Source organism: Monodelphis domestica, chromosome 7 (assembly GCF_027887165.1).
Source record: "Monodelphis domestica isolate mMonDom1 chromosome 7, mMonDom1.pri, whole genome shotgun sequence".
Classification (NCBI taxonomy): Eukaryota; Metazoa; Chordata; class Mammalia; order Didelphimorphia; family Didelphidae; genus Monodelphis; species Monodelphis domestica.
The window spans coordinates 124,973,267-125,045,355 of NC_077233.1; the positions used below are offsets into that span (position 1 = coordinate 124,973,267).

Here is a 72,089-nt window from a genome sequence, read left to right on the forward strand (position 1 = left end):
GATAAGTAGCAAAGTGGATAGGATGCTGGACATATGGTTGGACCTGAGTTCAAATCCTGCCTCCAACATTTACTTAACTGTATAATCTTGGATATGTCACTTAATCTCTCTCTACCTTAGTTTTCACTTATCTCATATACTTATTGTCAAGTTCAAATGATATTTTGCAAGCTTTAAAGTTCTGTATAATACCAACTATTTTACATCATTTTTTTTTCTAATCTGAGTATGAAGACTTGCTGAATATCCATCCAAGGATATCCCCTTTGTGACAGAGGCTGGCACTAAAGAAAAAGTGCCAGACTGAAGAGTATGGGAAATTGATCACCTCCATGGGGGGGGGGGGGGCAGGAGTGGATTCGGGAGGAGGAGGAGACTGATTGGATGAGAGAACAGTGAGGCTCTCAGTTGGGAGAGGTGGATAAAGACTTTCTCCTGAGGGTTACCCATTTTTCCTGCTGGTGACTAGAAATCTTTCCCCCCACCACTTCCCAATTGAAGGGACTTTCTGAAGAGACACCTAAGCAAACTTTACCTCAGCTCCTGTTGCCCAGGGGTGGGTCAACCTGACTTTCTCTCAGGGGGCAGCCTGAGTTCCCCCCAAACTCAAGAAGAGAGGGGAAAGGGTTTAGATAGAGACAGGGACCCCCTTTCCCCACTTTCCTTTTCCCATTCTTCCCTGCCTGTTATTCCTTTTCTATTATCTGATTGAATTAACATTAAAAGTTATCTGTTCCCCAACCTGAGTGTGAGTGAACAGATCAAGGGGAGACAGTTTTGGTCTCAAATAGTGGAGGGGGGTACAAGAGGGACAAGAGCAAATTGGGGAAAGCAGCTTTAGCTAAGGAGGGAAGGCAGAAGGCAGAAAAACTTCAAATCCCCTCTCCTCTCTCTGAGCCAACTACTTATATCTGCTGTCTCCCCTGAACCCCACTTTAAGAAGGGGGTTCTCTTCCCTTTCCCCTCTCCATACCAAAAGTCCAACCTTCCCCCTGGGGCACAAAACTTCCCTTATCTTTTTTTTTAAGATACCTCTCCCAAGTTCATGAATCCCAGTTTAAGAGCCCCCTACTCAACAAATACCCAAGAGGAAGTGACTCAACCTATATCTAGAGATCTTAGTACAGGGATACCCACTACCTCTCAGGACAGTCCATTCAATTTTAAAATGTTCTAGTTACTACATTTTCCCTTATATCAAGGCTAAATCTGTTCCTTTAAATACTAACCATTTCTTCCAGTTCTGGGGCCAAGCCAAAAAAAAAAAAGGGAATCTCTAGTCCATATTACACAATAAATGAAAATAGATACCAGGTACCTCATTCACTCCTCCCCTTTCTGATCCCCCATCCTCAAATTTCCTCTCTTCCATACTAGATGTATTTGGTTAATTCAACTCATCTTCATATGCTATGATCCTAAGGTCATCCCTTCATTATTCTGGTCACCTTCTTCTGAACATCCTCTAGTCAGTTAATGATATACTAAACTATGATGCCTAGAACTAAATACCACTCTTTAGATGTGGTTAGAGCAAGAACTCTCAAACCTCCCTTGGCTCTTCCTCTTTCCCTCTCTTAGAAGAGATCCTTGTTTCATATTTTACATTTTTAAAAATGGAAAATATTTGCTGTAAGTTACCTCTTCTCCCCTTCCACATCTCACTCAAGTACCTTCTGCCACTCTTCTCCTTTACTTCTGTCTCACATAACAATGTCTTACTCCTTTCCAAGGCTAACCCCTCTCCTTGTCCAAGTGATCCCATCCCATCCTGTCTTCTCCAACAAAGTATCATCCCTAAACTTTCCCTTATTTTCAGTCTCTTCCTATCTTACAGGCTCTTGTCCTCTTGTCATTAAATATGCCCATATGCTCCCTATTCTTAAAACAAACAAACAAAAAACCTTCAATTAATCCTTTCATCCAAGCTATCATCCTATATCTCTTTTGCCCTTTACTGTGGAGGGTAGCATCCTCTTAGTCCTCCAGGTTCTCAACCTAGAAATCATCCTAGACCTTTCACTATCTCTCATCCCCCAAATCCAATGGCACTGACCTCCTGGCTATTCCACAAATAAGTCATTCCAACTCTTGGCTCTGGCCATTTTCTCTGGTTGCTCCCTATGCCTGGAATAATCTCTTTTCAACTCCACCTACCTTATTTCTCTGACTTCCTTCAAGTCCTTCACATCCCAAATAAAACCCCATCTTTTATAAGAAATATTTCCCACTGCCTTTTAATTCTAGTGCCTGTTGATTATTTCCTGCTTATCTTGTATATAGCTAGCTTTGAATATATCCGTTTGTTCCTCACTGTTTGCCCTCCCCATGTTACCTTCCCATTTAGATTGTAAACTCTTGAGGGCAGGACTATATTTTGCCTCTTTTTGTATCTCTAGAACTCAGCACACTGCTTGGCACATAGTAGGTGCTTAACAAATATTTACTGAATGATTGAAGTAAAAAACTATCACTTCGATAGGCCTGAAATTATACTTCTCTTAGTGCAACCTTGGATCAAATTACCTTTTTTAGTTACCATATTACACTGATGACTCAACAGCTTGCAATCCAATAAAACAAGATATTTTTCAGACAAGCTTCTGTCTAGCCAAGCCTTCTCCATCTTGTAGTTATAAAATTTATTTTTAACACAATTGTAATATTCTGTAAAAATTCCTATTAAATTCTATATGACTAGAGTTGTTCTGAAGCTCTTTTTTGATTCTGCCTCTGTCATTCAATATGTTTGCCATCCTGTCTAGCTCTGTGTCCTCTGTGAATTTAATTAGCATTTCCTCTATAGCTTTATCCAAATCATTGATAAAAGTCTTAAATAGCACAAATCCTTGGGGTACTCTCCTTCCAAGATAGAAACTAGCTTTAAATGAGCATATTGGGGATCTGGCCATTCAACCAGATCTAAATTCACCTATTTATACTACTGTTTAGGCCCTTCCTATCATATATAGATAAATAAATCATCAATGAATAACTAAATAAATGAAATCACATAAAATATATAATACATATATGATAAATATTATACATATATACCTCTGGATCAGCATATATAAGAATAGAGTATAAGAATTGAGTATCAAAAGCTTTGTCAGGATTAGTATAGATAAAATATAAAAATATTAGTATAGATAAAATATAGACCATTCCATGGTCTAACATTTTAGAAGCTGCCAAAAAAGTAAATGAGGTTACTTAAGCATGACTTTTTTTTTTACCCCAAAAGTCTGAGAGCTGTTTTAAGCTTTATTTGTTTAAAATGGCACTCAGAATTTCAAGACAACTTGGAGGTACAAAAGTGAAATCCAAGGAGAATGCCTTTTGGGGATTAGGGTTATTTAAGGGTTATATCTGAACTAGACCTTTTAAGGCATCAGTTTACCTCCAACAAATGACAGTATAGGTAATGTTTATCTTGAACAGGTAATAAGTAACAATTCAGGTTTGATTTGGAAAAAGTCAGAGATGCAGGAACATGTCTGAGAATGAACAGAAGAATGTAATTATAGACAATTCTTTAAATAAATTCAATTTATGCAAAGTTGACTTTATAGAAAGAATTCTGAAAGAAATCCACATTTCAAAATATGTAAATAAATAAACCCACCTCTGTTACATTTACTATATAGTACATCTCTCTCTGCTTTTGTCCTTGTCTTAACACCCCTAGACCTCCCAACCCCACAAAAAAAAAAAAAAACAACCCTCTGAGTGAAGGCAGGACAGAAGCAAGAGAGACCATTACTGATGTGGCCAGATGAGGATTTGGCTTGAGACTACTAGCACCAAGAGGAGATCTTTCCCCCACTCTTTGTGTTCACCCCCTACCCAATCTGTCTCCCCAGATCAGGTCAAGCTGTGTCTGTCCCTATCCTATCCTGTGTCTTCTGGCCCCCATATGTCTGCTACCCCCTTTCCCCCCAGTGTGTTCTCTCGGTTGTGGCCAGACCTGGACAGGGGCTGAGTCCAGCCTCTCATGTTCCTCCTCCTGCTCTGACCTGTTTTCCTGGCTCCCCCTTATTCTGGAACCAAGGTTAATTCTTTTTCTACTTAATAGTTCTTCATTCTGCTTCTCCCTCCCTACCTTCCTCTCTTTGTCCCTCTCTCCCTTCCTTCTCTACTTGGCAAATTGGCCTTATGTTAAAATCAGTTTATGCATGGGTCTGAAAAATAGCCCATTTAAAAATAAGAACTGTCTGTAGGTCAATTTGGCAGAAGTATAGGATATATCTGCAAAAAGAGTAGTATAAAATAAGGCAGAAAGGGTAAGATGATATCAGACCCTTAAATGTCAAGCTAAGGAATTTGAATTTTACTCAGTAGGCATTAAAAAAACCATTAAAAATTCATTGATAAACTATTGCTTGCTTCACCTTAGAATTAATAAACATTTACAGAGGTGTCCTAGGAACTTTGCTAGGTTTGGAGAATAAGAAGAAGGCCCAAACCATGGTCCCCTGTCCTAAAAGGGTTCACATTCTAAGGAAGAGGTCAATAAGCCAACATCTATGTCTATATACAAGACGTGTACAGCATAAATGGAAGGTAATATCAGAAGGAAGTAGAAGGCATAGTTCCTGCCCTAGGGGAAATTTATAATCTAATGCACGTGAAACAGTTTAGAAAATCTTTTATATATAATTAAGGCCTCATTTGTGTATTATCCAATCAAAACCTGAGAAATCCAAATAGGAAGCTGTTGTCTTAATCTAAGTATGAAACAATTAGATTTGAAATGTGATGATAGCAATGGGGATTTTAAAAACTCTAGAGAAGCACAGAACTGTACAATCACACGGGTGGAACAAACATAAAGCTAGCCATTTCAAGCTCCTCTCCAATATCACCAATAATTCAACTTCTAACTTCTACTTAAAGACCAATAGAGATGGGAAACTTGCCCTTTTCTGAAGCTTCCCACTCCATTGTTTGGAGAGCTTGAATTGCTAAGTTTTATGTCTGCATCTCTACCTCTTCTGTCTTGGGTGACATAAAACAAGGTTAATTCTTTTTCTACTTAATAGTTCTTCAAATACTTGAAGATGGCTACCATCTTCTCTACAAGAGGATGAAGACAGCTTCTTCAAAAGCTGAAGACGTGTGGGTTTTAATTTCAAGAAACAGGGTTCCAGTGAAGTGAAAATCTGCATCATCTTCCATTGACTGGGCAATAAAGAACCCAAGATTAGATAAGGGGTGGTCCAGACTGAAAACAATGGATATAAGAGAATCAGCCAGCCTTGGCAGTTTATCAGTGAAGCAAAGTGAAGGAATAGGAATGTAACATGCCCCTTGTGCTATGTGTGCCTAGTATCCATTTCTCAAAAGGTGGCTAAATGGTAGATAGAGATAAAAAAGCTAGAATATTCATGAATGTGGCTCCCATCATTGTTTACTGAACTAGTTCTGGTCTGCATCTCTACCACTTCTATTTACAAGTTTTAGGCTGTATAAAACAAGGTAAATTCTTTTTCTACTTAATTATTCTTCAAATTCTTCACGATGGCTATCATCTTCTCTCCAAGAGAATAAGGATAGTTTCTTCAAAATTGAAGGGATACGGGCTTTTATTTTAAAAGAACAGGACTGGAATATCTATGTAAACTCTTGTTTAGCATTCCCAATAATCTTGGAAAATCCAGTCACCTCAGAATCCCCTACCTACCATAATGACAAAACAAGGGCAAGAAACCATGAACTCCAACATCACAAGCAACACATCTGCACACTACCTCCTAGTCTCAATTTGTCCTTCCTCAGTGCATGTTCTGCATATTCTGAACAAAAATTCTCTTAACACAAACGAAAGAGTTTGATTCAAGAGAAATATCTTTATCTGTAATATTATAGTAATCATGTAAAATTATTTTATATAAAATTTATATATTAATTTACATATAAATAAATTATAATGAAATAATAATTATTATCCTAAATAGATAGTACTTTAAGGTCTGCAAAGAACTTAACAATGTCTCATTTGATCCTGACAACTACTTTTGGAGAAAATGGAGAAAAATACTATTATTATCCCCATTTTACAGTTGACTTTAAAACTGAGGCAAACTGAGGTTAAATAACTTGCAGAGGATCACACTGCTAATAAATGTCTAAGGCCAAATGTAAACACAGATCTTTCTAACTCCAGGTCTAGAACTCTATCATCTGTGCCATTTCATTGTCTCTAGCTTTATTGTATCCCTTCTATTATTTTCCTTGCCAGAAATACTCCAAGGACTATTACAAATGCATCTCTTGGTCATAGGGAAAGCCACCTCCTGGTTTCCTTTACATATCCATGTTGTATCATACCTAAGAAGCTGCCAAAATTTGCCAAGGATTAATGGACTTCCCCAGCAAAACTAAAACAATGAAGGTAAAGAAGGTAGGAAATGAGTTGGGGAGGAAAGGAGTAGAACAATAACCTAGACTCAGTTCAAAAGGTATCTGTGAAACAAAGATTCAGGAACATAAATGAACAGGAAAGCAGTTGTTAGACAAAAATTAGAAATCATATATAATTGGGAAGTCAAAACAGAGAAATACCAAGAAATTGACCATTTGCGTTACTCTATTTGATTCCCACAGATACCATGTATTTGCACAGAGTTTACTTGTGTTTCTTCTCCTCTAGGGTGGAAGTGCCAGTCTATTCATTTGCAGAGGGTCTTCCACTTTCATTTTGACTCAGCCATCCTCATTAGATTATAAGTATATTTTGTCTCCTCTAGATAGTAATCCTTCCTACTATATGCTTGCATCTCAATGGGAAAATGCAAAAGATGGATAATTTTAATAATCATTTCTAGTTGTTTAAGATTGTTTTCTTTCTGGTCCCCTAAAGCTCTACACAAGAAACTTGCTCCAGGCTAGGGACCACATTGGAGCCAGGGAAGCCAAGTGTAAGCTGTGACCTCTCTCGAAACCTCACTAATATCTCCCCCCATTATGAAAAAACATTGCTTTAAGGAATTGAAGAGAAGAGTTTAATTTTGCATTTGACTTGCATTGCCTCAATGCTCTTCTTTGGCTGGTTCAGGGAAAGTATAAGATACATCAACTGACTCAGTTCATAAACAAAAACAATGCTATAAAACAGAACTGTTTCAAAGAAACATCTGTTGTATTAAGAAGGAGGGAACTGACTAAATAATAATTTATTGCTGATTGCACTTGGGAATATCTAGGGCTACAATTCAATAGGTGTACTAGGATAGATCTGGTTTCTATTTTGTTATTCACAATTACCTAGAATGGGAAAAAAATGGTAGTTAAATGGTAGTTAAAAAAAAACTTGAAAATATTAAGTATTTGTGTTTGGTAGCAAAATAAATATACAATAATACAGATTCTGGAAAGCTCACATTGACATTTTGCCATGGTATTTGACTTCTTTACCTCAAATATTTAGCTTGTTTAGTCTCTTTTAACAGCCATAAAATGTAATTATACAGTTGTTACCAACGTCATTTTGAGTTTATTTCAAATCAGCCAGATTTACTTTATACCACATACATCCTAAATCACAAAAGGGCTCTTATAATAATCAATATTTAATTAACTTATAATTACTCACAGTAACTGCCTTTTAAGTGTAAATTAAATGCTTGTGTATGACATTTTAAGAGATTCTCATTCCTCCTATTAGATCACTGTATATTGTGTTTATTACCATGATTTATCCTTATTGCTGTTGAGAGTATTTGGCGTCTCAGAAGACATATAAATTTGCTGAACATTAAGGAACACAAAGATGTTACAACACTTCCTGCGCTGCCTCCTTTTCTCAATCTATTATTTCAAAACAAAATGCAAATTTTAAAAAAGTGATGCTTTAAATAATGTTCTTCTTAGCCTGCTCACATAAAGCCTACTAATTGCTATAAAGGTTGGTCAATATTGCTCTCAAGCTTGGTCAAAACTTTCCATTACTAAGAGGCCATTCCACATTCAGTGAATCTGTAGAAATAGGTCACAGTGATCCAGGTTAAAAGATATTCCTTGCTTCTAAGTTGGGAAAGTCAGGAATCCTTTCCAGGTCCCTGGAAACACCTTTTGGCAGGTGTTGCTTCACTACACCCAATCTTACCCAACTACCAAAAAGAATCCATGAAGCTTTCAAAATGTCAGAATTTGTTAAGTTCTTTGATGGCTGAGACCCTTATGCTTTTTCATATACTTAGTGCTGTAGAGGCTATAAGTGCTCAATAAACATAATCTTATTTATTATACCTTTGAGGAATCTATGCCATTGTTTTTTATCCTTTTTCTTCTGTCTTAGAATTGATATAGAATATTGTTCCCAAGGCAGAAGAGGTAGGCAACTGGGGTGAAGTGGCTTGCCAAGAAGTTTCTGGGGCCAGATATGAACCCAGGATCTCTATTCACTGAGACATCTACTTGACCCTAGATCATTTCTTTTTCAGAGTATCCTTTATGAAGGTCTAGGTTAATGCATTATCATCCATAGAAGCATAGGTTTTAGAGTTAAAATAGACTGCAGGGATCATCTACTCCAACCACCTTGCTTTATAAGATGAAAAAATAGAGTCCCCAAAAAGTTATATCATTAACCCAAGCCCCACAAGCAGTAATGGAACCAGAAGGTAATCCAGATTCCTATTTTAAATCAAGCACTCTTTCCTCTATATTGGGGCTCTGTAACCTTTTGGGTGCCATGGCCCTCTTGGGCCATCTAGTAGAACCTATGAATCATGTTATAAATTGTATAAAATATCTAGGATTACCAAGATAATCATATTGAAAAAAAGATGTATTTTTCTTCTTGTCCAACTTAACAGACTCTCTTAAATCTATCCATAGACTCTTTGGGGGTCTGTAAACCCCAAGTTAAGAACCCCTGCTCTATATCACCTGGCTTTTATCAACAGGATAGTTAATAGGCATTTATTAAATGTTTACTATGTGCCAAATACTGTGCTAAATTCTGGGGATACTAGGAAAGGGGGAAAAAGTCATTATCATCTAGTAACTTACATTTTAATGGGAGCGACAGCATAAGAATAACTTAAGTCCATACAAGATACATAAAGAGTAGATGGGATGTAATTTTAAAGGGAATTGACCATGAGTATACTGGGACCAGGTCAGCATCACTATTAAATTTTCAGGGTGATTATTTACACTTCAGAAAAATCAAATCTTGATTAATTATTTTATTTATTGTGTAGACCAAAGTTGTCAAACTCCTGGCCTGTAGCTCCATGCTATGTGTGCCAAAAACCAATTTAAAATATAATTGGGAAATAATTAACAAAATAAATAAAAATATAATGGGATTTATAAAGTATTACATTATATATGTGTTAGTGGCTCAGTTTCTATTTGAGTTTGACCCTGACAGTCTACACTTAAGAAAGTGCTGGAGAAAATTTTACTAATGCATATTAAATTTAAGTAAGTCATGTTCATTTTTTTTTGGAGTCAGTTGTTAATCATTTGCCAGCCAACAATGGATTGAACAAATTTTATTTCTAGTTTTATTAAGTATGAAAATAACTAAAAATTACATTGGTGAGGAATATTCTTTCTATGAAGAGAACAGAAGAATGAAATGTTGATCAGCACAAATTATTGAATGAAAAAGATTTCCAACATGCTTTGGCTTGGTTTGGCATGACCTTAGAGAATGCCTTTGTAGGTGAGGATAGAAGGTAAGTAGGACTGGAGGTCACAAATCAGCAGCACTAGTAGCTGAGAGGGAAAAGAAAGGTCTCCTCCAGAAGATAGGATTTGAACTAAGACTTGAGATAAGCCATGGAAACCAAGGCAAAAGTGAAGAGGAAATGCATTTTGGGGATGGAGGATAGCCTGTGCAAAGTTTCAGAAAGGGTAGAATGAGTGTTCTGTACAAGAATAGCAAGAAAGACTATCCAACTAATTTGTAGGGAGGAGTAAGGTGTAAAAAAGACTGGCCAGTCTACAAAGAACTTTAAATGCCAGAACTTTATATTTGATTCTACAGATAATAAGGAGCCACTGGAGCCCTGAGCAAGAAGTGACATAGTTAGACCTAAGCTTTAGAAAAATTACCATGGTGAGGAGAAACTCCAGGGATGGGTACCAGTTAGACTCTTCTTCTAACAGTCCCGGTATGAGGGAATGAGTGTCTTCACTACTACTATGGCTGAGTAACTGAAGGGACAGGAAACATCATGAAAGCAGTGATGATGAGATTTCACAATGTAATGCATGTGAGATGAATGAGGGAACTCTAGGATGAAAGCAACGTCTCATGCCTTGGTGACTGAGAAGACAGTGGTATCCTTGACAGCGAGGGAAGCTTGCAAGAGAGGTCAGTTTGAGGGCAAAGAGAATGAGTACTTTTCTGCATATGCTGAGTTTGAAATACTTATAGGATACTTATTCTGAGATATCCAAAAAGCAATTGGTGCTGTGTGTGTGAGGGGGAAGTGAATATATAGATCTTATGTAGACATGCTCACTAAATCCATAGGAGTTCATGTAGAATAACAGCAAGCAAGAAGAGTATGGAGCAAAGAGAGAAAACAGATCAGGACAGACCAAAAGCTAGTGGGCATGACAAGGATGAAGAATCGGCAATGGTGGCTGAGAAGGGACAATAAAGATAGATGAGAGAACTAGGAAAGAGCAGTATTATGAAACCCTGAAGAAAGTAACCATGATAATGCTGCTAGTCAAATGCGATGGGAATTTGCCGCACTGGAAAAGCACTGGGTTTACATATGCCTGTATTTGAGTTCAGGTTCTGTCATCCAGCACTATTATGATATTGGACAAATCACTTTACCTCTATGGACCTCAGTTTCCTCATCCATAAAATGAAGGTATTAAACCAGATAACCTCCTAAATCTCTTCCACCTCTAAATCTATAATTTCGTGAAAGACTTGGATTCCAAGATAGCTATAAAGTTGGAAAATGCTGTTAAATTAAACATGTATTAGAAGCCTAATACATGCAATAAAAATAATAGCCCATTCTATAGTACTTACTTTAACATTTACAAAGTGCTTGTGTTATAACAAACCCTATCAGACAGGCAGCATAAATATTATGATCACATTTTTATAGATAAGAAACCCATTTCAGAGAAGTTACGTGACCTGTTAATGGTCCCACAGATTATAAATGTCTGAGCTGAGAACATAATCCAGGTCTTTTGACTCCCAAACCAAAAGCAGGTGCTGAGGAGGCAAGGTTGAATAACACAAAGCTCTTGTCCATAAGGAATTTATAATCTAGGAGGTGACAAGATAAGGATACAGTTGTTAGAGTGCTTGACTGTGCCCCCCCCAAAAAAATAGATAGGACTTTACTAATCTTTCTAGCTTTGTGCCATCTGCAGTTTTAATTAGCAGATTGTATTCTATATCTTTATTCAAGTCATTAACAAAAAGTATTAAATAGCTAAGGGTCAAGAATTAGAGATCATCCAATCCAACCCCTTCATTTAATTGTTGAGGAAACTGAGACCACAGAGGTTAAATAAAGCCCCAGAGGTAATAAAGAGCAGAGAAGGAATAGCAGCTCAGATCCTCTCAATCACATTTGAGGGTGGTTTCTTCTGTCTCCATATTTTCAGCATCCTAGGTCTTAATTTGCCTAGGTTTGTCGACTTAGATTCATCAAGAACAGTTTAAATGCTCCATAATATCTCCCTACTTATGTCGGGTTTCAACCTCCTATTGGCTATTTTTGTTATCTCCTTTCTAGTCTTAAAGTCACACCCCTTTTACAGAGAAAAGAAGGGAAAAATTAGAATTTTATTCTTCCTTCTCTCTGTCATCATCCACAGCAGTTGTATTCCTCTGAAGCACTGTTCCTGTTCTTTGATTTTCCTCATATCTCCAACAATGAAAAAGCAAAACAAAATTTTAAAAAATCTTTGATGACCTCAGCTCATTCTGAGCTTGTAGCATGTCCACTGTTTTTTACAAGCCTGTTTCTTGTTTTTCATATTTATCCTCAGTTATCTGCCTTTTCTTCCATCTCTGGTGAATTTTTCCTTCCTTCCTTTCTTCTTCTTGTCAAGGGTCTGTGATTTCATCAATATGAACTTCTATTAAGTTCCTCTACCAGCATTCACTGTAGCTCTGTTAAGTTACTTGTCCAAGGTCATATAGTTAGTATGTGACAAGGACTAGGCCATGGGGGTAAAGTGACTTGCCCAGGGTCACACAGCTAGGAAATGTCTGAGGCCAGAATTCAACCTAGGACCTCCCATCTCTAGGCCTGGCTCTCAATCCACTGAGCCACCCAGCTGTCCCCTATGAATATACATTCTTAACATGTAATGTCCCTCATCCTTCTATTATACTTCCTTTTAACTATTCTATTTCTTGTGAATTAGATCCCATAGTCTCATTCAGGATCCTGAGATGGCCAGTGTGCTGCATTGTGCCCCCGGGGTTTTGTTGATATGAGCAATTATTTTATTTTTCTCACGTTCAGTTAAAAAAGCCCATAACAAGTTCTCAACATCTTTGTAAGATGGATTATATTGAAAAAATATATGTCATCTTTTTTTTAACAGAAAGGGATCTTGTTCATATGTGGGAATATTTCATGTAAATTCATTTATTTCTTGGGGAATAAATGGTATATTGTGCCTTAAAGTCACCACATCCCCATTCCATCCTATTTCAGGTACTTCTCTTAGAGGGAATAGGACTCTAATTGAATTTGGTACCTGTTGGTCAGTTTGACTAAGATGAGTTTCTACAGAAGGACAAGATTTCCTTTGGGCTGGAATTGGGTTTTGTGTAGAAGGAGGAACATGACAAACTGGGATATCAGGAGAAGGGTCTTGGGGATTAAGTTCAGCCAAGATTTGCAGACCATTAGAGAACCAGTCTGTTAGCTGAGCTATAGGGAAGGTGTTTTCCATATCCATTTCGGGGAGGGGAACTTCCTCATTTAGAGGTTCAGAAACAGGTCTGTCAGGTTCAGTTTTTGGTGGGGTGGATGTCTGCCAATTGATCCTATAAGAAGCATTTTAAATTGTCTAATTGGGCTTGCATGTTCTCTTGCATGTTTTTTATGTTATCCTGTGTTTTATCTTCAGATTTTTGCTTTTCAGCTTCAAATAATTTTTTTATGTTAGTATCTCTTAACAGTACTGAGGAGTACAAAAATGACATTATCTAATAACATAAAAATTGGAGGTATCTTGAGTTCCTCAATGTCCCTAATTCTTCAACCACCATATAAATGTCAAAGAATGTAGTATTCACTATATATATATATATATATATATATATATATATATATATATATAATATTTATGTTTTGTACTCACCAGCTCTCACAGCTGTGTTTCAAACTGTTTAAAAGGCTGACTTGAGTAAGTGATAAAGAAAGGAAAGAGATTTCACAGAAATTTGAGGGTCCTGTTCACAACCTTCATGGATTAGCCAGACAGTCAGATAATTTTAGGGTTGTGACTTTAAATCTAGATTTAAATGGTCATCAAATAAAATTCCCAAATCAGCCTGGAAATTTATGGTAATTTAATTAATATAGAGGGAAGGAATTTAAGTAGAAGGAGGAAAGAGGATTTGGATTTCTCCTACCTGGCTTATGCCAGGGAAAGTTTAAAACTCCCTGCCTCTAGTCTTCTGAAGGAGGCTTCTGAGAGGAAAAATTTGAAAGTAAATGAGGAAAATTAATCCAGAAACTCACCATACTGGAAAATAGCTTGTATCCACACTAAGATGCTGAAAGGCTCAGCACACAGCTCTCAGCTAACTCTCCACTGCCAATCAGGGAAAGAGAGAGACCTTGAGGGAAGAAAAATCTCAAATATATAGACCTTTCATCCTTGTGTCTCCTCTTCTAAATTTTCACATCTACCAATTACATTAAAGGCTTTTTCTCCAGGACTGCCCATACTTTTAGTTCTCACCTTTTTTATTTGATTATAGCTTTAGAGTTACTTAACACTTCTTTGTTAAGTTCACCTTTTGTGAGTTACTTGACCTTTTTGTGATTAATTTAACCTTTATAGTTACTTAACATTTTTTTGTATTAGATCTAAAAATAGACTTAGCTTAAAATTCTAACTTCACTATAAGATGAGAACTAAGTACCTTCATTGTTCAATCAGGAGATTACAACTTTATCTTCCCCTAAAGTATAGTATAAGTAGGGTGAAGTAGTTTTTAAAGTTCACAGTGACATGGATGGGTCTTGATCCTAGAATTTTCGGACAACAAGACTTGTATTTTATTTATCATGCCAGAGTACCTCTATTTAATCACAAGAGTATAGGAGGTGTCCAGAACAGACTAGTACCTCTAGTTTGGGGGCTTGCAAACCCCTATTCAGTACTGTGTATTGGTTCCAAGGCAGAAGAGTAATAAGGACTAGGCCATGGGGGTAAAGTGACTTGTCCAGGGTCACACAGCTAGGAAATGTCTGAGGCCAGAATTGAACCTAGGACCTCCCATCTCTAGGCCTGGCTCTCAATCCACTGAACTACCCAGCTGTCCCCTATGAATATACATTCTTAACATGTAATATCTCTCATTCTTCTATCACACTTCCTTTTAACTATTCTATTTCTTGTGAACTAGATCTTTCCAGTACCATACTCCTATTAAATTTCTATATCATTGTACCAAGTATTAGTGACCCATATACGTCCAATTGGTTTCTTTGCATTAATATGTCTATTTTACCTTGCTTGTTACTCATAGTTTTAACATTAGTGTATGAGTTTTATTGCTGGTTACTTCCCTAGATTTTGTCCTGGGTATCATGATGATTCCTACTCTATGATATCTAGTTTGCTGAATATAGATAGAAGTTTTTCTTCTTCCCAAATCCTTTTTATTTTAATGTCCTTTTGATTGGGTATTAAGATTCCAGACACAGGGCAGCTAGATGGCTCAGTAGATTGAGAATCAGGCCTGGAGAAGGGATATCCTAGATTCAAATCTGCCCTCAGACACTTCCTAGCTGTGTGACTCTGGGCAAGTCATTTAATTCCCATTGCCTTCACCTTACCATTCTTCTGCCTTGGAACCAATACACAATATTGATTCTAAGACAAAAGGTAAGGGTTTTAAAAATAAATTTTTTTAAAGATTCCAGACAAAACCTTTTTTTAAAGACCTTTTAATTTCACTACATTGTGATAACTATGTTAAGGCTTGGTCTAGAAATCCAAAAAACATTGCTCAGGCACAATAATCCTTAACCAGACATTTATACCCAATGTTTATAGTCCAAGGGCTTAAAACATCAGTCAATAGGAAAAGACTGAAGATATTTGACAGAAGGTGGTTGATGGATGAAGGTCAAGGGAGAAAGAAGGGTATCAGATCAAGGGTACAGTGGGAGAGTTTAGTTTTTGTAAAGAGAAAGGAGATTGCATGTTCTGAGATTCAAAGGAAAGCAGGGAGAAAAAATGAGGAAAGAAAGACTATGAAGAATGAAGGAGAAGAGGTGAAGGAGCTTATGTTAGATCATCTCACTCTTCTCAATACAGCAGAAGCTAAACGTATCTGCTGAGAATGAGAGGAAAGAGAGAAGAATTGGGGGATTTGAGAAGAGAGATTAGAAAGTTCGGAATAGCTACTGTAGCAGATGTGATATAGTCACGGAGATAACAAAAAGGATTACATGTAGCCATGACGGGCCAATTTAAGTTTAGTGAGCTTGCAAGAAGTGATCCTAAAAAGCACCACATGGGAAAGTTAGTGGTTAATGACCAATAATTGTAGCAAACCCAATGATGAGTAAAATCGGTTCCCTCAAGATTGTGGGTAGCTATAGGGGAAGCACTGATAAAGCCCCAAAAGGGAGAGAATACAACAATGTTCAGGACCACCAAGAAGCAATCAAAATCTGTAGTAGTAAAGACTGCGAAGCCCAGGGGGGGAAGTGAGAAGAGAGATGTCAAAAATGTCAGAAACTAGGTTAGAGCAAGTGAGTGGATAGTCAAGACAGAGGCTAAGAGGTCACAAAGACACAGAGATGAGCCCAGATTGATAGCCTTGAAATAGTCTGTCTGTCTAAAGCTAGAGAGAATCTTGAAGTGACAGTTTGCTTCCCATATGGCATTCTCCAGAGTGATTTCCTTTTGACATCCAGAACAAACATACTAACCAAACTTTCTCCGATTCTTTAAAGGATAAATTAGCCTATCAGCAACTGGGATCTAGATACCAAAGTCTGTTACTTCACAAAAAAAAAAAAAAGGAAAACTAGGAATTAAACTTGGAGAAAAGAAAAGGACTTAACCACATAAGACTGAATTACTACACATATGCCATATCAACCAAGTAATCAGCAATCAGCATTTGTTAAAACAAATTGTGTACATAAGACAAGATAAAATTTAGGAAAGATAAAATGAAGTTAAGACAAGGCATGCTTCCTGACGGGCTAAACATCTAATAGAAAAAAGGGGGGGGAGCTAGGTAGCACAGTGGATATAGTGCCAGACTTGGAGTTGGGAGAACCTAGGTTCAAATATGGCTTCAGACATTTCCTAGCTGTGTGACCCTTGACAAGTCCCTTAAGTCCAAAAGTCTAGTCCTTATCTCTCTTCTACTTTAGAATCAATATCTATTCTAAGGCAGAAGATAAGGGTTTAAGAGGGGGAAAACTATTAGGAAGAAAAGACACAAACACAGACAAAGGATAATAAACATTTTTTTTTTGCAAGGTGACTAGATCTGCAATTTCTTTGGTTTAGGAAATTCCAGTGAAAATCCCTTTAACCAATGCAGATCAGCCCCCGATCTTCAACTTAGAGTCTTGGAGAATTCCTGGAAGCTAACTATAGAGTTTAAGTGATTTGCCCAGGATCCCATAGCTAATATGTCAGTAATGCACAAAATAATGACAGATGTATTGTAGAGGTACGAAACAAAGTACTGTGTGAGCTTGAGGCAGAAAGTCCCTAGGCAGGTGAGAATCAGAGAATGTTTCACGGAGGAGGTGATTTTTAAGTTAGACTTTGAAGGATGGGTAGGAATGAAAAGGGAGGGATATATGACAAGCATAGGTGATATCATCAGTAAATAGCACCCTAAAGTTGGGTTATCACATGCTATGTGAAGAAACGTAAGGACCAAAAGACATCAGATGAATTGTTTCTATAAAAAAGTTGGATGCAGGTGCAGAAACGTTTCAAAGTGGGTGAAAATGGGACAGCTTTTGAGAAGAAGTTTTAAAAATAGGCATGACTGTGAGATAGAATTAAAGACCTACAGGGTAAGTAGGCCAACAGGAATTTGGGAGTGACAAAGAGTACCTGTCAGAATTCATGAGTATACACATGTGCAGGAAGCTACCGCAAGGTCATGACTGAAGAAAGGGGGAAAGCTGGAAAGGGAGTAGATATGACATTTTCATCTCCCAGAAACACCATAAATCCTGTCTTGAGCATTTGCCCAGGGTCACACAGCAAGTAAATGTCAGGGGCTAATTTGAACTTGGGTTTTCCTATCGATCACGTAGGCAACTAGCATTTACTAAGTTCTTACAAACGTACCAGTCACTGTGCTAAGTAATAAAGGTAAGAAAAGTAAAAAAATAATCTCAAGGAGCTCACAGTGCAATGGGAGAAACATGTAAATAATTATGAATTCACAAGATATATACAGTATAGACAGAAAGCAATCTGACAGAGATCGGTGTTACTACCAGCTGAGGGTACGATGCAAGACTTCTGAAATAAAGTAGATCGTCTTGATGGTAGTTTGGTAGAGGTGAAATATCAAGGTTTGATGGCTCTTGATAACTCATAGGGAAGATAGGCCTTATAGGCCTCCCCCATAGGCCCAGCACACTTAGACCAGTTAAAAAAAAAAAAAAGACAGGATTTTATTTGAATCTCAGTAAACTGAATGGGAGGATTAGGGAATAGGATGTCCTAAATCTAAATTTTCTAGCTAACCCTGAGACCCCTGCAAAGGGGTATCTTCTGGTCTTCTGGCTGCCTAATTCACTACTCTATGGCAGATTTTCCCCAGCTATGTTACTCCCTGACTAAAAATCCTCCCAGATAAGTTTCTAAGGTATATAGTTCTTCGGATCAGGTAGGCTGACCCTTTATCTCAGGGACCAACCCTCGCTGGTTAGGCCCAAGATGGCTGAAGGCCTTCTGGTCTTCCTTCTCTGGCTAGCCAGACACAGAGCTCAGAGCAGCTGGAAACACTCTCTCAGGATGCTGGAATCTCAAGTAGATGAAATAGTAGACAGGCTTGTTCAAACTGGGCACCAGGATCAGTAGCTTCAGCTCCATGGGAATAAGAAACCAAACCAGACTTTGCTCACACACACAGATGCAAACAGCAGGAAGTTGTAGCTTCAAGCTCCCCCAGAAACAGGAAACCAAAAAGCCCAGAATTCTCTGTGTCCACTTTTATAATGTCCCAGATTCCAGAACTGTGCCTATATTGTTGCAAACTCTCCTCTCTGCTCCCTGTTTGCAAACTGTTTTTTTCCTTTCCTCAGTACACTTCTTACTGAAGGTGGGATTTGAGCTGAGTGTGGAAAGCTTAGGTCTCCTCTCTACTAACATTGACTACCCCCCCACACACCTTATATCCTCTGCCCTCTCCCTTTTTTTTTGTATCTCTGGTTTCCTTCAACACACAGAGAAGGAACTTGAATCCAGGTCTTCCTGGTTTTGAGGGCAACTCTCTTTTCCCCATACCACACTCCCTCTCAGGTAATTGTAAACAAGAAGGTAACAGGTGGGATGTAGGATAGAAGACTGAACTTGGAGTCAAAAGACCTGTACCAAATCCTGCCCCAGACATTTACTGTGAACATGGGCAAGAAATCTCTCCAAGTCTCAGTTTCCTCATCTGTAGAAAGGATGATAAGAGACTTACCTCACAGGGTTGTTGTGAGGATTAAATGACATCATTTAGGGAAAATAAACCTTAAAGCACTCTACATGTGCTAGTAATCATTAATATTTCTTAATTTCTTTTCACTTTTACTGGACCAAGAATTGGAGAAGACATTTTTTCTTGTTGACTTATAATAACGATTGTTCCTATTATCTCTTCCAGAATGTTGAATGGTCAGAATTTTTGTTGGGAGATCACATTTTTTTAAATGGGATGTTTACAATGGCTCATGTGACTACCGATGATCCTGTGGCCTCTGGCTGAGAGAAAAAGGAAAGAATGATGGAGAATGACCTATGTGAACAGTGCTGTCTGCAGAATAATTACTGCAAACAGAAGAATGCATTATTTCCTAGCCCTGAGAATTCATTCAATTTCATATATGACAATTTACCTGAAAGCCAAATAAAAGTAAAAAAAAAAATAGGGGTAAAAATACATCCCCCTTAGAAATGAAGAATGCCAGAGTGGCATATGCTCCCTGCTAATCTATGCTGGTTTTATACTCAGTGTAATATTGACAAAATCAGCACGGCTTGGCAGTTATGCATTAATGGAAGCACCTGAGTGACATTCTCAATAAATGATTAGCTGAAAAGCTTGCTCCCTACTGGGCCAATAGAGTTTGTTTTGCTTTATTAGCCTGCAATATTTAAAACATGTGACTGCTGAAAGAGACCCAAGACACCTTCATAATTAGAACAAAGAATAAAGGGGGATGGGAGGCTTGCTGAGTATTATTTGTTTTGTTTTTAATTTTTAACTGATTTTCACAAAACCACCAAGAAAAAGGAAGGGGAGCCATGTTAATATGATGGCGGGGAATGAAGGATGCTCTCTGTTTTGATAGTCAGGGGCTTTTATCTTTGATTTCAAGTGGCTCATGAAGTTACTTCAGGAAAACAAAAGATTGGATGGTATTCACCTAGATCAGGGGAGACAGTGGGGGAAAAAAGAGAGAGGGAGAAAGAAGGAGAAAGAGGAAAGACAGAGAGACAGAGAGAGAGAAAGAGAGAAGCCTTGATGTTGGGTTACACATGGTCTATTTGATTTGAAGTTTAAAAATCAATTAACTGTAGCTCCCATGAGAATGCCCATGTTAATTATATACAAAGCACATATTCCCCTGAACGTGGCTATAAAAATTGTTACAGTTTCGTGCCTACTTATCACGGAGACCACAATCTGGAACACAAAGGCATTGAGGAAATACAATCTCCTTTTAGATATTTCTTCCCCCTCAGCTCATGCTGCAGTGCGAAATTTTAATATCTCATCAAGTATATGGCAGTCATAAACTACTGTCCCTTTTCATCTAGTTTCTAATGCAAGAAGGAGCACATTCTTAATAATGGCCTAAACCTATCTCATGAAATAATGCTCCACGATGATGAACTCTAAATTATAAGTGATTATTTCTAAATTCATTGCAACTTTGTCTAGGATTTTTTACTACCTGCTTAATTTTTTCCAGCCAAGTCACTGGCATTGTTACCCAGATTATAAGCAATATAGTACCAAAGGAAAGGGATTTTCAAGTTTCTTTTCAACTTTGTTTCATCTGAGGGAAGAAGAAATCAAGTCAGACTCTGGTTGGCATTATCGTCACTGCCAAACAACCTGGACCTCTCAAAATTGAAATGTAGAAATGAGTTCTGCTCTCCAAGCAAGTTATAATTAACATGGGGAATTGATGAAGGTCAGATGCAAATTTTTAAGAATGAGCAGTAGGACTTCAGTTTCCAGAATTAGAACAAGGGTCATAATATTCAGAATCATTTTTGTCCCAAAAGAGGAAAAGAAGTATACATCAAAAACAAAGGGATGGAGAAACTAGCTACTTTGCATGAAGTAAAATGTGAAATGGTGATCTATGCAGTTTTATTCCTTCATAGTCTGTCAACATGTTAGCCATGACTATTCTACACTGATTTATGTTCCAACAACTGTTGAAAGTTTAAAACAACAACAACAACAACTTAAGTGCCAACAGGTTTTGTCATGGTCAAGCATTTGTGGAGAGCACCTACAAAGTAGAAGGCACTGAGCACACAAGGCAGATCCTGTGCTATAGTTCACAATCTAATGGAAGAAGAGATTTATGGCTTGTGATCTAGGATTCTAAGTCAAAGCTTTGTTTACACAAGTGGGGTTCAATCTTGGAGGGTCTTCACAAAAATCTCCTTGAATTGTGTCCCTACTTGGGAATACCCTTTGCAATATCAGAATTTGGCTAGCATTTAGAAAGGGAAAAGACTCTTAGTTCCCACACACGTACTCAATCTACTCCATCACATCATAATATATTGCCTTTATTTAACCAATAGAAAATGCAGAAAATAAAAGCTCACATTAAAGTCAAAGCTACTCAGTTTTTTAGAGGCAGCTAGGGGTTCTATCAATAGAGAATTGGAATAAGGAAATCATAAATTCAAATCTAGTCTCAGAAATTTATAAGCTTCATCACCCTGAGTAAGTTACTTGACTTTTAGTCTGAATCCCTTCATCTGTAAAATGAGTATTATAATAATAACACTTACTTCATAGGGTTGTTGTGAGGATAAAATGAGATAATATTTGTAAGATGCCTTGCAAATCTTCAATTGCTATATAAATGCTCAGTATCTTTCTCTCTGGGGGTCTCCATCCTTCTTAGAGATCTATATAGTCCTCCAGACTTATAATACTAGGGTAGAAGTTTTCATGAGAAAAAAAAATAATGTCATAAAAACTCAACTATTCTCTTTCAGTCAGCCCCACTTTTCCAGTGACCTATACAATTATCTCCAAATTTATAAGATGACCCTGGTTGGGCTCCTCGTGGATAATAGAAATAAACCCTGTCTTGGACCTGAACAATGAACATAAGTCATCATATTGGTGAAAGTACCAGTTTATATCTCTACATCTGAATTCTGTTCCTCAGTGATTTCTGGACTCTACTTCATATTTGGTATAAAAACTTGATCCAGTTCATGAGTTCCTTTGCTATTCTGTCCACAGGTCCTATCAACTGCCATCTCAAGGGTGCTGCATAGCTTCCTGATTCCTAGTCCTTTGCAAGGGCTACAATGCCTTGGGACCATATAGGTTTCCTTCTAAGGAACCAGAGCCCATGAATGTCTAAGAACTTTCTCTCGGTTAATCTCAATTTTTGTTGTCCTTTTCACTGTCTCTAGTCACCCAGACCTCCTGTTTTTTACCCAGTTCATCCTTTAAATTTTTTTTAATATATGACAATAATGTCATCTGATGTTATAAATATGTAATATTGGAATAAATATGCTTATCCAAGAGAAATAAATTCTCTATCCAAAAAGCTATGTATGTCTCATTCCTTTTTTTCCCCTCCCTACTACCCTAACCCAAGAAGGCAGATAGTGCATTATCAGTTATACATAAATTGCATATAATATACATTTCCCTATTCATTATGTTATAAAACAAGACATATTACTTACACTAGAGAAAAATTCATGAAGGAAATAAAGTGAGGAATGGTATGTTTCAATCACCATTCAGACCCTGTCTTTTCCTTCTATGTTGGTAGATATCCTTTTTTTTTTTTGGTCACAAGTCCCTTGGAGTTGTCCTGGATCCTTGCCTTATTAATAATAGTTAAGTCATTCACAGATGATCATTGCATACTACTGTTGTTACTGTGTACAAGGTTCTTCTGGTTCTGTTCACTTCATCCTGTATCACCTCATATAAATCTTCCCAGGTTTTTTCGTGATCATCTTGTTTGTCATTTCTTATGGCACATTAGTATTCTATTATGATCATATACCAAATCCAGAGGCAAAGGCCAAGTCTTAGAACTGGTCATGAGTCAATCTATTGCCCTCAGATGTGGTATTAAGGGGCAAATGAGTGCTTTAATCAATTTTAGTTCACATCTTTTCAAGTCTAGTAAATGACATCTAGTCAATGACAAGAATCTCATCTATGTTCATCTTGATGCCAAGAAAGTAACTTTAACCTAACCTAATTAACACCAAAAGAGTCTCCTAAATTCATTTTGTAATCACTCAAAAGAATTTAGCATAATTCTATACAGAAAAGGTGAATCAGAGAATGGATGCAGGTGAAACAAGTTAGTCATGGGATCTCAGTTAAATTCTGACTCTGTATATGTGTATATGACTTTGGAGAAAGTGACTTAAATTTATGGATCTCAATTTCCCCCATATGAAAGTCTATTATGCTTGGCTATGACATGCATTAATACCTACATCTTGCATAAGCTCTTTGGATTGATGTTGAACTGGGTTCAAAATGGAAGAAAGCAATGTGTTGGATGACCTTTGGGAAACTGTACAATTGTGTTAACGAATTAAGTTTCTTTCACAAAGAATGATCATCTTTTATAGCATTAATTTTTTCAGTGATATTATATGACTGTGAATCATAGAATATCAGACACCAAAGAATTAAATGGGAGAATAATACCTGGGATTCCTGCCTAACAGAATCGTTGTTAGGATCAAATGAGATAAATTATCTAAGTCATTATTATGAGGACAAGCATATTTAGTTACTATATTTAGTAAAAAAAGGCAGCACCAAGGTCTTACATTTTCCTGATAGTCCCCCCTTTCTCTAGGATATAGAAAACAGAAAGTTAAGTCCAAATAGTACAATTCAGAAAGACTGTTCATCTAGATGTATCTATAGCTTTCATCACCTGTGTCCACAGTGTGTTGACTTGTGAGCAGCAAATACAACAAAGACAATTAAGAAAAGGAGACCCAGGGCAAACACTTTGGAGACTTCCCATCACACAAACTGTGTATTCACTGCTCACTGAACTTAAATTTAGAATGAGCTTACTATAATTTAATAAAGATAATTTCAATTTTTCAAAGTATATTAGGAATTTACTTCACACTGTAGCAAATACACACACACGGCCAACTTCAACCAGCATTTCTATTGAACAGAACCACTAACTCTGAGCTCTCTTCTTGACAGCATGCTCTCTCACCACTCAGAGTTGGTTTCCACATATTCTCAAGATATACTAGTCTCCTTCCTACTTCCTGGAATCCTTAAATAGACCAGGAGAAATAGCAGTGCAAATAGCTGGTCATCATTTGAGCTATTCTCTGCCATTGGAGTAGGGCATCCTAGGGAAATTTTCCATGTTGTGCCTCAAATCAGCTAATCAGTTTTATGACTACTACTAGTAGCAATTGTGGAAGCCATCCAGTTGACCCTCCTTCTTTGAACAGATGAGTAAACTGAGGCCCAAAGAGGTTATGACTTGCCCAAGGTCACACAACTGATAGGTAGCAGAATCAGGATTCAAACCCAGTTACTCTTGTTTTTGAAATCTCAACTTTTTACTCTGTATGTCATGTTTGTCCATACGTCCCCTTCTGACCGTCAAGCCTTACAGCTCCAGAACATCCCTGCTAAACTAGGACGTTACAACTATTCATTTTCTTCTGTTTGGGATTACCGCTATCCTAGTTTAAAACAAAACAACTGTATGTGTTAGAGGATTATAAATTACCAGCAGAGGTATATTTACATTCTTAGCATTTCAATAGCATTTTTGTTACACATATTTTAAAAGATTGTTACAATCTGTTAAATAGTTCAAATGAGGAGCAGTGAGACAGATTTAAGCAGAATCATCAGAAGCAGTTTTTGCACCTGGAGCAACACAAATCCAATACAACTAGCATTAAGTGTACTTTTTAAAACAAGGACATTAGATCTCATGAGGAAGGGACTTATACTTAGGAAGCTGGTTATTTGGTAACTTCTTTTTAATTAACTCTTCTTGTCATGTGACCCTGGACAAGTCACTTAAACTTCTTTGCTTCAGTTCCCTCATCTGTAAAATGGGCTAGAGAAGGAAATGGCAAACCATTATCTTTGCCAAAAAAATCTCAATGCTGTCATGAAGAGTTGGATATGACTAAAATGACTAAACAACAATGACACCTAGTGAGTTTTTTTTTTATTATTTATTCATGTCTTCCATGCACCAAATGGATTACCAGGGCTTTCAAGGTCCTCTAAAGTCAGTGCCCTACCCAGGTTTCCTGGTCCTAGTTATAGCTGTATAGGTTAAGATAACCAACTGTATATAATAGCACAGAATCAATAAAAAATAAGGTCCAGGGTTGTTTTACAGTCCTAGAAACTTCCATGAGTCTAAATAATCTGGGGGATTAGGCAAGAAGATAAGAAGGGTGAAGTTCTACCTTGCCACCCAGACATCAGGATTTTAGATTTGATCACTACATCTTGCCTACTGCAAATGTGTGTGTTTAGCTGTGTGCTTGTGTATATGTGTGTGTGTGTGTGTGTGTGTGTGTGTGTGTGTGTAAGAGAGAGAAAGAGAGAGAGAGAGAGAGAGAGAGAGAGAGAGAGAGAGAGAGAGAGAGAGAGAGAGAGAGAGAGAGAAATGTTATTGCAATTAAATAGTTTGGCCAGTATAGACCAATACACCAGTACAACTATAGGAAATGGAGTCAAGGCAAAGCTAGCTAGGAAAACAAAGTTGAAAACTATAGCTAAGCTGCATGACATCTGAAAGATTAGGGAGTTGTTTTTATTGTCATTTTGTTTCACAAGTGCAATTTGATTTCTACAGCATTTTTTATTTGCCATATTTCAAAGGCCTGCCACCATGAACCATGTCAGACAGATACGTGCTGGGCTGTTTGAAAAGGCAGGAGGGGCTAGAGGAGGAATCTGGGGATGCATGCCACTTGGGATGTCTAGCAGACACAACATTTCTGTATTCCCAAAGGGTCAGAGCACCCACAGTTGGCTACACTTCCAAGATAAGTTGTGGAACAGCTGCCTGGGGAAGAAAGACCTTGAAAAGTGTAGAAGGGAAGGAAGGGGAAGAACTGGGTAATCCTCCAAACATCTGCTTGATTAGAAATAAAAAGGAAGAGATGAGGAGATGAAGGCAAAGGGCAAGAAAATTGTAGAGAAGGAAGGAAAATTCAGGAAAAAGCAATGTGTAAAAGGACTCTCAAGACAACTATTAATGAACTGAGATGAAGAACCATTTATTTCTGCGGGTAAAATTGATTTTAGCCATCCCTTCCCCTCAGCCCCCATTCCTGAAGATGAGAGTACATTCAGAATATAAGAACAAGTAAACAAAAAAAGTTAGCTGGTCTCTTTCTTACCTGAGAATGACATCTGCTAGGCAACCAGCATTCCGGACCAGTAGAAGTGATTAGCTTGGGCTCACCATACCATCATATCACCTGCTCATGGCTGACAAAATCATGTATCAGCGCAAAAGCAGCAGGAGCAGCCTCATCATTTCATTGAGGAGGGAGGCTGCTTTTGGCAGATAAGTGACAGAAAGCTTGACACCTGGCCATTTTTTATTTGAAAACCAAAAATAAACAAAAGAGAAAACTGCAGGGATGTAGTTTGAAGACAATTTGGATGAAAGAAAAGCCCCCTCTCATCAACAACATATATATATGTGAACTCCCATAGTAGATAGATTGATGCTATAGTCCCCTGTTCCAACCTGGTGTCCTCCAAATGGCCTCACTGTTTTGTTTCAAACCCAATATTCACTCCAAGGATGTTTTCTTTTCTACTTTTTGGTTCTAGGATCAGACATCAGACCAAGTTTTGCTTTATTTTGTTTTACCTCTAAAGAAGTAGGAGGAAAATATAAGCACTTTGCTTTATATCTTTGGTTCCCATACTCAAACTGTAACTCAAATTAATCATCCAGGATTTACAGAGTTCTTCAAGAATCTAAGAAGAACAAAGAAGCAGCTGAATGCACCTGGTCATGAAAAAGAAAATTCAGTGATAGAACCAGAGGAGAGAAAGAGAGAAGTGTAGTCAATTGCATTGGGAGAGTACATTGGCAGTCCTGCCCAAAAAACAAATTATAACAGAGTATTTAGTCAGAGAGAGGAAGAATGAAGGTTATATAAGGTTGTATAAATGGTAGCCCAGCTCCCCACAAAGACTCTAGGCTTATTCAGAAAGATTTTGACTAGGAACCGACCCCTAAAGGTCAGTTTCTCTCTGGCTTTTTGCCCCAGCCTAGAGTTAATCTCAGAAAACCATCAGGAGGAAAATTGTCTTAAGTATAATATAGTTCATTTCTATGTGAGTAATAGGTTCCTATTTGTCAATGTACAATATGAACTTTGGGTATGGAATGGCCATTATTCTCCCCACAAAAGACACATAAAGTCCTGGGATATTATAGGATTCTACAAGGGGAGTGAAGAAGATGGCTACAAACATTTATTAAGTGCCTATTAAGTGTCAGGAATGTACTATTTGCTTTACAAAGATATTTTTTGATTCTCAAAACAACCCGGGGGGGGGGCGGTTCACTTACTATCCCCATTTTATAGATGAGGAAACTGAGGCAGACAAACTGACTTGCTCAGGGTCACGCCTCTAATAAAGGTTTGAGACCAGATTTAAGTTCAGATCTTGCTAACTCCTGGCCTGGCACTCTATCCACAGCCCTACCTAGCTGACTGAAGAGGTAAAAGATTGTATGCTGGAGCTGGAACAAGGAAGAGCTGGGTTTAAACCCTAACTCTTACACTTAAAATCTATGTGGCCATAAAGAGATCTAGAAACAAAATACTTAAATAACCCATTAGAATCTTCCTAAAAGCTAAAACCAGAGACTACTAAACAAGCTTTTCCCTGTATCAACAAAACACTCACTGATTCCTCTCTCATAGGAACTATGTGGACTACCTTGTTACAGACAAGGAGCACAGTGCATTTGAAAGTCATCCCCTCTTTTTAAGGGCAGATGCTTATATAAAATACATAATCAAACTCCAGAACTCTAGAACTGGATGTCACAAACTAACATCCAAGTCTAAGGAAGTACAGTGGAAATCTCTCCTCTCAGTCAAATAAAAACATCTATCTTCCCTAACCAAGTGCTTCTGTATGAGCTCCACCAATGCTGTAGCTATTGGCATAATTCAGATAGAGATAAACCCATTGTCAGAAACTCTAGTCTCTGGCTTGTGCTCTAAAGAGGAAAAAAAAAGGCATACAGGAAGCTGGGCTCTAGCAGCTACAGAACTCCTTACACATGTGCAGTTCACTTGACATCTTGATCACTCTAATCTAGAATTCTTAGAGGAGAAAAAGGAGAAAAGGGATAAATAGAACTGATATCTTAGAATCACTTTTTAAGACCTCAGGATCGAACAAGAGTCTATTACCCTGGATTCTTACTCACCAATCATCTTGTAGCAACTCCTAGTCACTAGGAAGGAATCAGTGCAGTTCCTCTCAGTAAGATGCTAAGTGGTATGTCCACCTCCATTGGAATTCCCTTTCTAACAAGGTCTACACCCTCTAGCCTCATTAAATTGGTGATGGGTTGGGAGTAGGGAGATAAATCAATCATTAAATTAACCACAGATTTCCCTGATTGACTCAACTTCCAATGAAACCAACATCAAAGTTATGCAGCTGAAGTAAAAAACAGGTTTGCTGAAGCTTGGTAAAATGACAAGAATGCTGGATTTGAGATAGAAAGCCTTGTGTAAATTCTGGCTCACCTATTAGCTGCATAGCGGTAGGCAAGTTAATTCAACTTTCCATGTGTCCGTTTTCTTAACTATAAAACAATACGCTTGGAAATTTAGTTTTGTTTGGCTGCTACTCCTAAGACTGCTCTGAAGAGGCAACTTTCAGAGTGGGCTCCCAGATCATCTTCTGGACTCCTTCCAGCCTTATTCCATGTGTGAGACTGAGTAAAAGGAGTCAGGGAGCACTTGCAGCAGGAACAGATGTGGTTGTGGTTCCTTCAGCTCCCTGGGTATTTTTTTCTGTACTGTTTGGGTTAGCGATCCTTACTAAAACACTTGACACCCAGAGAGGCAATCTGCTATAGATTTCCTCAAAGATGTCTCTCTTTTTTTAAAAGCCCTTACCTTCCATCTTGGAATCAATACTATGTATTGGCTCCAAGGCAGAAGAGTGGTAAGGGCTAGGCAATGGGGGGTCAAGTGACTTGCCCAGGGTCACATAGCTAGGAAGTGTATGAGACCAGATTTGAACCCAGGACTCCCATCTATGGATCTGGCTCTCAATCCACTGAGCTACCTAGCTGCCCCCAAACATGCCTCTTTTATCATTAGTGAAATATGACTGACCAGAAAAATGGAGTAGATGGTCACAGGCATGGAAACTCATACAGACTAACAGACATTAGTGGAAATTATGTTGTTTATTGGTCACCCCTGTGCAGAATGTGTCTTTCTAGGCCCATGTACCATGTTATCTCTGGACTGTATGCCACCTAGTACTTTAAGGTCCAGAGAACTTCATTCCCTGGGGGAAAAAACAGAAGGTAACATCCCAAAGTATGAGGGGATGTCCACCACTTCTTATTTATGGAGGATGGACCCAAGCAACTAAATGCAGAGAGTTGAAGCTTCAATATTTAATGGTTGTTGACCCTAAGTATAAAAGAAGTGACAGAGCTGGGCAGATATGCTATGGCTCCATTAGGATAGGCATGTACTCAGTGCCAGTGCTAATGGATTTACTTTTTGGAATGACTACTTACTGGTCTCTCTGACTAAGTGCTAGGTCAGAGGTGACTGAGCCAGGAAGACCCACCCAAGAAAGAACTATAGAGTTCATAAAGAATTAATATATCCATTTCCATAGAGGCTATGCTCATTGGCTCTGTTATATAAGCATGCCTTGAACTCAGGAGTAAGTTTTGGGGGATAACAACAACCAAAAGATGTCCTTAGGTATAAAAATAAAAGGGAAACTGTAAAAATAATAGACAATAAATTTATTATGGGTTATAAACTGATTTAGATACACTGCTTGCGGTGCTTACAAAGTATCTTCAGTTTTTATAAGTAAAGTGAAGCTTATAAATAAACTTCTCTTCAGGGCCTGGCACAAGGATGCTAAAGAGACTCTTGTTTTAAAAAATAAAATATTTATGGAAAATATAAGAATAAAAAAAGATTTCTAACTCCACCCAAATAAAAATCCCTGGTTCCACAAGGAACTGCTTCTCCTATGTCAACAGGCTAAACTGATCCTTCCTGATCTGATTAACCCAAATTTTTACTATCCTAAATGAACTAACACTATTATCCTTATAATTCTTAACTTCAATTTCAAGTTATAAAAATAACAAAGGCTAGCTGGTTTAGTCTCAGCAAGAACCAAGTTAGGACTCGGAGAGAGAGAGAGAGGGAGAGAGAGAGAGAGTGAGAGAGAGAAGAGAAATTCCTAACTACCTCTCACAGAGTAACTCCCAACTCCCTGGAGTAACAGCCACACCCAAAGAGAGTAAGTGCCACAGGAAAAACAAACAAAAAAAAAAAACAGTTAAACTGCCAACATTTGAAACTCATACTCTCTCTCTCAGCTCTGCTTGAAACACCAATTCTTTCTCAAGCCAGCTTCTCTACTTCTTATCTCTAAACCAATATAACAAGACTTAATTTCTAATATCATCCTTATAACCCCTTCAAGCATATTAAGAGATCAAAAAAATCTCTCCCATATGCTTGCTATTCTATGTCATATTAAATATCTACCTAACTTTATTATTATTATATTTTCCCCAAAATAACATTAATATTACATTGATCTTATCCTATTCTTATTGCTATACCTTATCTATAATAATCTGCACTAGGGAGATAGATCAAAGAAAAGAAAATTTCAATGAAAACATACTTGCACAAATGCAAGTGCAAAACATACAATTACAGAAATTCAAAATGGAAAATAGAAAACACAACTTTTGAAAAACTATCACTTCATACCAGTCATAGCCAGAATTTATGGACCTAATGACATTAGTATACCATAGATAATTCATTCCAACTCCCTTTTATCTCTTAATAATAGTGATGTTTCTTCTTCTTATCATCTCTTGTTCTAAATCTCACTTTTGCTCATCAAATTTTTTTGCCTTAGTGTATAAAACCAGTCATTAAACCTTAAAATATTACATTTCCTTCAGAGCAAGATCAGAAAGGGACTGTAAAGGTCTTCACAGAATCAGATAGGTGTGTTACCAGACTTTACATCCTTGGAATGGAGCCAGTTCCTTTCCCAAATCTATACCAAGGTCCACAATGTTCCCTTGGATCTTACATTAAATCCCTAGCTTACCCTAATAATATTGTGCATGATAGTGAGAAAGTTTGAAGGTATTTTATTGAAAATATATGGATGGATGGATGGATGGATGGATAGATGGCGAGATAAAAAAGTATTTAATAAGCTCTTACAATGTGCAAAGCACTGTTAAATGCTGGATTTAAGATTATAGGAAACACAGGTAAAAACAGAACCATCCCCAAGGGATTATGATTCAGAGACAGTATTTTTCTTAGTTGATCATAACTGGATAGAAATCATTGTCACACAGCCCAGAATGAAAAGGCAATACTAACCCTAACTCCTTATAATGTGGTGCCTACACTATCATTGAGAACCAGGGTCTAATGTCAATAGTTGCTCATGAATGGTAACATCCTAGCAATCTTACTACTGTCAACCTTGAAAAACACAGAACTACCAAAGTAGTTAGAAAGAACAAGTCTTTAATCAGGACAAGGGAGACAATGCTCTGTTAGTCACCACACAGAGTCATGTGCAAAATATCACCCAGAGACAAGCTCTTGAGACTTTGGGAACACTCTCTCTGGGAAAATGCACCTTGAAGGGGATTTTCTAATGCACTGAAAAACTTGGTGGTCTTATATATGTTTTGGGAGACAATGGAAGGAGGATTCCAGTCAGGAGCTAGACTACCTGGGAGAGGTCTAGATACAGTGGGAGAAACTTCTAAGACAAAGGGGCACTTAAGATTTTATTATATCTACTAATTTTATCTAGGCTGAGATCATTGAGTAATTTAAGGTTTACTGTTCAGTCTAAGATACCAGTGAGTCTGGGAGTTCCTTGAAGGCAAGTTCTCATGGGACAAAGGTAAATTTGGGGGTTCCATAGAGCAAGGTCATCACTACATAGGACCAGTGTGGGAGCCAAAGGTCTTTTCCTGAAGATATCCATGGTCACCCAATAAGAAATCCTTTGTGTTATAGTTAGAATGTATTGTTGAATTAAAACAGCAGCAGGAAACTTGATGTGAAAAAATATAGAAAATTAATGGAGTAGGGGAAACCACATTAGGCATCAAATATTTTCTAGAAATCTCATAATCCAAAGTTTCAGTGTTGGGATGCTTCAGGATGAGAAATGGACAACTTGGATACAGAGAGTACACAAGGAACCTGTGTGCAATTAACTAATAACGTTCAATATGAGGAATAGAAGGTTTCTCACTGTGTTATTTCAATGGCTGGATTTCAAAAATATAGGAAACATGGGAAAGGTTGTATTGACATGGAATGTAGAAACCCCCATACTTGTAGCTTAGTTAGATCTGATGACCCCAGTTTAGTTAGCTTTGTAAAAATTAAATTTATATCTCTAATAATAAAAATATTATATTTTATGAGGTTTATTAGAAATCCAGGAATAAAGAGGATACAAAATAAAAACCACATACTCATGGCTGATTAGCCATTTCAACCATCCCCACTTTACCACCATCACTGTTGATACTACATCATGCAAGAAGAGAGGACATGGGAGGCATTACTGACAGTTAAATACCAATAATGTGATCTCACCAACTTGGAAAGATTATAGGGAATTCTGGGAAATACCAAGGACTTCTGGGAAATGAAGTCTAAGGTTCAAAATTTCTATTTATACAGCTTGAAGGTGAAGACCTCAAGTTTGACCTTGTCACATGAGTTTCCCAAAGTAGGAGGAGGGAGAGAGAGAGAGAGAGAGAGAGAGAGAGAGAGAGAGAGAGAGAGAGAGAGAGAGAGAGAGAGAGAGATTGATTAAAATTAGGCAAAAATAAGTCCTGACTAGTTCTAAGACATTTCTTCAAATATGGGCCACTGAGTCCAAATGAGAGTGACTATCCTGGGTGACCCAGAAACTTATCTTCTTTACCTTTGATTCTGTGGCCCTGTTGTTGTTCTAAGTAGAAAAGGATTTGCTTATATTTGTTCTTCATTCACAAATAGGTTCACCAAGGCTTGAAATTTTTTGATACTTCAAATATTATTTAAAAATAGCCAATTGTGCAAAACTTCAAATACACATGAATCCTTTATGAACTTATGACCAAAAGTATGTAGTATAGGAGATATAAATCAAAGTAACTACTCTCAAGTGGACCTCCAGCTGGTGCTCAGAACCTCCACAATATTTTCTATGATGAGTTGTTTGGGTTTTTTTAAGTAAATAAGCACAACAATTCTAACCTGGGATCAATAATGAAACAGCCATATGGAGTGTCCAAATTAATGTAATATATATTTTTTAAAAAACGGAAAAAATACTAGTGCTAGGAAAAAAAACCTTAGAATTCATTTTATCTACTCTTAACTTCTACAAGCTAATAACCAGTCTAGATGGTGCCCAAACTTGGGTTTTTTATGCCAAATTCAGTGTTGGTTCTACTATACATGGTCTTCTCAGAGGGAGGTAAAGATAGAAAGGTATGTGGAAGCAGATGGTAGAAGATATTCAGCATCATGACTGGGAGTTTATATAAGGTGTCAACTGGTTTTTGGGGGGGTCCTAAGTCTTCCACTGTCCCCTGACTTGTTTCAGACTAAGCAATAGACCTGAAAGTACCTGATGATCCCAACTTATGTGATCTAATCAAATGTTAAGTACTCTTTTGGTCTTAGAGTTTCCCCCATTTTATCAGAGACCCCTTCCCAAGAAGACCAAAACCTGTGCAGGAACCATCCTTTTAGTATCCACTGTAGTAGACTACTTCCAGATACCCCAGCCTCTGACTATGGTCTCTTTTCCAAATCTGCTTAAAACTCATCAATGTAAGTTTGCTGTATCTAGTTCCCCAAAAGGTATATAAGATCCCTATGTTTTATAGTTCTTTGGAGAATCTTCTAGCATGTTGAATCTCCCAGAAATACTGCCTGGCTCTGTGTAGTGGACAATTATTATGAACCTATCTCTCTCCTGATTAAAGACTTGATTTTTCTGACTACTTTAGTAATTTTGTATTTTTTCCAAGTTGACAAATGCAAAAGGGGACTAAAATGTTTTTGTGCTGAAGGGAAAAGTGGTCATTGCCATGTTCTAGGAAGGTTACTTGGACAGGAACTAGAAAGGCAAAAAGATGTTAAGCAACCAGGCTACACAGTGGATAGAATGTTGTACTTAAGTATGGAAGTCTGGTCTTCAAATCCAGCCTCTGGAATTTACTAAATGCACGACCCTAAGGCAAGTCTTGCTGGCCTCAGTTTCTTCACCTGTAAAATGGGATAATAATAATAGCTCCTACTTCACAGGTTTGTCATGAGTGTCAAATAAGATATTTATAAAACGTTTTGCAAATCTAAAAGCACTATATAGCTTCTGGGTTACATGATCAACAACATGGAGAACTAGACATTTTCTCTGGTCATTATAACTCTCAAACTTCTCCAAAATTCAAATTATAAGTGTGAGATAAAGCAATTTTATCAGTCTCCAGGATCTAGAGATATGGGAGTACAGGCTTTCCCTAGATACCCCAAAACTCCAGATTGTGTGCCAGGTCAGAGTACCTAAAAGACTCATTTTTCCTTGCATTCCTGAAGTACTAGGGAAGGTGACTTTGAGCCCCTCTGTCCTTCGGAAATCAGGAAGATTTAAGAAAGTGAAAAATAGGGAAATATCAGGAGGCAGGGAGGGAATCTTGAAACGATCAATGATCTCAAGAGGAAGAAAACTTATTTAAAGATCTTGAGCATAAGCAGATAAACCAATAGGAAAAATAATAAGAAGTAGAGGCAATATGGCCTTCTGATCAGCTAAATGAGTCCAGACATCTATGAATAAACATTGTAAAACAAAAGAGAATGAATCAACACCTGATGAGGCAGAGAACCCCATGGATTCACAACCACAGCAGGATGTTGCTGACTAGTTTAAGAGAGAAATAGACTTATAAAACCATAATTTGCAGCCAGTGCTGAAGAAATAATTGGCAAAATAGAAAAAACTTGAATCCACAGTGGCAAACATCACCAGAGAAACAAAAGAGAATAAATGAGTGGGAATGCAATTACACAGAAAGAAAGGACAATCTGGAAGAGAAGTGAAAAAGCAATGTCAAAAAAAACATGATATTATATTCAGACAAGCAAAGCATATTGATCTCAAAGACAGAATGCAAAAAAACTAACTTGCTGATTATAGATTTCTCAGAAGAGCATAACAAGTCAAAAATTCTAGACACCATAATGCAAGATATAATAGAAGAAAACTGCCAAAAAATCTGACCACAGAAAACAAAATGCCATTTGATAGAATCCCCAGATAGCCTCTAGGAAAAAACAAATCCCTATGCAATAAAAACTACAAAAGCACATAGTATTTAAGCTTAACAATTGCCCTGACAAATAACAAATTCTCCATACAGCCAGGAGAAAGACCTTCAAATATATATATATATACACATATATGTGTGTGTGTATTTATATGCATATGTAAAGAAATATATAAAGGAAATAAAGGGATATATATGACATAAATATAAAGGAAAGAAATTTTGAATAATGCAAGATGATTGTGCATTCAGGACAGCTAGATGGCACAGTGGCTAGAGTGCCTAACCTGGAACTATCTTCCTGAGTTCAAATCTGGTCTGAGAGACTTACTAGCTATATAACCCTGGGGCCCAGGGCCTGGGCAATTCATTTAACACTATTTGCTTAAGTTTCTTCATCTGTAAAATGAGCTGGAGAAGGAAACATCAAACAACTCCAATATCTTTGCCAAGAAAACCCCAAATCAGGTCATAAAGAGTCAGACACAACAGAAATGAATGAACAAATTTTGGACTCGCCCTAAATTTCAAGAAGGAAGGGAATAATTGTGTTCAAAAAAAGCAAAGAAGCTGAAGAATTAGCCCAAACTGACATGTGCTGCAAATCTGAAACTAGAAATTAATGAAAAAAAAGATGAATGTTCAATAAAAAGGAGGCATTTGAAACATTCCTGGGAAAAAAGACCAGATCTGAAATTAGTTGCTTTTCAAATATCCCAAATAATAAAAATGCAAGAAAAATAAATAAGTACAACAACCAAGAACAATAGGAATAATAACAGAAAAAAACATTAAGAGATATCATTCTAAAGATGCATAAGAAGATAAAAGTGAAAGCAGATGTCTAATAGAAATGATAATGGAGAAACAGGCCTGAAATTATGTGGATTAACCTCACAATACTCCATCTAAAGGTGAAGCAACATTTTTGCAGGATTAAATCATAGAATGAGAGGGTGAATAAAAAGGAAGAAGATAGAAAGAAGATAGAGGGAAATATGTCTAATCAAATCAAAGTCCAGAAAGAGAACTGTAGATGAATATTATTAATGAATATCAATGCAAAAATTTTCAAAGGAAATCCTACCAGACATCAGCAATTCATCTAACAAATTATTATGACCAATTAAGATTTATACTGCTAATGCAAGTATGACTCAATATTAGGAAAACAATAAATATAATTGGTCATATTTTAAGTAAAGATTTTAAAAAAGATTCCAAACCATATTATTATCTCAAGAGATGCAGGAAAAATCTTTGACAAAGTATAAAACTCATTTATGTTAAGTCATATAATATATAGACATTGTCTATATGTCTATATATAGACAATATATAGACAAAATATATAAACATTTTAAAAATCATGAAAAGTACCTATATAAAACCAAAACCAAGCATATTATGCAATGGGGATACACTAGAGGCTTTCCCAGTAAATATAGAAGGAATACAAGGATTCCAGTTCTCACTATTATCTGATATAGTTTTGGAAATGCAAGCAATAGAAATAAGATGAGAGGGAAATTAAAGGCTTACAGGCAGGAAAAGGGGGGAGAAATCTTTCTTTTTTCTAATAACATGGTGGTCTACTTTGAATATTCTAGGGCACTGGTGGAGAATCTATGGCATGGGTGCCAAAGGTGGTATGCAGAGCATTCATTGTGAGCACGCTGCTGCCCTCCCCCCCACCTTCCCCAGAGTTCATTACTAGGAAGGCAGGGGGCTCTGGAGGAGCTGCTCCCCTCCCCCTCTCCACTGTGGCTGAGGAAATTTTTTCACATCCCTCTCCACTCTGCCCAGCAGCCAATAGGAGTGCTTTCCTCCTCCTCTGTGTGGGGGAAGAGGGGTGGGGTATGGCACCTGGTCTGTGGGGTAGGGGAAGGGAGGGACCAGGCACTCTATCTCTAAAAGGTTTGCCATCACTGCTCTGAGAAATCAGCAAAGATACTATTTGAGATGATAGCTTCAGAAAAAGCTGAATGCTACAAAATAAATGCTAAAGAATCAACAGCATTGATATACGATAATAAAAAAATCTAAGAGGCAATAATAGGAAGGGAAATCCAATTCCAAGTCACTAAAAATTCATTTTCAAAACATGGAGATTAATCTATCAAAGCACAGAAAATACTTGTAAAAATTTAATTACAAACCACTTCTTTAATAAATAAATAACTCAAATAGCCAGAAGAATATCAGTACAAATAGTGGAGCCATGTCAATAGAATGATAATGAAAATATTATGACAGTTAATTTGGGGACAGCTAGGTTGCTCAATAGATTGAAAGCCAGGCCTCTGGACAGGAAATCCCAGGTTCAAATTTAGCCTCAAACACTTTCTAGCTTTGTGATCCTGGGCAAGTCACTTAACCTCCATTGCCTAAGCCTTACTGCTTTTCTGCCTGGAAGGTAAGGGTTTATATATATATATATTTTAAAGAAGTTTACTTGAAGTTTTGATGCTATACCAAAGACATTACCAAAGGAATACTTTCCAGAACTTGATAAAAATAACAAAATTGTTTTAGAAAAATAAAATATTTAGACCAAGGAAAGGATGAAAAGAAGTGGGTATTAAAGGAAAATAGCATTCAATCTTCAAAGACAATTTAAAACAGTAGTCATTAAAAGTATCTAGTACTGGTTGAAAAATGAAGAGGCAAATCAATGGAACAGATGAGAGAAAGGAGAATTAGAAACAATGGAACTCAATAACCCAGTGTTCAAAACTTCCTATTTGACAAAAAAAGGCAGTGAGTAAAAGGGTTTGGGAAAACTGGAAAGCAGTCCAATAGAAATTAAGATTGAACCAATTCTTTATAATATATTCTATGTGCAATTAAAAAAAAACATTACTATTAGAGATTATACTATTAGAAAAACTAAGAATTTTTTTTTACTTTTTCACAGATATGGAAATAAGTTGTTTTATTAACCAAAGGACAGAGGCAATTTACAGAAGAAGAAAAAAACAGAAAAACTTCATTATATAAATCCAAAATGCTCCACAATCAAATTTAATATGGCTTAAATAAAAACTGAAGTGGTCAAATGGGAAAAATGTTTGTATCAAATTTCTCTGATAAGAGTTTGTGTCCAAAATATGTATACAATTAATTGATATGTATAAGATCAAAAGCCATTCTTCAATAGATAAATGGTCAAAGGATATTAATGAACAGTTCTCAAAAGATGAAATTAACAACTATACAGAAGAATGTTTCACTTCATTAAAAATAAGAGAAATACAAATTAAAGCAACTCTGTAAATTAGCAGAGATGACAAAAAATAGGAATAATCAATGTGAGAAGGTTTGTGAGAAGATAGACATACCAGTGAATTATTGGTAGAAAGTAATTTGGAATTATACAAATAAAATGCCTAAAATGTACATACCCTTTATCCCAGAGATTCCATTAGTTATAGTTATACCCTAAGGATGCCCCTGATGAGTAAAGACATGTATATATATATATATATATATATATATATATATATATATATACACACACAACAACAACAAATGTATAACAGAAATATGGAAATAAAGTAGATGCCCATGAATTAAGGAATGGCAAAACAAACTATTGTATATGGGGGTAATTAAATCTTAATATGCTGTAAAAAGTGAAAATGTGATGAATACAGAGAAGCATGGAAAAATCTATCTGAACTGAAGCAAATTAATGTAAACTGAGACAATAAAACAACACATAAAATAATTAAAATGGAAATGGAAAAACAATCACATTCACACAAATGAATATTGTAAAATTACAAAGAACAACCATGGCCCAAAAGAAGAGCTATGAAAAGATATCCTCACCCTACCTCTCTGCAGAAGTGGAAGATTAAATATTCTACACTGGATATGTTTTCACATTTTTTCACAGTATTGATCAGTAATTGCTGATAAGTTATATATATATATGTATATATATATATAATATATATTTTTCCTTTTGCTAAAAAATGGAAATCTCAGAAAAGAGGAAGAATTTCCAAGGAAAATGCTCAATTCATTTTTAGAATTGCTGAACTTCAGTTGTTGATTGGATATATAGATGGAGGTGTCTTACTGGTCATTTAAATGAAAGTTTGAAACTGAAGAAAAAAATGGGGCTAAAAATATAGAATTGGAGTTTGGCAATTTATGGAAGTGATTACTGATGCCTTAGAAGTGGATGAGATTGCCAAGAAAGAAAATGTGGAGAGAGAAGAAATGGTTGAATGCAGAACTTTGAGGAACCTCTATGTTTGGGGGAGTATTAGAGAAGGAAGGGGAGCCAGAAAGGAGACAAAGAATGGTCCATCAGGAAGTAGAAGAATGAGGATATCATCCCATTATATATGTCAAAGGATTAGAAAATTGCAAGCAGAAGTTGATCAACAGTACTAAACACTATCAACAAGTTAAAGAGGATGGCAATTGACAAAAGGTCACTGAATTAAACAATTAGGAGGATCATTTTTCACCATCAAGAAGGCAGTTTCAAAAAATACATGTAGGAGTGGAGCTAGATTGCATTAAGAAGTTAATGATAGATGAAGAAATATAGGTAGTGGCCAGACTACGTATTTGCAAATTTTGCCAAAGAAGAGAAACATGGTAGCCTAAATGGATTTTAGGGAAAAGATGTTCATAAAAATGAGAAGATGCATGTGGTTGAAATAAAAGAAGGAACTAATATAAAAGGAAAGACTGAAGATGGTAGAGGAAAAGGGTAACTGATGCGATTAAGCATAGGATTTGTGCACAAAGGGAGAAGGATTAGCTCTGAAAAAGAAGGGCATTTCTTCCACTGAGACTAATGGAAAAAAAAAAAGGATGAGTAGAGAGAACTTGATAGATAAAAACATGTGGGTGATGTAGCTTATAAAAATGGCCTCAATTTTCTCAGTAAAGTAGAAGGCAAGGAGGTCATTTAAAGAGAGTGGAGGTGAGGAAATTTTGGAATCTTGAAGAGGATGGAAAATGTCTTGAAAATTACCTTGGGGCCTGAGCTAGGAAATTGACAGGGGAAGGATAAAAGGATTGTCAAACAAAAGTGAGGGCCTTATTTGAAGCTGGAGAGCGTGACTTTGTAGTGAGTCAAGTCTGAACAATTTTGTCTTTGTCTAATAGCATCCTTTTAGTTTGGAACAGAAGCAGAGATGTGGGTGGTCCAGGTTTAGGGATTGGTATATAACAAGGATGTACTTGGTTGTTACTAGAATAATATCACACAGAAATGAATGACAGATTAATATGTTCAGAATTCAGAGAAAACTATCCTGACTCCACTCAATGGAAAGTTTGATAGGACAATTTGTCATCTAACTTTTTTTTTTTTAATCTCCAGTGAGGCAACCCATTTCAATATTAGGCAGCTGTAACTGTTAGGTTTCCTTTTATTTGGAGTTAAAATTTTCCTCTCTCTCTTTCCTAGATCCTAGTTCTTCCATCTGTAATAACAAAGAACAATTCTATTCCTCTCTCTGGAATATCTCTTGAAATATTTGAAGACAATTATAAAGACACCTTTAGGCTTCTCCTTAAAGTTAAATGTATCCAATTCCTTCAAGGGTTTCTCATATGACATTGAATTCTCCATCATTTCCTATCATTACTGTCTTTCCTGGGACCTAGAATATCCTTCTTAAAATGTAAAGGCCAGAACTGGATGAAATATGTCTGGTCTACACAACATACAATTGAAAAACATTATTTTGTTAATCATATCTAAAACTATTTCAAACTTTTTAAAGTACACTCATAATACTATTAGTTCACACTGAGTTGGGAGTTCTGGAAATTCCTAGGCATGTACCCAGGAGATAAATTAAATAAATTCTTTCTTGTATGGTCTAAACCAGAGATATGCTGACTCTCAAATTATGAAGTTCTGTGATTCAGTGGCACAGAAGAGGACTCATCTGTTTTCCCCTCTGCCAATTTTTGAGCAAGGCGTTAATTTATTTGTACAAAGTTGAAATGCCTCACTTACTTAGACTTTTGGTGGCAGGCATGAGGATAACTAAGTTGATATCGCATTAATGGTAGAATTTATACTTTTGCTTTATACCATTGGACTAAAAGAAGATAAAAAAAGATAAAAGAAGATAGGAATCTACCCAAGAGACAGATACCTCCAACACCCCCATGCCCAACCAGAATGCAAAATGATACAAATATACCAAGAGTTGGAGACTTAGAAATTCCAAGATGCACATAGAACTGGAAAGACCATTCTTGAAACTATTTGTAGTAGTTTGTGTCACTTGTATGTATCCTTGGCAATCCTTCTATATTTAATCTATATGTAATCTTCCTTCTATATTTTATATCTATTCTTTTAAAATAAAAAGTCATCAAGAGAGCAATCTGTACATTTTCTTTTTTATTACTATTATTTAAAATCATATAACCAGAATTTCATTTAAAAAAATCTTATATCCTGGATTATTTATATTTCTTTTTTTAGAGTCTCTCAACATAGGACCAGACTTATTTTTTCTCTAAATTTAATGAAACAATGCTTTCCTCAAATCTAGGGTATATTCTGTATGTATCTGATGTGTCTTTTCCTTGCTTTAAAAATGCCAAGATTATTATTCATAATAATTACAAAACATGAAATATAATAATTAATTAAATATGTAGGAATAAAACACCCCCCCTTCAGAGTTCTCCAAATGCCTTATGAGCTAGTTCTTTCCACCAAATAATCTAATTCCAACATATCACTACATTCCAAAGTTGTAAAAGTGAAACTGATATCTTAAGAGATTATTTTCCATCACTCATTTCACCATGTCTAACATTTTGTGACAAAGTTATTATGTAATAAATTCACATTTTGATTTTACATATCTTATATGTTCAGTGATTTCAAATGAACTGATTCTCCAGTTTGATCAGTAACTATCCTTGTCTAATTTTGGTCAGAAGCATTACTATCATTATTGCTTTTACTAATGTGTTATTAATCAGATTCTTTCTAAAGGTAAGTAGATAAGTTTTCAAAAGCTTTGCTCAACAGTAGAAATTTCTTTACCATTAATTACTGCAATGAAAATGAATGTCACAAATTCCTTAATTTAATAACACTTTAAAATCATTTTTTCTGTTACTTATTCTAAATGAAGGCACAATCTGAAAACAAAACAAAACAAAAACATCAAATATAACTTAAATATCGGGTAGGAACATTGCTGTTGCACTCTGAGGGAAAGAAACACACCATGAACTATTATTGTCCATCAAATAGAAAGCTGCATCATGGTAAATAATGCTTTCTTTTATTGTTAGCATAAAAGTCCCAGCTCTGAAAGGCACACAGAAAGTACTGCAAGTGATTTTCTGTGAAAAATTAATGAAACAGAATGATTGATGCAAAGACTCAAGAATAATCCAGACTTGGGATCGAACAGGATATGGTCACATCTTAGTTATATATAACACTTGCTTTTATGATCCAAGTGGCGAAAGAATTTAAAATAAAATGGGATAAGGTAAAGCTTCTGACCAAACTGGAGACATGTAGCCTGAACATTCTCTAACTGAGTTTACAAGCCATGTAATGATGTGACTTCTCAAAAGGTCTAGATGATTTGCTACATTTGGATAAGCACTTTAAAAGGTTTACATCTAGACCTTTTAAAGCTATACAAAAGGGAAGTCTTAAGGATAATTGGAACAATTGGTATTTCTATAGCACTTGATGGCAAATAGAATACTTTTGTTATATTAGGGAAAGGAAAAGAAGAGAAAAGGCAACTATATAGTCCTTACTATGTGCCAGCCATTGTATTAATGCTTTAAAATATCATTTCATTGGATATATAATTATGTATTACATACATGCATGCATTTTTGTATAGATATGTAGATTCATCCATTAGCATTATTTTGGTTGGTTCTCACAACTGTGGGAGGTAAATAGTCTAGACCTGCAATAAAAGACAGTGTAGAGGGGTGGATATAAGGCTCAGCATTGGAGGCCAGAAGACCTGGGTTTCAGTTCTGCCTCTGACATACTAAGATGTTGCCTTGAGGGTCAAATACAACTCCTCTGCTTGGTTTCTAAAGCCTTACACACACTGGCCATTGGATGTATTACTTCCTTCCCCACTATCAAGCTGGTCCATTGGATGGTCTTTACAAATGGCATTCCATCTTCTCGCTGGGTCTTTGCTCCACTTGTTCCTCATGACTAGAAGACCTTCTCACCTCTACATCTCCACCTCCTACAATCACAGCTTTCTTTCACAACAGCTCATAGATTGGGTTCCATGTGAAATATTTTCTGTTGTTGCCAGGTACCAATTGCCCTTCCTCCTGAAAACCACCTTGTGTTTATTCTGAGTATGTATTTAAGTATGTATATGTTGACTCCTTTGATAAGGATATAAGCTTTTTGTTTGTTTGTTTGTTTGTTTTTATCCCCTGTAAATGCCTGTGTATGTATTGAATGAGTGATAGCTAGCTAGTTATATGGCTGTAAGCAAGTCAATTGACTTTTCAGTGTCCCATGCATTTCTCTAAGGCTTTGTGAGAGAATTTGGGTTCATATTCTGTCTCTGAGGTTTCCTTCCTGTATGGGATTGTGCAAGTCATTTAAAACATCTTGGGTCTCAGTTTCCTCTTCTGTAAAATGGGGGAGTTAAACTAATTAGCTTCTGTGGCCCCTTCTAGCTCCAGATTGATAATCCAATGACAAGTTAGAGATAACTATAAATTGTAATTCTCCATTAAGAGAGTGAATATTGAAATGTTGAATGTTGAATTTTCAATGAATGTTGAAATTTCAGGTAAGGAAGATGATATAGATTATTATACCCATTCTACAGATGAAAAAGTAGAGATAAGTGACTTTTCTAGGGCACATAAATATGTATAAATATTAGGATTTGAAGACTAAGCTCTCTTGACTTTTGCTATTTCTTGGTTCTAGACAAGTTGAATATATCATGAATATATCATTTTTTGACTGGCTAAAACTAAATAATGAAAAATATCTAAACAATATGGCCTTTGAGAAATAGTATTATAAATAAAAATGACATGAAAAGGTAGTTGAACTCAGCCTAAATGAAATGAACAATATTAATTCCAAAGGACAAATGAAAAACTAGCACCACCCTTATCTTCATAGAAGTGGGGGACTATACTTGTTGAGAATTGCATATACTTAAAGTTATAATTATTATTTTGGTTAGTTTTCCTTGACTTTTTAAAATTACAAAATACGGTTTTATTGAGATTGGAGATAGTAGGAAATAACCGTATTCTAAAAAAAGAGACTCACAAAAAATTGTAAAGTATCATTGTTTTCTGTTAGAGAATTGCTCCCAATTTGTGCTGAACTATTTCACAGTATCCAAAACAAGAACTAAAATTTGCTATCATATCCCTCACCATTCATTCTGTATTTTTGCACATATCTCACCTACTCCATGAGGCTTCTCAGAATCCTCTAAAAAAAAAATCTGTTCCTCCTCTGAATTTTTTCTTGAAATTTGACATGTAGCACTTACAAATTGCTGTATATTTTAATTGTATCTTTGCATTTTCTCTCCAACAAGATTGTAAGCACCTAGAGAGCATAGGATACTTTATGCTATATATATATATATATATATATATACATATATATATATATATATATATATATATATATATATGCTACTATCTCTCCTATATTCTCCATAGTACCCAGTTCTAGGCAGTGCATATAATAGATGTTCATGCCTATTAAATGACAAGCATTGCTGAGATTTAGGTTTTAGATATGAAACCCAAACTTTTTTGGTATGGTATGATAGCATGAGCATCATACTGGATGTCTGGAGCCCTGGGTTTTGTGGAAAGGAAACTAAAACAAGTTCTGGACTTTCTGTCACTGTGTTGGAACAAGCAACAGTGGGAATATTAGAGAGAGAAGAAATTGACAAGACTGACAGTTGGTGGGGGAAGGAGCAACTGGGAGTGGCAGTGGGTATTGTAACTAGCACTTCCTTCCTGGTGTTGGAAGTGGGAGGAGCTTTAGTTTCCCAGCCTCTGGATTGAAGTGCCTCTATTTTCTTCAGCCTGAAGAGATAGGCCCAACCAGCTGTGAAAGTCAGAACTTTTCTTGTTGCTTGCTGTCTAATGCTAAGATTTGAAATTAAGAAAACTAGCACAGATATAGCATAGACAGGAATAAGAGAAACCCTCCACCAGCCTGTGAGGCCTGGCCTCAGCTCCAAAGCTGAGAAAGACTCCAACCTTATTTAGGGACTCCCCTCTTCCCTTTACCCTGATACCTCTCCAATCCGAACTGGTTATTAAAATTTATCTTATTTTGAATATCACAGAGTAGTGGATTATCTTTTCTGGGGCATAGAGGGAGCTGAACCTCAGTTCAGTCATCCAACTACAAACAGTCATCAGATCCCTGCTGGGCGACCAAAGTCTGGGGAAAGGCTTGTCCCTCAGGAGGGTCCCTGTTTACCTGCTCTGGGGCATTTTCGGCATCAATCCATAGTGAAGACATCCCTGCAGGCTATTATAAGTGGCTCATGTCTTGGACACCCCATTTTATTCAAAAATAGCTTCTTGGCAGGAGGCATCTCTCCCCTTTGCCTCCCCGGCAGCCATATTCCCTCTCTCCCTTCAACTCCTCCATTCCCTGCTACAAACCTTCCATATCCCCTGCTCTTCATATCCACCCATTCTTTTCCAATAAATATTACAGTTTGAATCCTGACTCTGAAACTCACCAGTTATATTACTAGGGACAAGTTACCACATGTGTCTAGGTCAGTTTTCATCTACAGAATGACCTACCATCCTTTGCAGAATGGTCCTGAGGAAAGTGCTCTGGGATCTCAGAGCTCTCTAGAAACATGATTTATGATTACAACCATTTATTGCACTTGCCTGTGCTAATTCTGGAAGCTCATAATTAATGCACAATGCATATATTCTGATAAAGGTATTTCTCACAAGCTGTTTTTAATCAGAAAAACAAGGAGGGGAAGGGAGTGGAGCAAATCACAGAGGGAGAACCCCCTTTAGCAGCTGTTACCTGCCTAGTCTACCACTGAATCACTTTAAGAACTGTGAAAAGTCACTTCCCATCTTAGAGCCTCATGTTTCCTAAGTGTAAAATGGAGACCAATGTTCCTTCCCTTGCCTAGCTCAGGGATATTGCAGGGATTAATCATAATAACACCTTTCATTTGGATAGCACTCTGTCCTTTTCAAGTCCTTCCACATGCCATGCGGGAGGTGGCTATGAAATAATGAGACTGTTCTCCATAACCCAGCCCACAAAAGCCAGCCTCATCACTTTCAAGTCAGGCCACCTACATCATCTCATTTGTTCTGCAGAATAACCCAAGGAGATACAGAGACCCTACCTTCTCAGTGACTGGGAAAATGAAATCAAAAGGCATTAAATTGCTTGCCTAAGGTCATGCAAACAGTCAGTAGCCAAGCTGGACTAGAACCTGAACCTCTTGGTTAATGCAAAAAGATGCAAAAATATATCCCTGGCATGCTGGTTTTAATGAGAAAAATACCTATGTGAAAATTGTACATTAGGGCCAGTGTACTCTTCCATTATACCACACAGTAATTGTAAGAATGACAGTATGCAAAGGTAGTATGCAAATACAATATTGCTAGATAGAGGCAAAAACAGCTGGAAACATTTAGAGCAAATGTCTGGGTGGCAGCTTCTAGATGACAGCTGGGATAAGGGTAACAATGGGGATAGTCCCAGCAGGCGGAACCAGACCATTCTCCAGGGAGCATTATTACTATTATTTTTAATGAAGGAAGATGAAATCATGTTCTTCCATGAAGGCAATGCACCTTCTTTGTAGCCCTGCCACTTCCATGAGTAGGACACTCTTCCCCACATGCACATACACAAGGAAAGAAGCCTGGCTCCTGCTCCATTTGCCTCCATCCTAGTTATGCCTGTTGAGATCCATCATCACTGAACACGGCCCCTTTTCTTCACTCTTCTTTTCTGCCACCTCATATTATGTGCCAACAGCAAATTGTTATGGCCCTGGAAAGGACAGAAGAACTCTCCAAGGAAGGTCAAAGACAGGCACAATAAGAATGATTTGAGGGGAATTACAGCTTGGTGGAGATTGTTCATTGTGTCACAAGAAGGATGTCGTCCTCTACTGAACTCTGCCTTAAAAGCCGCTACGTCCAGGGGACCGTCTTCCTTCTTGACAGTAAGATGCAATGTGGATTAATTTCAGCAATCCATTAGAAGTAGGAAACTGCTGAACATCTGGGTCTCATCATCTCCTCTTTCCTTTCCTGCTGATTCACTGGTCAGCAGAAAATATCAGTCCCAGATGTTTACCCGTGCAATACCCACCAGGCCTAAACATATTATGGTAGGGATCAATAAGAATTCCTTCTTTGTTACAGCACTAAGAGGCAGGCTGGTGGGGAGGCATTCTATTTAAGTGAATGAGTGTTATGGGGAAAGCCAAAATAATTAGACTATTTCTTTGTTCACAGGACTGCAGGCCTCAGCTTACGCATCAGTGTATTTCAGCAGCCCTTCCTCAGGCTTAACTGCATGTGTGCATGATATTTCTCTAAGCAGAGAGCTCTCAAAGAGTTATGAAGTACCATTCCTTGAAGAAAAGCCAGGCAGTTTCTCTTGTAATCAATACCAGGATCCAAACCAATAGAAAACATGCTACTTGGCTGCTCACAGGGTAATGCTTTGTATTCAATAAACATCAAACTTGGTCTTGTATCATTTTGGCTCAGTGTAGAGTGGCTCACCTGAAAATGACAGCATTTACTTAAACACAGTATATTTCACGGTCTGTTTTTTTCTTTTTTGGCCCCTAAGGAGATGAAGTAAGGCCACACAGGGTGAGATGGTCTCTTATGAACAATAGTGAATGGAATTGGGGTCAAAATATCTTGGAGCAACTTGGAAAACATCAGCTACTCAAGCAGACAGGGTCTTTTTGGAAGCAGCCTTGTACTGGAAATCTTTCCAAAGAAGGTTTGTGTAGAGAATCTAGTTATGATGATGAACAAGAGAGATCTGAGGTGCAAGAACAAGAAACCAGCTCAAGAAATCCTAATGCAGAGGAGTGCCAGTCACAATGGGAATCAGGATGCTGGCTCTAAGAATGTCAGCGGTTCAATTTGGATGTCTAGCATTCTGTGGGCTCTTCTTGTAGAGAAGCTACAATTGGCCATTCCCAAATCAGTGGTGTGACCCAAATGGTTCTGTTGAGATGAAAGAAACGATATGTTAACATCCATACCTGGAGGGGAAAATAAGAATTTGGATCTCATTTTCCATATCTATGACCCAGAAAGCATTGTTTACTGAGCAAAATCACATAAATTGCCTTTCCCAGAAGAAAGTCATGCACCTGCCCCCAGATCAGTGGTACTCCTGGGCTAGGGCTTTATTGATGGTAATCTTCTAGATGGTAGGATTTTAAAAGCAGGGTGCCTAGAGTTCCAGAGGCAGGAGAACCAATCTGTGGGCTGTGGAGGGTGTGGGGAGAAAATCACCAGCAGGATCACCATAGCGTACCAGAATTCTCTACTTACAGAAGAATTTAATGAGCACAATGCTGAAAGGAAAAGCTACAATGTATTATCAATTTCAGCAGACCAGCAGGAGTCACAGTTCCCTGAACTCTAAATTCTGGACTCAGAGTCACTGGACTGAGTTTGGATATGACTGAATACTCTTTATGCTATGGGGAATCATGAGGAAGTAAGTTATAAATTCCCTGGAGCCTTTAAATAGGCACTACCTCTTTGCTTATGAGGGCAGAAAAAGCCTTTCCTACTCAATTCTCTTTATCTATATTGTGTTTATGTCTTACTTAAGTGGTTCTACTATTGGATTTAGGCTTGTGTGGTCTGGGAACTAATAGGTCTTTGAAAAACTGTTTACCCCCAAATAACCTACATCAAACCTTTGAAACTTCAGACTCTGAGTTTTCAGGGGGATTCCAAAAACCCAGTGTTACACATGGCCATTCTAAAGATTTTTATTTAAATCAGTATTTAAAAAGCCTAGAGATCAAAGGAGGAACTCTAAATAATAACTATTATGGCATATTTCATTTTTATTTAACTGAATCCTTTAACTCTAGTTTTCAAGTTAAGGGCCTGTCTAATAATACTAATATTCCAGGTGTATGATGTGAACATCTCCTTAAGCTGCATAAGTACCATGAAGTCACTGGTATTTACATATTCACTGATTATGATGAACAAATCCTGAATTCATTTTTATATACGGGGTTAGTTTTCTGCTGACCTTCTAAACAAAGTAATCATGTTTCTTCCCTTTGTATATGTTTAAGTCGTTCAGAACCCAGTAAAACCAGCTGTGTGTCTTTCCATCTGAGAGTCCTTTTACACCAAGCCATGCATTATTCAGCATTCCTTTATTCATCCTCTCTGCTAACCATGACATGCCCCCCTGGGTTCTTAGGGTGAAATTCTCCTTCCATGTGTCTGTATGCTGATAGCAACTACTAAGTAGGACCGTCTCCTGGTAAGAGTCAATAGACCACTGGCTGCTCTGAAAGCAAGGCCATTTGACTTGAGCCTTATTTCTGCTGAAAGCCACTTTAGTGAGTATCTTTTACAATTGTTTATTTCTTGACCCTCTTATAGTTCTACAATGTGAAAGACAAAGGGGAAACCTCAGACTGCTCATGTTACTGTGATTAAGAAGGATGCTGGACTAGATGAGGGGCTAAGTTGGTGGCTTTTCTGAGTATGTAGGATATTTGAAGATTTATAAAGTTAGTCCAGTAAGCTCAAATCACAAATATTTACTGAATGTCTGAAATACAGGATGTCCTCAAAGACAGTTCAGTGTAGTTTTAACTATATAGTGCACTAAGACTTTGGGGACATGAATGTAAGGAATTAATTTACTCAGCAAACATTTATTAAGCCCTACTGTGGGGAAGGCATTGGGAATGCAACTATATACAGCATATAGATAATACACACTATATATAGTATATAGTGTATACATATACATACACATTTACACAGTATATTTATATGAAAAAACATATATATTTATATTTATCTCCACATATATATAATATAGACCTTGTTCTCAAGGTGCTTATAATCTAGTTGAAGGGAAATATATGCACAGAAATAACAATGCTATAAGGAAGAATATAGTAAGTTCAAAGAAAAGGTTCTGCGAATGATATATTAGAAGCAGAAGAAAATCCCTTTAACTGGGAAGGATCACTAAAGTTCCATGAAGGAACTATCTGAGTTGGAATTTGAAGAAAGTGAGGGATTTGAATAGACAAAGATTGGGAAGAAAAGAGAAGAGAATTCATTTGAGGGAAGGGGAAAATGTAGATGAGAGGTCCTTGAAGGCAAAGACTTTCATTTTTGTTTTTTGTATCCCCAGCATCTGTATAAGGCCTGGAAGATGTTACTTAATACATGTTAGTTCATTGATTTATGGGAGAGGAAAAGAAAAGAATGGGGAAAATAGTCCAATTTGGCTAAAATTAAAGGGAAACAATATGAGAGAAGGCTGGAAAAATATGTGGAAGTTAGACTGCAGGAGGCCCTGAATGCTACCATCATAAGGTTATATACTTTCATACACAGTGAGGACTGATGATAAACAAAGCCTGAACTTTAGCCTAAAAGGTTTTACATGAGAAATAGAATGATCAGAGTAATACAACTGAGATGACTTTGGCGGCTATGTGGGAAAAAACAATGGGAAGAATAGATAGAGGAAAGAAGACAAGTTAGGAAGCTATTGCAATAGTCTAAGCAAGAAGAAATGAGACCCTGAAAAAAGTAACTCAAATAGAGTTTGAGGTAGGGGAAGGGTAGTAGAAATGAATATGAGAGTCTATCAATGGAGGACCAGATAAAACAACAAATTGGATTGTGAAGTGAGGAAGAGAGAAGTCAAAGATAGCTTGTAATGATAGATTCTAGGACCAAAAGCCCCTTTCCCTTTTAGCTCCCCCTTTCCCTCTTACACCCCTGTCCCCTGCACCTACTGGAACTCCGGAACAAAGCAAGTCATTCCACTTCATAGGGCACTATTACTTTCCATGTTGTGACCTGACAAATACATGATAGATTGATGTTCTGGACTTATACTGTCTGTACCATACTAAAGACAATACAAGCCTGGGAACAAAAGCCCCCACACCCAAAGCTGACCCCTTGAGGGACATCCAATCAAATGGACATGAGTACCCAATTTTACCCAATAGGGACAATCCAGGTTATCTCATCCCAGTATAATGGAGAACTGTCCTAGAGGAATATGAGATGATACAACCCACCTAGGAACTCTGCAGAGCCAGTAAAGCACAAACCCCTTGGCTTCTAAAAAACAAAGTTTATTTTGTAAAGAGAATAAGGGAAACTGGTAGGCAGGACCCGAACACTCTTAAAACTAGCTCCACCCAACTTCTAAGTCTCCTGCTTAAGGAGAGCCTTCTGTTTCTCTTCTGGGCCCTGCTTACAGCTTCTTGTTCTACCTAAAAACCCTTCACGTGCTATCTGACTTATATTCCTACACCAGACCACCACCCTATAAAAGATTGCCCTCTTCTCAACCCAGATGGAGACCCTTGGCCATCTACTGGTTGCAGGCTCACCCAGGTTCTCCTTTCCTCTCCCTCTCTTTCCTTTCCCACAATAAAGCTTTGCTATATTACTCAATCTCTCTCTCACTAGCCTTGGTTCAGACCCCTGCCAGCCAGGTCTGTCATAACTCTAAAGCGATAAGTCTGCATGTAAACATGGAAAAATATTTTTTTGAATTTAAAAAAAAAAAGCAATGAGTCTGGGTGATTGGGAGGATGATATCTTCAAAAGAAAGACTGAATTTAGAGGAATAAGCTTTGGATAAAAGCTGATGAATTCAGTTTTAGATATGTAGGCTTTAGATGCCAATAGGCTACCTAGTAGGTATTTTCACTTTCTAAATGCTATTGAAAGAATAAGATTGTGATATACTTAGACAGATAAGAAATAAGCTCATGAAAAGCTAAATGAAATTATACAACAGTATAAAAATATGTTACTGAATATAGAAGATATAATAAGCAATTATAATAACTCCAACATTAATCAAATGAACTAATACTAATACAAATAAAGAAGTGGAACTGACATTGGAAAAAAACTATCACTTACTATAGACACCATGCTTTAGAGGAGCTAAACCACTGAGTTCTGCATTTCCTGAAACCATACATCTTCATCTTCACACTGATCATTCCTAATTCCCCATATACATGTCCCTCTTACCCTTTTCCTGAGAATTATAATTAAAATAGCTACCAATATGTATACCAATATTCTCATCACCATATAATTTTAGTGAGCATGATATAGAGCCACTTAATAGTCTCCTTGATGAAGGTATAAAGAAAGGCAGGATTTCATAGCAGATTATGTCTTTTAGTTCATGGAATTGCCTGAAAAGTTCAGAGAAAGCAAAATCTCATGGCCTTTTCTGGTTATTTCTTTTAAAACATTTGATTTAGTATGACAAAAAAACTTTAAAGGCTGATCTTTTTTTTTAATTTTTCATAAATATTTTTTCCAATAAGCAGTGGTTTTCAAAGGTTATGCCACAGGTCTGGCACACCAGCATGCCATGAGTTTCATTAGATGTGCTATGAAATTTTAGATGGTATGTTATTTCATTAAGAGAAATTTCCTAAATAATTTTACTGTTAATTTTATTTTCCTACCACCTCTAATATAATATTCACATAATAAAACTTGCCAATTACACACATATATGTTGACCTCAAAATATATTGGCCCTTGAATTCACAAAATACTCAACAAAAATGGCTGCACTTATTAGGGTTAGATATGTAAGTAGAAACAGAATTAGGGTGAGAAAGAAATAAACTTAAGGACAATATTTATTTGGTACTCACTATATATGTCACTCAGCTAAGCACTGGCCATATAAAGAAAAGCAAAATATAGAGGAAAAAGCAAGGTCCCTGTACTCTAAGTGTTCATATTCCAGAGGAGGGAACATGTCAACAACTGCATACAAATAAAATATATGCAATATATAATATGTTTATGTCCAATTCTCACACTAAACCACAAAATCCTTGAAGAGAGGGGTGGGCTCTTACTTTAATTTCATTTTATATCTCCGTCATTCAGCACAGAACTAGACTCTGGGTCATAGGATAACAGGCTTAAAGCTCAGAGGGACCTTAAAAGAGATCATCTAGTTCAGTCTCATTTACAGAAGAGGAAATCAAAGCATCAAGAAGGGGAAATGATTTCCCCAAGATCCTTCAAGCAGCAAGTCGGAGAGCTGTGATTCCAACCAGAAGTTTAATCCACTTTCTTACTGTACCACTGGCATTAACTAGTCCAGTCCCATCCAATAAACATTTATTAAGCGCCTAGTATGTGCCTGTTACTGTGCTAAGAGCTGGAGATACAATTAATAAAAAGAAACTGACTCCCAGCCCTAAAGGGGCAAAATGTAATGAGGACGACAATAATCGAAAGAAGGAAAAGTGGGGAGGAGGGAGACAGGGACACAGGGCTGAAGGAATCTTCTTCTGTGGTAATGAAACCAAAAAGAGCAACAAGTGCTGAGTGGTGTGGGGCCAACTTCTGTTTCTGTCTGCCCTGTAAAAAGGAAGGCATCATGGGAGGAATTTGATACTCTGCAGTCCAGCTCTCCAATCAAGGGGAGAAGAGAAGGCTGAAGGAAATAGTGTCAATCAAGGCTTGAGTTAGCTGGATGTAGATGCTATTAAGTGATGAACTTAACCTGACAGGGGCGTCTAGTTCCTTGGAGTGGACACCGAGAAGATAGAGAGTTGTGTTTTTTGCACTGAATCACACTGGCTCTGATCATACACATGATGACCAGCAAATAGGCTAGTTTTCAGTAGCAAAGAATCTAAATTGAAAATAGAGGCACTTGTCTTTGTAATTTGGGGTAAATTGTTAAAAGTCTAAATATAAAAACTAGCTTAAGAAATTAACTGTTTGGGGTTATTACTGAATTATGCCACCTTTTAGATGTGGCCCTGCCCAAGTCACCTTTCTTCTCAAGAGTTTCCTCTTCTAAAAACATCAAGGAGTGATTTCCAAATCAGTGGAACCATAAATACAAGGTTTGGTTTCCTTTTTGTGTGGTTAGTGGGGGAGTGAGGAACAACAGTCTTGACAGTTAAGACAAAGATTGACAATGAAAACGGCAGGAATTTTAAATACAAAAAGAAGGCACCGCCCCTTCCCACAGCTGTAGCTCCCTCCCCGTAGGACTTCAAGAGAGCGACAGTCCGTGGAGGGAAAACTACAATTCCCATTGAACCACCATGCCCACTTCCTGTGCAGCTCCCATCGCGGCTCGGCTTCCGTCATCATTGTGTCGTGGGTTCCACTTGGAAGCCGTTCACTTCTAGTGTTGCTCTCTCTGCTCCTCGCCCCTCCCCCGTCGTGATGGCTGCCACCACTTCGTCTTCGCCCCCCGCAACGCCAGCCTCAGCCCCAGACACAGCTCCATCCAAGAGCCAGTTAATGGGCGGCTGCTTGAGCTGCCGCCTCTTATCGGGAGTGGGCCTTCTGGGGGCCGGCGGGTACGTGTACTGGATGGCGCGGCGGCCCATGAAGCTTGGCTATTATCCCAGCCCCGGGACTATCTTCCAGATGGTCGTCGGCATAAGTGAGCGCGAGCCAGGGACGGAGGCCGGGAGGGGGCAGGCGCGAAGGGAGGAGGCACTATTAGGGCCAGGGAGAGGAGGCACGAGCTTAGTGCTAGGAGGGTGGGAGGGAGGAAGGAAAGGAAATTGTTGGCTTTTGGAGGTCTTGAAAACTGGGCTGGGGTTGGGGGAGGGGAGCGGAGGGAAAATAGGTTACACACAACAATAATAATAGCTTCCGTTTCCAAGATGCCTTGCAGTTTACAAAGAGCTTTTCCTCATCGGAACCAAGTCAGGCAGCTGGGATGAGTATTCTAACCCCATTTTACAAATAAAGAAACTGAGGCAAAAGTGACTTGATTAAGGTCACCCAACTGGAAAGTCAAGACAAAGCTGATTCTCCCTGCTCCTAGTCATAAGTACAAGATTTGACATCGTAAGGGCCATCTAGTCAAGTGGTGTCTAACTGGCTACATATTGACTGAAAAAAAACACAAATTAACATGATTTAAACCACAAATTAACATGGTCCATGTTGTATTGTATTTCTGTTTATTGTGTTAAACATTCACAATTGCAATTTAATCTGGTTCTAGTCTCACTCAGTTTAGTAGTCCATTTGTTGGCAGAGAGTTTGACATCTCTAAGGAAGGAAGAGACTGCAGACCCAAAGAGTAACATTTCCAAAGTCATGGTAGAGAATAAGCAAAGGAAGCCACATTTGAAAAAGTATTCTCCAGCTACAAATCCAGCACTCTGACCATGCTTATTCCACTATCTCTTACAGATTATAGAATGGAAAAATGAGTCAGTGAAACTTTTGGACCCCTGAGAAAAAGGGAATAAGAATTTATTAAGTACCTACTATGAGGCTGGCACTTCTCACAACTCTCCAGTCAGAGGGAAAGTCAGTCAATGATTAGTCAATAAATATTAGCCCTTAACTCTGTACCAGGTATAAAAAGTGCTAGTATAAAAAATGCTGATACTTAAAAAAAGAAAAACAAAAAGGCCCTTCTGTCAAAGAATTCACAATCTAATGGAGACAACCATGTACAAACAAGCTATCTATATGAGAAAAAAGTAGAATTAAGTAGAGTAAGGGAGAGGGGGATGATTTGCTCTACACACAACATGAAATTAATAATTTTTAAGTGAATGATTAAATATCAAAGTGACCTAACTCAGAGCCTCTAGAATTTGAAAGTGTATTCAAGGTGCTGGTCTTAGAAGGCCTCTGTTAAAGTCTGGTCTCTGCCACTTACTGAGTTTTTCACCTCGGACAAATCACTTTTTTAGCCTCCATTTTCTCATCCTTAAATGGGAATGATAACACTTCACACTACATGCTTTCCTCCTTACAGGATTACTGAAAAATGTGCAACCAAAATTCTAAAGAAATATGAATTGCTATTATTATTGTCCTTAGGCATTGCATGTTGGGGGATGGTCATACTGGTGGACCCTGTAGGAAAAGCCTATCCTGCAGAATCAAAGAAGCAATAATGGTGATAATGATGAAAATGGCAACTTCTACAAATCAGCCATTCATTCCTATGGACTACCCAGCCACCCCATTGGACTACCCAGATCCGGAGGACAGAAGTAAGAGACCTTCAGATGTTCCAGACAAGAATGATCTAGCTTTAAAGCTGTGGATGCTTGTAGGGAAAATGGACAAAGTGTGGTTACATATTTCTTTTTCCCCAGACCTACCCTCCCATAATAGTGAATAAATTTCTCATAGAAGAATATAGGGTGTCTGAGTCTTGTCTGGGGTAAGAAAGGGGATTTAAAGCCATTGATCATATGAACTAGGGGCAGTAAAAAAAAACACAAGATTAGAAAATAACCCATAACTCTTTTTGGTCAAGTTATTTTAACAATCCTATGTTGAACATTTAAGAGTCATAACACATTGTTGACTGTAAATTCAGCCCTTTTCCAACTATGCTAATCCTATCGATATTATGTACCTGACACTGTTGGAGTCTATGGGAAATATTGAAGGACTAACAAATTCCTTACATTTGTTTAGTTACTCCTTAGTGTACTTCATTATATATGAGCTCCTCACTACAAAATCATAAGGCTGCTAATTCAGGTACTGTCCTCATTTTAGAAAAGAAACTAAGGCTTTTCAGAGTGGTCAACTAAAGGGTACTACTCTGGTCTAGATTTTAGTCCCAATAATGCTACCATCAGACTGGCCTTGGATAAGTCATTCTCTAAGGATTTTGTTCTGTTTCCTTGCTTGCAAAATGAAGAAGTTGAAATATATATTTCTTGATCCCTTCTAGTGCTTATATTCTGTCTCTGATTTATTCCAATTTATGCACCAAATATGGAAGAGCCTTTTGACTTAGGCCAGTGATAACTAGTTTGCTGTCAGGAAGTTTACTGGTTGGCTTACCCAAATTTACCAAGATAAATGATCTTTTCATTCTGCCTCTAACAGGAAACACTAGAAATGTTCTTATTTGGAAAAATGAGATGAATTTCAAGGGAAATAACATGGGGAGAAATGTTTCATTGACTTGAGAATTAGGGCCTGGGTTCAAATCAAATACTGCTCTGATATAAATGACCATGGAAAATAATAGAATGAGCCCTAGACTTGATCTTGAGTCTTGATTCTACTAGTTAATTTGTGGCCTTAAACAAGCAGCTCAACTTATGTTTTATGTTTTTTGCAAATTGGAGCTAATAATACTCTTACTCTCTGCCTCACTCTGGGTTCTTTTAGGATTAAGTGAGATAATGGTTATAAAATGTATTATAACCACAGAGTGCTATGTAATTGTGAACCACTGGCACTAATATTTATTAAAGTTGAAATATAGTATATATATATATATATAGTATATATATATATACACACACACACACATATATACATTACTCAATTCAGTAATTAAAAAAATAATACTAAATTCTAAAGTTAGAAAGGATTTTAGAGATAATCTACTTAATTCACCACCTAAAGCAAAAAGGATTCAATAGCATCCCTGAAATATGGTTTTTTTTTTACTCTGCTTGAAAACTATAAGATGTCAGAGTACACAATCTAAAAAGCCTTGTCGATTTTGGAACAATTCTAGTTATAAAATCCTTAGAAATCCTTAAAATCTTTGTATCCTTTGTAACCATTACATGTAGGTCTACTTTCTGGAACCACAGCAAATAATTCAATAATATATACTGTAACATAACACTCATCACACTAACAAGTGTTAGTTCTTCATAAATAATCTTTGCTTGCCAAACGAGCCCCAAGGAATTCTAACCTTGCCCCACTTGTAAAAATCTAAAAGGGCATTGGAAAGGCTCCATTTGACCATGCCAAGAGCTATTAATGCTAGTGAGTATTTATTTGAGACAGTTCTGCACCCACTTCTTAGAGAAATCAAAGCTTGTAGTTGTCACTTCAGCCTCAAAACCTATCTTTTATATCCACTTCAAAAGTTACTTAGGTTGATTAACCCCCTACAGTAAGCAAAACTGGAAAATTTTCTGACATAGTAGAAAACAGTTCTAGGATAATATCTGAACAGAAAATCTAATTTTAGAGATTTACAGAGGGATTTTCAGGGTTAAATGGTAGTCAAGCCTATATACAACGTTGATAATCCTTTAGCATCCTCTAGTAATTGCTCTTCAGAGAGAGTACACTTATTGAACTTTGTTAGGGCACAAAATTCATCATGATTGGCAAGAATTAAGTAGTCCTTTGACACATGAAAATGTGACTTCATGGAGACTAATAGTTTAGTCTAATGAGAATAGACAAAATACAAGATAGTGTATGATCTAAAACTCCAATACCTTTTCAGGTATCCCTAAGGCCTTCCCTCTCATTGGTAAGGATAAGAAGGACAGCAGAAAGAAAGCTCAACCCAGATCCTCCATTGAAGGAGGTTAACCAAAATATCCTTCTCTTTCTCATCTGCTTATACTCTTCTGGACTTATCAAGCCCATAGGTTAATAAGGATATGGAGATAAAAAGACAGGGGAAGAGCATCCTGTAAGAACCTGATAGAGAAGCTTTAGTGGTTAGGGTTTATTGCTCATGCGGACCAGAGATAGAATAAAGATTCTAATCATTGAAACATAAGTCAGCTGAGATCTTCCTGGCATAATTTGAAGCTAGATTGGAGATAAGACAGGGTGATTAAGAAGAGAAATTTCTAGGACCTTGGGCATGGAGACTATGAAATAATAGATAAGAGAGTGCAAAGTTTCATCCAAAAAGAGGATAATGACTTTAGGAACTAGTTAGAGAAAAATGCAAGGCATCATCATAGGAGGAAGGACAGATGTCATAAAGGTAGGGAACATCCTGGTGGGTCAGGATTGGTCTGAGTATTTATTAATGGTATAATTGGAGTCCAGTGCCTCAGGGAAGAAAGTTGGAAATTGAGTGCCAGAGCAACCACATGTTTACCCCAAGTTTGATGTTTTGATGGATAGGGCTTTTGTTTTCATCTTAACCATCATGACAACTTTGGGAATTTGAAGAAGATCAGATGTTTTATGGGGGTTGGCGGTTGACAGAGCCTTGTTCAGATCCCTTTAACTGATTTCCCATTATCTAAGTCATAGGTAGGTAGGTAGGCACCAACATGAAAAGTTGCTTGGGAAATGGCAGCTGCTAGCACGGGAGTTTTCCCCAACAAATTCTAGAAAAAGGAAATGCCAGGCAAAAGAAGGCAAGACTAGGACAAGGATTGACAGCCTGTTCCAATAAAAATTGACATTCATCTTTACAATTACTATATCATTTCACCTGCCCTACCTCTGGCACTTTTGATAAGTTTTTGATTTGGCTAATTATTAAAGTATTTTTAAAGAGATTTTTTTCTAATTTTCTGACTCCCAGCTTTAATGCCTTATAGCTAAAATCATAATTGGGAATTAATATTGACAGTAATTGTCATAGCAACCTAAATGTAAAAGTTTCAGTCTTAGAGTAAGGAAATTTGAGCTTCGGTTTGCATGCTGCCCTTGACCTGACCCCATATTCTTACCTGTACCTCTCAGTTTCTTCTTCTTTAAAATAAAGGTCATATCATTTATCAACTTGAGGGGGCTTAAAGGATGCAAAACCCTTAAGGCATCTTTGAAAATAGCAACTTGCCTACCCACCAAGCATGTGTTCCAAGCTTTAAGGTATGGTTACAAATTACACTGATTTTGCTAATAACATTCTTTTATGGAGGAAAAGTGGGCAAGCACATTTGAGCTATTTATTTATAAAACTGATTTAAGCTGCACTGAAATCTGTGCAGAAAAGCCATTATCCATAATGTTTGATAAAATGGGAAGTTTTGCTCACTTTGCTGGAAAATGATGGAGGTGGCAATGTAGAATTTTATGGGGAAAAAAAAAACTTAAAAATAGCATTATCTGCAATCATAGCTTGGAGCTGCCACCCCAGATCAGACCACTGCTCCATCAAATCCACTCCCCAGCACGGAGCAGCTGCCCGTGCCTGACGCTTCACAGGGTTTCAGTAACCTCTCACCCCAATTAGTATACCTGGCCACCCAAACAATCCTGTTCACTGAGGGAGGAGCTCCTTCCCCAACCCTGCAGTGATAGGGTCATGCCCTGAAAGATGAAATGTGATTATCCTATCTCAGTCAACCTGCACAACTACTGAGGCATTCAAAAGAAATATGGTAAGTTACTGGAAAAGTAGAAGTGTGTGTATGTGTGGAAGCTCCTCCTTCCAATTTACAGAGAACCTCAATAGGAAAAACCTTTTTTCTACTTCATCTGGCACATCACAGGTTTATTTATCTGAATTAAATTAACAGGCTATATCTAGAACACAAACCCCAAAAGGGTGTGTGTCTGTGCACACATGTGTATATTGGAGGATCAAAGGTCAAAGTGCAAGAACTAAAATGACAAGCTATACCATAAGTAGGATAATCTAAAATACCTTTGAAATATATAGTATCCACATATGCAAGAGCTGATATCATATATGTGATTAAAAAAAATACTAATGGGGTGGTTCATCAGAGTAACAGTCTTACTGTTGAAAAGAGATTATGAAGACAATGGCAGGGACTTTTACACTGGCTGAAGCCCAAGACCTTGGTAGTGTAATTACTGGAAGGCTTTTAATAACTAAAAGAAAACTGGCCTCTTTTTTGCAGAGGAATTAATATTTCCAGGTAGCTGAGATATGCAATATTAAGATGTTTTATCAAGGCCTACCAATTACAGTCAAGCTTCCTATAAAGATCAAGGCCCAGATTATTAATATAATGAAACCAAGGCTAATTTCTATGTGGACTTCAATTCAACAAATATTTAGTGAGTATCTACTCTGGGCCACCAATATAATCAGGGGAAAAAAAAGGAAAAGAAAAAATAAGTCCTTGTTCTAAAGAACTTATAGTCTAGTGAATACTGAAGCCAGTAATCCAAACACATTGCCAGTAGAAGGCATGCAAACATATATGTTATTATCAAACAGAAATGTTAAAAATGGAATTCTCAGAGTGGTTTTTTAACGTTGTGCTATGCAGTAGTGTTTAAAACTCTGTGACTGAGAACTGTGAAAAGACTGTCAAAACTGTGACAAGTAAAAGACAGGAAAATTGGGGAGAAAGGGCCCACTTTACAGCCTCACTAGCCTGTGAACACCTGTTAGCGGTGAAGTGGGCTGAGAGATGTATTTGGCACATGTTAGCAACACCCGACAATTCACCAAGCCTTGATAGTTGAGTGAAAACAGGATCCTCTATCTGTGGCTTTGGCTGTCATAAGCACATTTCAGTTTTCATCAACAGAAACTTATCAAGGTGCAAGAGGAAGAGATGAGAAGATAAAAGACCTTTTCTGGAAATGTCTAGTTCCTGCAGTCTTTGCCAATATTCCTTGTGCCTTAGAAAATTGAGAAGGGATGTGCAGACTTTAAGAGAAATTGGAAGAAGGCATCCATTCCAAGAGAATTAAAGTTATCTGAAGAGGAGACAGTATTGGTCTCCTTCCTAAAATTACAGGATATCTCTTTTTGAGTGTATACCAGCTCTACAGGAGAAGCAGCATGGTTCAGACCTGGGTTTATACACTAGCTGGAGAAGTCAGTAAACCCCACTATTTCAGATTTTTCTTCTGTGAACAATGACAATAGTACTTGCCATATTTGCTTCATAGAATTGTTGCAAAGAAAATGCTTCATAAATAAATCCTAAGACACTATAGAAATGTGATAGAATGATTAAAATTTTAAAAACCACTCAAATATCAATGGACAGAGACTCATGGTGAGCATCAGCAGGCTGAAATACATTAAAAATAAGCAATTATAAAGTCAAAGTCAAGTGAAAGATGGCATCAAAGAAATGTATGAATGAAAAGGAAGATGAGCTAGTCAGCTAGGATGGCCAAAGAACACCTCATGTGCTCCTTTGATATCTTTGTGATACTGAAAGAACCCAAGAAAAGCTTCCCCCATGTCAGGAGGATTCCTGGTGGGGAAATGAGAGGAGGACTTGGTCAAGGGTATATGGATGAAGGACAACATGGGTAGGATGATAGTAATTTGAGTATTTGATAGAAGGACAGAACAGACCAACAAAGAGACTGTGAGGGTAAAGTCACCACAGCAGAAGAGTGACATCACTGCTTTAGAAGTTCAGAGTTTGGAAATTCACTCCAGTAGTGTGTCATTGTTTATCAGTGAGGATTTTGTAGCCGCCTCCATCACAGGCAGGCAGCAGACAGAGATGCAAGTTAGAAAAATTAAAAACCTGTGTGTTGCTCTAGGCATGTTTTTGTTTGCTGTTCAGCTCAGTTCAAGGCAGTGTTTCACTTTCAAATGGTTCACTTAGTAGGAAATGTAACCAACAAGTAAACAGAAACCAAGAAAAAAAGAAAGGGAAAATATACTCAGAGGAAAAAGTTTTCTGCTGTGGGGGCACTAGAACTGGCATTTCTAAAGTGCCAGCTGTCAGTATGTTTTGTTTTCAATGGGTTTAAATATATACATGGGGGAGTGAGTGGAAGGACAACTGACAGCCATTTGCTTTCTATAATGCTTATTTTAGAGGCAGGATGGCACAGTGGAAAGAAATCTGGATTTGATATTGGAGGACCCAGGACTGACTTCTCTGACCTACAATTTACTACTTATGTGAACTTTGGCAAGTCATTTAACTTTGATGGGCTTTTGTGTTCTCTTTTGTAAAATGAAAGGATTGGCAGGTGACCTTTCTAACTCTAATCCCAATTTTCACTCTCTTAAAGATCCTATTCTGACCACTAATTGAAAGAGAAAGCACTGAGTTAAGAGTCCCAAGACCTGAGTTTGAGTCTCCAATCTGCCAATTACTAGTTGTTTAACCAGGGACAAATCACTCTCTCTCTGATCTCAGTTTTCTATTCTAAATACCTGGAAGAGCTTTATGTTATTATAAAATGAGGTGATAGAGTCTCATAGCATCAAATAAAAAGGCAGTGAGACCTCATGAATAGAACTCTAGATTCATCATTAGGAAGACCTGGAGTTCCAATGTTCTTCTAATTCTTACTGGCTTTATGACCCTGGCAAATTACTCAACCTCTGTTTACCTTAAACAAAGGACTTCCCTCAAAGCCCAGCTAACCTGCAACTTCCTACAGGAAGTCTTTCCTCACTCCAGACCCACTATACCCTCCACTCCCTCTTCTAAGGCCACTCTCCCAAAGCCAGGTGCTCTTCCTTATATTGAAAGTAAATTTTAATTACTTTGTGTTTTGTATTTCCTTGTATGTCTATGACAGAAATACTCGGAAGAAACCTCCATTTGGAGTCCAAGGATCACTGTCCAAATCCCAACTTTCCCATTTATTTGCATGACCTTGTGAAAGTCATTTTAACTCTGCCTCTGTTGACTCCTGTAAAAACAATAATGAAAATGCCATTAGAACAATAGACATCCACTTCAGGTAGGGAGGTAAATCCCATCCCAAGTCAAGTAGCTCTTTTGTGTCCAGAAGCTTCTCCCAGTATCTCACACCCTCCTTCAGCTCCTACTGCACCAAAGCTGAAGTGGATGTTCATTGTCTGGTGAAGAGGGACCTTCCCTCAGGGGGAAACCTCTCCTGTGACAAGGTCAAAACCTGGGGTTTCTACCCTCAAACTAAATAAATTGGGGATCTCCAGATTTCCATGTTGACAGACTCAAATAAAATAATAATGAATGCAAAACCCTTTGCTAAAGTTTTAGAAAAAATGTCAATTGTTAGCTTCAAAGGTCACAGTTCTTAATCTTTTTGTGTCATGACCCCTTCAGAAAGTTGGTGGATTCCTTCTCAGAATAATGCTTTTAAATGATTACAATAAAATACATAAGATTACAAAGGAAGGCAATTATATTGCAAAACTTATCGAAAACATTTTATGTTAAAGGAAACAAATTTATGGACCTTGGGTTAACCCTGATTTTAATATTTGTCTACAAATATGACATCTTGATTCAAATGTGTTTTGCTTGATTAGGGAAAGAAGAGACCTTGTTCCCATTTCCTTGGGCAAGATGGCATGTTTATCAAACTAGAAGATGACTTTACCCTGGGAGGTGGAGCTAAGTCATGTTGAGGGACAGAGACAAGATTTAAAAAAATAAATTGGCAGGCTGGAATGATGAACCAAATTAAATGAGATAAAATGTAAAAGGGTCATATATGATATATTTACATGGGAACAAATAATTTCGAGGACAAGGTGGGAGAGGGGTCTCATATTCATACCAGTTGGTCAATTGAGAAAGATGTGAAGTTAGGGATAGACAGCAAACTCACTATGATTAACAGTATGATATGCCAGCTAATAAAACAATAAGATCTCCAGCTGCATTAAGAGATGTCTAGTGTCCAGAATTCTGAGACCATCCAACCACTTTAACATGCCCTGGCCAAACCACATTGGAAGAATTGTATTCAGTCCTGGAGTTCTTAATACCATATTTTAGAAACAAGGATAAAAAATATTGATGACTGGAAGGCTATATAGAAGAAAGTTGATGAGAGGTCCAAATTTCATCACATCAAATGAATTGCAGGGGCTAGAGATGTTTAGCCTAGAGGAGATGTGATGGTTGTCTTCAAATATTTGCCAGACTGGCTAGCATATGGAAGAGGGATCAGAGTTGTTCTTTCTGATGCTAAAGGAAAGAATTAAGCATAAAAGGGAGAAATTACAGAGATGAATTTATGTTTAAGAAAAACTTCCTTACAAGTAGGATGGACTCTCTCAGGAAGCCAAGGACTCCTTTTAATATGAGATCTATATGAGGAGACAGGATGGCCAGACACACTGACTCTCTCTCTCTCTCTCTCTCTCTCTCTCTCTCTCTCTCTCTCTCTCTCTCCCCCCGCCCCCCAATCCCCCTCTCTTTCTCTTTCTCTTTCTCTTTCTCTTTCTCTTTCTCTTTCTCTTTCTTTCTCTTTCTCTTTCTCTTTCTCTTTCTCTTTCTCTTTCTCTTTCTCTTTCTCTTTCTTTCTCTTTCTCTTTCTCTTTCTCTTTCTCTTTCTCTTTCTCTTTCTCTTTCTCTTTCTCTTTCTCTCTCTCTCTCTCTCTGAGATTCTTGCTCAAGTAGAAGTCAGGCTATATGTTCTCTAAATTTCCTTCCAATTGCTGGTTTCTATGATTCTTTAATATGCATTTAACCACTAGGTATCTGAACCTCTTCATTTATAAGAATAGATATTGGTCACCACATCGTCATCCCAAGGATTATACACTCCCCTCAAGTTCAGAGAGCACTCTGGGTATATCAAGATCTCTGTGGCTACTTTTCTCCTCTACTTCTTCCCCTTTTTTGGTTGACAATATTTGTTTCCTTGAGGCAGTTAAGTATCATAGTGGGTAGAATACTTGGCCTGGAGTCAGTAAGACTCATCTTCCTGACTTAAAATTTGGCCTCAGACAGTTACTAACTGTGCAACTCTGGCGAAATCTCCTAACCCTGTTTGCCTCAGTTTCCTTATGTGTAAAATGAGGTGGAGAAGGAAATGACAAACCACTGTAGTAGCCTTGTCAAAACCTCAAATGGAGTCACAAAGAGTCAGATATGACTGAAAAAAGTTTGAACAATTCATTTACTCAGTCTGAATTTCAGGTGTGCATTTTTATCCAATCAGATTCTTGGCTCCATGCCCTTGCCCAATGGAAAAGTTCTGCTCTTCTTCCAATAACTGTTGTGCTTCAATGGTGTTTACTCAGAGAAATATGTCTAGAATATGACATACAGTTCTTTAATCATAACATTAGAAGAAGAGGAGGAAGAATAAATTCAAATATAATAAACACTCAATGGGAGTTGTTCACCTGCAAGTTCTTTCCAGACAAGGTATCTCCAACCCCTCTTTGTTCTGGAGGCCAGACAAAACCCTCCAAAAGAATCCAAACAAATTCAGTTCAGGCATTCAGATTCATAAGAAGATGCATTCTTCTTTGCAGGCAAAGCCAATCCTATCCTAGATCTTCCCACAAAGAACACAATGCTTTGCCTATGCTGGGCCTTAAGTAAATGTTTGCTTCATTGAGTTAATTCAGTCCCATCAACTGGATAGTGGAAACGAGTGCTAGATGCTTAACCGAAAGCCTGAGAGACAAATATGGTTCTCATAGTTGTTCCTTTTTAGGCATTGAACTATTCATTTCTCTGGGCCTCAGTTTTTCGCATTTGCAGAACAAAGACCTTAGACTGTTCTTTTAGGCTCTTTAGAGTTTGCAGCCTATATGCCTCTCTTAGCTGAGCTCTTGTTACAAAATGTAGAAACTCTTTCCCTTAGTGATAAATGGGCCAAATAAAACATTGTACCAAAACCCTGCAAACAGTCCTAAGCACCTGAATGTTCTAGGCGCATGTCAATGAAGTTCTATTGAATCTACAGAGCTATACAAATTTGTGGTCCAAGGTAGAGTTGACATTTCTCTACCTAGATACTCTTGCAGTATTAAGGACTCTGAAAACTGTTTAGTTATGATCCCCCAAATCTGATTCTAGAAGGAACCTCATTCTTGTCACAGGAATCTTCCTTTATAATTCATCAAAGTCATCTGATCTTTACAATTGTTACAAGATTTGACTTCATAATCAGGTTTTTCTCTATATTAGTTTAGTTTTTCATCTTCCATTCAAGTAATTTTGTTTAGAACAGAAACTCATCGATGCATATTTTAGTTAATTGAAATAATAAGCAATCATCTGCTGTTGTCTGGTCAGTCTCTTTGTTCCCAGAAAACATCTCTCATTTCTTTTGTTTGATTTCACTACCTTTCAATGCTTTAGAATTATAATGGGTAAAATTCTGGCAAAAATAGTATCAGAGAACAATAAGATTGGTTAAATAATAATCTCTCCCCTAGTCTAATTGGGCAAATATTGAAAGTCCATAGTGTGAGGAGTTGTTATGAGCTAAAGATTTTGAAGGTGCTCAGACTTTAATCTAGGCATATTTTACCTTTCCTTTTGCACTTAAGATTGATTGATTTACTATAGAGCAGCTGGGTGGCTCTGTGGATTGAGAGCCAGGCCTAGAGACAGGAGGTCCTGGGTTCAAATGTGGCCTCAGCCCCTTCCTACCTGCATGACCCTGGGCAAGGCACCTAACCCCCAATGCCTAGCCCTTACCACCCTTCAGCTTTAGAACCCATATACAGTAGATATTCTAGGATGGAAGGTAAGAGTTTAAAAAAAAATAAAAGATTGAGTCATTATAGAAATGAGGGTGAAAGTGAAGAACACTGAATTTGGAGCATATAGGCCTGGTTTCAAATTCTGGGACTGCTACTTCCACCTGTGTGAGTTTAGGTGACTCATTTTACTTCTCTGCATTTCCGCTTCCTCATCAGAAAATTAGATGACTGAATTCATTGCTACTTAATGTCTTTTCTAGCTATAAATCCTATTAAAAATTGTGCCCATTTTATTTATTTTGAAGGTTCATATGAACTTTTAGAGGGCAGAAGACGTGACAAGACTTTCCTGTCTATTTTCTCTACCATTTGGCACCAAATGCTCCCTAAATGTGTGATCCTGTCATGAGCTTTCAGCCATGATGATGAGAAATGGAAAAAAAAAATTCACACCTAAAATGTAGTATCCTAGTGAAATCTACTGCAAAGTATTTGGGGTAAAAAAAAAATGTAGTGAGTGGTGAGATGAAAACCACAACTTCTAGTTTCCTAAGTGCTTTCCTCTGTGAGAGGTGATGCCACTGGGATTGTGACGATCTAATTCTAGCTGATGAACCAGCCTCCATAAAGCAGAACATGAGGGCCTGGTTCATAGGATGGAAGGAGCAAAACACCTCCTTATGTTTTCCTTTATACCTGGAAAGAGACCCATCTCTGACATGTGTTGGTGAACCTCCACCAATTTCCTCATTTCTCAGGAATTTTAGGAGGATGATTAGTCAGGAGACCTATCACCCCTTCTCCCAGAGCTGTGCTTTGGGATCCAACAAGAAAGAAAAGAATAAAGATTTCATCAAGTTTGTTTCTGAGCCTGTTTTCAGTCTTTAGAGGTTAATCAATCAACAATTATCTCATGCAAAGTCTTGCCACACATTGGAATTGTGACTTTTCTAGGACATCCAACCCTGCCTGGATTTAAACCTTGCTCTTGTCTTTTCCTACGAATACCCCTCCCCTCCCCTGGTCCAGCTTTGTCTACTTATACCTTCTACCTGGCCAAAGGCCCCCTTCACACTTGCCTTCTGCCCCCACCCCCCAAAGGAGAAGACTTACACTCAGCACCGTCTACAGAACCTCTTCTCCAGATGCATAATCCCAGAAGACACACAAGGTGCACCCTACAACTCAGAGGGGAAAAATAGACCCATCCACCAGCTCTTCGGAGTGCCTGATTATTAGGATGTGTAAGTTATGGTTTTCAGCTCTCTGCTGAGATCCTGAAGTATAATGTCAGCCTGAGTGAGGAGCCATAAAATGGGAAGTCAGAAGGCTGACTGAGTTGTCAATGGAGGCTTCATTACTAACTCTGATGTGCTGCTTGGCATTTACCCAGACAATGTGAGGCTGTGACATTAACATGTGGTTCTTTATGTGAATCTGAGCCCAGCTGCTTTACTGGAAAGGATGGGAAGGAAATGCAATGGAGGTAAAATGTTCCAATTTCTCCTGCAGTCCCAGTAAGAAAAGAACACTGGCTGTAAGTCACATTATAAGTCACATGTGTATTCAAACATACATGTACATGGTTAAACCACAAAGACTACCCTGCATGTGTGAATATACACATGCATGTGACTGTATGTGCTCATGTACACATACATGTATATATGGGCCTTCTGGGGCAAACTTTTTGAGAGAACAGGGATGTGAGTCTCATAGGAAAGGTAGGTATGAATGAATAGCCATCTATATCATTGGAGGGAATTCCAAAATTTAAGAGATCATAGAGTCAATTGAATATCAAGAATTTAAAGATATATACCATAGTCCTCTTCTTCTGAGGCATGGGATCTCAGCTTGGGTTCATGTACTCATTTTAAAGAATATTTTCATAATTATATCTCAATATAACTGATTTCTTTAGTAATCCTACATATTTTATTTTATGCATTGCAGAAGACATTCTGAGAAGACTGCTACAGGAGTCCATGACACACAAAAAAGATTAAGAATCCTGCTCTAAAATGAAGAGTGATAGAGCAATGGATGATCTACACTGATAAAGTGGGTTTCCTCACTGGTAATTTCCCACAAGTAGGAATGAATCAAACAAATTTCATAGGATCACAGATCTAAACCTAGAAAGGAACTCATAGGCTATTTAGTCCAATCCCTTCATTTTGCAAACAAGAAAACTGAGAACTAGGGAAGTTAAGTGACTTGACAGAGGTTAAGAAGTAGTGTAACCGTGAAAATGTGGTTTTCAAGACTTTGAATTGCCAAAACTGTAAAAATGATTTTAGTGTCTTGATTTTGTATCAAAAGTAAGTGGTCGCCATGGGAAAAATTCCCAAATATGAAATACCCAAGTCAGCTGGGTTTTATGGAGATTTTAATTAATACGAATGAAGGAATTAAGGGAAAGGAGAGAGACAGAGTAAGAGGAAATAGTAGGAAAGGCCTAGGCCAAAATGGCCTAGGCCTTTCTCTTTAAGAGAGAAGACTAAGTCAGTCTTTAATCACTCACCACAAGATTTTGTCCCAAGCAAAACTCCAATTCTTCACTGAAATCCTCAACTCCTGAACTGAGTTCAGGGAGCCAGCTCTGACTCCTGTCTTCCAATTCAGCTTCCAAAGCTGAACTAACTCCAGAGGCCTCAAGCTCCTTCCTTTTTAAGAAAATTTTCTCTTGTGTCACCTCCCCTAAATTTTCACGCCTACCAGTCACAGTAGAACGCTTTTCCTAGGACTGCCCATTCTTAGTTCTCATCAGTCTTTAGTTCTCACCTTCTCTGTGTAAATTATATCTTCTGAGTACTTCACACCTCTTTGCTAAGCTTGCCTTTTATAAGTTGTTTGACCTTTTAGTGATTAATTTGACCTTCATAGGTACTTAGCACCCTTTTGTATTAGATCTAAAAATAGACCTAGCTTGAGGTTTTGGCCTCACTATAAGTATGAGTTAAGTACTTTTTCATTGTTCAGTAAGGAGTTTTACAACTTTATCTTCCCCTAAAGTATTCCTAAGTATGGGTAGAGTAATGTAAAATTCCCAATACATTCCTGACCAAGTACCTTCATTGTTTAAAATGGGGAATAACCTTAACCAAATATTCTAAGGTAGAGTCTGAGAAATTTTAAGATTCACAGTAGTCTCAGAGATAGGATTTGAACTCAGGCCCTCTGACTCTAGAACCAGTGTTCTCTCCATTATACAACAGTGTTTTAATACTATTCCAATACCTCTTCACTGCCTAGAGATGACCTCAGTCTTTTGAAGGTGCTGCTGCCCTAGCTGATAATAAGTGTTGCCAGGTCTCAATAAGTTAGAAGGGTCACAACTACAGTCATAGTGATAGATAGATGACATCTGCAATTTGAGACCTTGCGAGGTAACTCTAGGGAAGCTCATCACCAGCGAAATCTTTTTTTTTTCAGTCATTGCAATTTGTGAAGGTGTTTACTTCAGCATAAATGGGGTTTTGTGTCATGGGAGGGAGCTCCCCCACTAATAAAACCACAGATCCTTGAAGTAAACATATGTAATTGGGCTTCGGACCCAACTAGGGTGTTTGGCATGTGGCTGCACTTGTGAAAGGAGCTGTGACTCGAGATTGTTGGAGAGAATGCTGTGTGCTTACTTATGGGACTAGTGGAGTAAAAGGGACATTTGGTTCCAGTGATGCTTCTAGACACATCCGCATGGAAGGAAAATCTGCAAGTGCGTAAGAGAAGACAGATTTTCAATGTCCCAGATTTCCTCTATATTTTTTTTATTATATTATTTCCTCTATAGAGACATAGAATAGCCCTCCCTGAGTGAGATTGGGTCCTCTCTTTACAGGATCTGAAATGTCATCTTGCTAAAGAACTCATTTATACACGTATATTCTTCAGAATAACTTGGATAATTTCTTCAATTTCTGTTTGAAATTAACTTGAATAAAAATAAATAAATACACGCACTATGTACCATATGGGATGGTAATTTTTACAACCAGCATTCTGCAGGAAGGAGTTAAGGTGGTGCGTGTACAGTAAGGCTTAACTTCATCCTGAAGAATGGCCAAGGAAACGGCTTTCCTCCTGAACCAGTCTTGTACCCCCAGAGTATCAGTAATTGAGGGGGCAAATAGATAATTTTAGTCTGCTGTCTCTTTTGGAGATAGAGAAAGGAAGAAGTAAATGCCTAGCAACATCCCTTTTCTTTGCTCCCTTCAAGGTACAAATTACAGCCTCCCATGGAAGGGGGACAGATTCCAGAGACACCTATCTGTGCCCCATGGGAACCATATCTGTCTTTACATTTAGACAACCCATGTGGACATAGCAGTACCTTATACATGACCTGTCTTAAATACATGCAATATATATATATATATATGTGTGTGTGTGTGTGTGTGTGTGTGTGTGTGTGTGTATTCAGTGGATCGATCTGT

General features: G+C 37.5%; 1 protein-coding gene across 2 annotated transcripts; it reads left to right on the plus strand.

The window, feature by feature from the left end:
* The first annotated feature begins 54,534 nt into the window (after positions 1 to 54,534).
* On the plus strand, positions 54,535 to 56,758 carry DMAC1 (distal membrane arm assembly component 1). Of its 2 annotated transcripts, none has more exons than XM_016424254.2 (2): positions 54,535 to 55,029; positions 56,436 to 56,758. In XM_016424254.2, the coding sequence occupies exons 1-2, from the start codon at positions 54,807 to 54,809 to the stop codon at positions 56,510 to 56,512; spliced, it is 300 nt and encodes a 99-aa protein (XP_016279740.1). In that variant the 5' UTR covers positions 54,535 to 54,806; the 3' UTR covers positions 56,513 to 56,758. The 2 variants fall into 2 exon arrangements, with proteins under 2 accessions (XP_016279740.1, XP_016279739.2); XM_016424253.2 differs by having other exon boundaries at positions 54,706 to 54,943.
* The last annotated feature ends 15,331 nt before the right edge of the window (positions 56,759 to 72,089 follow it).

Bases quoted from the DNA above. Each gene is read 5' to 3' on its own strand.
- DMAC1 (XM_016424253.2), top strand. From the start codon at position 54,807: ATGGCTGCCACCACTTCGTCTTCGCCCCCCGCAACGCCAGCCTCAGCC. The intron at 54,944-56,435 runs GTACGTGTACTG...TATTGTCCTTAG, and splicing joins GGCCTTCTGGGGGCCGGCGG to GCATTGCATGTTGGGGGATG.